The sequence below is a fragment of the Lontra canadensis genome, unplaced genomic scaffold, assembly GCF_010015895.1.
Source record: "Lontra canadensis isolate GAN:19392208 unplaced genomic scaffold, GSC_riverotter_1.0 scaffold74, whole genome shotgun sequence".
Classification (NCBI taxonomy): Eukaryota; Metazoa; Chordata; class Mammalia; order Carnivora; family Mustelidae; genus Lontra; species Lontra canadensis.
Genome location: NW_022631068.1, coordinates 4,647,930 through 4,719,277, shown reverse-complemented (window position 1 = coordinate 4,719,277; position 71,348 = coordinate 4,647,930). Strand labels below are relative to the sequence as shown.

Genomic DNA, 71,348 nt, shown 5'->3' with positions numbered 1-71,348 from the left:
TAGTGGCAACGAAGGGACCATGTGGCAGTTTAGGTGCTTGAGGTTGGGATACTGCGATGGGACCTGTGCTCAGTGGAGGAAGCGGTGAGACTTGGTTTACCCAATACCATATCCCAAGTCCACCCTGCCTTTCTGAATAGCTTCCTTCCTGATTTCTCCAGGAGCCAGGAGCTTCCTTGGATTATCCTTCTGCCTCTCCTTTCTAACCCCTAAGTGTCAGCCTTCTTCTCTTCCAGCCACACTCACTCTTCCGTGTTCTTATGGAGTCTCATGGCTTTCAATACTGTCTACACATGGATGATTCTGAAATGTGTATCCCCAGCCCCAGGTTCTCCTTTGAACCCCAGGCTTATCCACCCAACTACCTATTAGGTGTCTTAAATGTAATATGACCACATCATCAAAATCAGAAACATTTGTGTTTCAGAGGACACCACCGGAAGTGAAAAAACTCACGGGACAGGGAGGGAATTGCAAGTTATATATCTGATTGAGACTTGTATCTATGAAGAAACTACTACAAATAGACAACGCAATTTGAAATTGGGCAAAGGATCTGCATAAACATTCCTCCAAAGAAGATATACAAAAAGCCAATTAAACACATGAAAAGATGGTCAACATCATTAGGCATCTGGGAAATGCAGATCAAAACTACAATGAGCTACCACTTCATAGCCACCAGGATAGCTAAAATCAAAGAGACAGATAACAAATGTTGACAAGGAAGTGGAGAAATTAGAACCTTCACATACTGCTGGTGGAAATGTAGAATGGTTCTTCAAACTGTTAAAGAGAAAGCTACCATATGATCCAGCAATTGTACTCCTAGGTACACACACAAGAGAAATGAAAAACATATGTCCACACACTAAGTTGGACATAAATGTTCTTAGCAGCATTATTCATAATAGCCAAAAAGTGGAAATAGCCCAATATCCATCAACTGATGAATGGATAAATAAAATGTGATATATTTATACTGTGGAATATTAATCAGCAATAAAGAGAAATGAAGTCCCGGTGCACACCATAACACAGATGAATCTTGAAAACATTACACTAAGTGGAAGAAGCCAGTCACAAGGGATCACATATCTTATTCCATCTAAGGGAAATGTCCAGAATGAGCAAATCTACAGGAACAGAAAGTGGTTGCCTAGGGCTGAGGGGAAGGGGAAGGAAGGATTCGCAGGTGACAGCTAAAGAGCACAAGGTTTATTTTGGGGTAATAAAATGTTCTAAAATTGATTGTGGCAGTGTGAAGAACTCACAGATTAATATACTAACAGCCATTGAACTGTAGACTTTAAATAGGTTCACTGTATGGTATGTAATTATATCTCAATAAAGCTGGTTTAAAAAAAAAAAACTTCAGTGGTTATGGGGAAAAAATATGTAATATAGCCAAACGAGGACTTTCAATTTTTCCCTCTTCCCAAACTTGTTTCCTGCTGCCTTCTAAGTCTTTGCCAGGTGCTCCAATCAAATAACCTGGAATCATCCTTGACTCGCTTTCCCTCACATCCCTCACTTTCAAGCCATCAAGCCCTGTCAGTATACCTTAAAGAAAAACTCCAAATCAATCACCTCTCACCACCCCTCACTATTCCCACCTTGCTCTAGTCCATCAGTGTCCCTTTCTTAGTCCACGGCCATCAATCCTCCATTATTCCCTCTGCCTCCTCTCTTGCTTCTTCTGATCCACTTGTCACCCCCAGCAGTCATAATCTGCTTTTTAAACCATGTGTCCAGTCCCATTCCCTTGAAAAAAAAAAAAATACCCCTGCACTTTTCCACCATGTTTTGAAAACATCCAAACATCTTACCAGGCCTCTACCTACCTTCCCAGCTGTCTCTCTCCCCACTCACCACCCCTTGCTCCCTCCAGGTCAGCTTTCTTGCTATTCCTCAAACATTCCAAGTTCATACCTTCCTCAAGGACTGCTCCCACTACCTGGAACATTGTTTCCATAAATCTCTGTGTACGTCTCTTTTTACATCACTCAAATCTCTATTCGAATGTCAACTCCTTGGGAGCCCCCACCTGAAGAAGGGGTCTTCCTCTCACTTCCCCAGGTCTCTCACTGCCTCCTTACCTGGCTTTATTTTTGTATAGTGCTTATTATTTTTTTTAAGATTTTATTTATTTGACAGACAGAGATCACAAGTAGGCAGAGAGGCAGGTCGTGGGGGAGGCGGAGGAAGCAGGCTCTCCGCTCGCCCGGATGAGATGCGTGGCTGATCTCAGGACCTCGGGATCACGACCGGAGCAGAGGACAGAGGCTTTAAGCCACTGAGCCACCCAGGCGCCCCTATAGTGCTTATTATTATCTGAAATAATGATTTAGTCTTACTTATTCTGTCTCCCCCGTGCAATGCAATCTCACAGGAGTCAGATTTTTGCTTTTCTTGTTCATCAGTGTATCTCCACACCTCGAACAGAACCTAGTGCATTTTAGGAGCTGGATAAATGTTCACTGAATGACTCAGTGGTTGCTCTCCCAGGAAGCAGCATGGAGAACGGACATTTCTCACTGGCCATCACCAAGGCAACTGACTGCCTTCTCACACCAGCCCCCAGAGCTGCTCCATTGCTGAATCTTTGTGGGACAGCAGATTCCACAGAGGGCAAAGCTAGAAGGACTCTTTGTAGTATCCAAACTAAATGCACAAGCCAGAGGCAGATTCAAGGCAGAGAGATTTTGCATCTCATTTCCTGCCCTTCAGTCCCCCTCCCCAAACTGCTCTCCTTGTCCAAACAGCCTTTCAACTACCTTCACATTTATGGACACATAACAAGCTTCCTTATAAAACGAGAAAATCAGAGGATAGTGCTATTACAGATTGGACTGTGTTGTCCCCCCAAAGGGTATTTCAGAATTCTCACCCCCAGTACTTGTGCGTGTGACCTTGCATAGAAACTGTGTGTTTGCAGATGTCATTGAGTCCAGATGACATCATGAGTGTGGGCCTTAATTTGAGATGGCCTTGTAAGAAGAGGAAATGCCATGGGAAGACAGAGACAGGGAGAACACCAGAGGACAAAGGAGACAAATTGAATTGTTGCAGCCACCAGAAGCTAGAGGATGCAAGCGAGGTTCCTCCTCCAGAGACTTTGGGGGAAGAATGGACCTGCCAGCACCTTGATTTCAGATTTCTAACTTCCAGAACTATAAGAGTCTAAGTTTCTATTGTGTTAAGTTTCCAGTTTGTATTGCTATGATGTGGCTGCCCTAGGAAATTAACACAAGTGCCAATTTGGTGGCAGAGCCTAGGAAAGCACAAACACCCCAAGTCTCCTTCACAAGCTTGGTGGCCCAGGGCTCCCTGAAACCATGCACCCCTAACCTTTGTGGGTATTCTCATTTCCTGAAGCTCACGTGCAATCATAAGGAGGGGTCAAATGAGTATATTCATGCATGTCCTTCTGTCTCTATATGAATATATGAATTCTACATAAAAAATGTCTACTTCCAATTACTACCTTCACACTTAAATGACACCCAAATTAGAAGGACTCATATTTTGCTAAGTTAACTATTGTCCTTCTGTCTTGCCACTTCAAACACTCTTTGGACCAAGGCTAGGTAGCAACCTGTAGGAAGACAGACAGAAAAATCTTTAGAGAGACATATAGATAAAGGCACCTAATAATTCTCCAGATAAAACCTTCCTAATCTCTAACATCAATAATCTTGGATGAGTTTCAAGGTTCCACGACAAGAACCAAGGTATGCACATACCCAGGTTCTGTTAACTGTTGTGTAAGAAGCACATGTTGTCCATCCCTATAGACCAGGGAAAAGCAGATATGCCTCTCTCCAACAGGATAGTGTCCTCCAGAAGCAGGCCTTGCCCCAACCCCGACCAGAATAATAATGGCTCCATTTATTACATGTAACTCTGGCTGGGTTACTGCTCTAAGAAAAGTCCTTCCCATGGATTTCTTCCTCAGGACGACCCGATTAGGTAAGCGGGATCACCATACCTGTGTTACAGATATGGAAACTGGGCCATTTGCCAAATGAGTGGCTGAGCCAAACTTCAAACCCAAGCAATATGACTCCAGAATCTGTGTGCCAAACTGTTAAGCTTCAGAACTATCTACTGCTTCTCCTGGGGTGAAGCCCATGGAGTCCATCTCCTTGCTGAGGTCTTGTGGGAGATGAATAAATAGCAGCTCTGTTCCCTGCATAAGTTTTGACCAATTGATAAGTAAAAGAGTTAGCAGGAGGCCAAACATGACTTTTATGAATAGAGACACAATGCTGGAAGAGACTGGCCTAACGTGGAATCCCAAATGGACTGGCCATCAGCCCTCCCTCCAGACTGGACCTTGGCACAGCCATCGGCTCCCACTGGTGTGGGCGAAGCAAGAGTGGGAAGGAGAGCTCATTGAGAAATGAGGACCAATGGCCCTCCCCCCTCCTCTGTAAGGAGTAGGAAGGGAGTGGAATAAAAGGCCAAAAGAGTTTGAGGAAAATTTATCATCATAGAAACCAAAAGTGTAGGGGAAAGATGACTGACTCCTCCTCATCAGCTTTCAAACTTTCTTCCACAAAGTCTCTTCCACCACCCAGTTTCCCTGGGCTGCCCACAAAAGTGTGTACCCAGTCTTTTTCTCTAGGCCCTAAGACAATACTTCATTCGTAGTAGAAGTCCCATGTGTTCAACACTGTGGCCAGCACTCTTCAGGAAAGTTAGGAGGAAGGCGTCCTTTTATACCTGCTCACAAGGAGTTAGGAGCAATGGAGAAGTCCTCACTGAACTACAGCTTCCATGAGCCAGCCTGTGACCCAAAACAACGACTATCCACTGAAGGAATTTCAGGCCATGGGATGGCATAGTGAGAGATTTTAGAACCAGGAGAGACTGCTCTAGTTACATTAGGCAACAACCTGTCCCATCAGTTCATGAGACTGGCTTCTGCCAGCTACATAAAATGGAAATTGTCCTTTCCAATGCTTTTAAGACTACTTTCCAGAGTCACAGGCCTCAAAAATTCTCCTTGCCAACAAAGTAAAATTAAGCTTTCCCACATTTCCCAGTGGTTCCCTGGGTGTCCTTCTAGTCCTCCTAGTTTATTTAATGACCTGCATCACTGAAGAGTCCATCCAACTTTGTATAATGAAAAAACTCCCAAATAATAATAACATCAATAAGAGATGTTTGATACTCTTTCTCTCTCGGGTAAAAGAATTCTAGAGCTGGGCAGTCCACGTTTCATCCACTGGTTCTAGGAATACTCAGGGAGCCATGCTCCTTCCAGATCTCTGCTCTATCATTCCTATGATCCAATAGAGCTGCTGACACTCCAGCCATCATATCCACCTTCCAGACAGTAAACATGGAATAGAACGAAGAGGAGGAAAAAAGCATACTCAGAGTGCTGCATATCACTTTTACTTATCTCCAGGCAGAACTTAGTCATAAGGCATTCCCTATGTATCTGTTAGCTATTGCTGCATAATGACCAACTATAAACTTTCAGGGGCCATACAACACCAAGCATTTATTTTCACATATCTACCAGGTGGCTAGATTCAGCTCCTCGGGACTGGTCTCAGCCAGGCACGTCTGCTTCAGGCCACAGTGGCTGAGCTGACTGATTTCTCATGGCAAGTCTGTGTGTCAGTTGAGTGACTCTCCCACATGCCCTTCATCTGCCTTAGACCAGTGGGTTAGCCAGGATATGTTTATCTCATGGCACAAGGAGTCACAAATGAACAAGTGGCAATAGGCCGGGTCTCCTAAGGGCTAGACTCAAAACGGGTACACTGTCACTTCTGCTCCCATGCTATTAAAGGCAACAGGCAAGAAATACAATCCGTTCACAATGAGGACATAGCCCAGATGTGATTCAGAGTTGGGTAAAGAAGTAGAGTCAGTAGCCAATCTGCCATACCAAGGGTCACATTCGGCTGAGCAACAACAAACCTAGTTAAAACGGAAGATGTGACTAAAGAACGGAAGAACAGAAGTCCAGAGAAATTCAGTCTCCACCAATCTCTCTCACATCGTACCAACTTGACAAAATACCAGTTCTGGCTTAGGGCAAGTTCATCCCACCCCCACCTCAAGACACAGGGGCTGTATAACTATGAAGCTCTTACAAGAATGCAAGATCGGGGAAGGAGTGCTCATTAAGACTGTCATGGGCTTGTGCTTAGCAGGACTCTCCACTTTTGAGCAGGTGGGGCTGAGTGATTTTTTTGTTTATTATGGTCTTTGTCAATGCTCTCATCCAAGAAAGATCAAATTCATATTCTCTTAGAATGTACGGCCCAAAGTTCGCTCTGTGCATCTGTCCCCCAACACCCAGTTGGGAGGGACATGGTGGGAAAATTGTGCAAATGAGCATCCTTCATAAATAACCACAGAATCCCTCAGCCTTCACTAACTGACTGAGAGGAGAAGGCATGGAGAAACAAGTGGTGGGATAAAAATATCAAACCTATCCTGAAATTCCTGAGCCACACCTGCCCCAGCACCTGCCCTGGGTTCTGAGACTGCGCCAAGATCCAGAAACTAACATGGCAGCACTCAGCAGTGGGGAGAGTCTCAGGACCATTCTCCAGCCCCACTGTTATGTCTGTTCCTACTGGTTCATGTCATCTCCATGCTGATTACTCTGACTTTAAGTGTGACCCCTGGTGGCCCCAGTCATGAGCTGAGAAGGAGATGACTGGAAAGAACCCCTGTATTTCTAGATTTATGACCTGGCTGGTGTCTTGCAGTTCACTTCTGACATTTTGAAGGTGCTGGTTTCTTGCACAATCAAACCAGAGTTTTTGCCTCAAGTTCCTCCCCACTCTCATCCATCCTTGACACAGAGATCGGATCAACACTTCAAATGCACAAATCTGACTCTAATAGTAAATACCCAACATGCATCCGCAGTGCTACATTTTCACATACAAACTTCAGGGAATCGTCATGGCGACTATGTGAGATGGGTATAAATGTTCCCGTTTTACAAGTGAGAAAACAGAGGCTGCGTAAACAAGGAAAGGAGCTGGCCCTCAACCCCAAGACAATGCTTTGTCTCCAGCATCATAGCTGCCTCTGCCAGGAAATGTCTCTCCATTATTCAACAACCTTCCATGGCTCCCAGTGGCCTGTCAGACAACATCGGGACTCTTCACATTGGCACTGAAGGAATTTGACTTTCAAGTCCTTACCTACGGTTTCAGCCTCAGTTCTCACTTCCCACAAGCATATACTGTACCTTCCAGTTTCATCCATCACTCTTTCTTGAAATGGTCTGTCTTGTGCTCATGCCATCCCTTACTTGCTTTCATCTCCCTGGAAAGCACATACTCATCTTAAAGCCTCACTCAGTCTGAGTAACCTGGTGGGAAGGATCTAGTCTTCCTCACGTGTTCTTGCACATCGTTACACTGAGCTCTGTTCCTTGTACAGCCAATGCTCAGTATTTGCTCATTCACTTCAACAGTGCATTTATTGAGTATCTACTATGTGTCACGAACTCTTAGGTACTGGAAACATAAGTTCTGAAGACCCTGAGTGTACAATCAAAAAATGAGAGGCTGGAGCAATGAATCATGAAAACGTGAGTCTCTCTCAATGTGGATCCACACTATATTCTAGTCATTATTTTCTTCTAATCCTACAAGAGTCTGGAAAAGTTTGCTGAAAAGGTAAGGGGACTTGGAATATCACGATTCTCATAAAATTACAGATTACGCTCAAATGCAAGAAAGGGGTGTCCCCCACCACACATAGTCTCTGTTTTACATAGTAGAATGTGAACCTCATTGAAGTAAATCCAATCTCTGTAAAGCTGCGGTATTTTAGAAGGCCCTGGAGGAGTCTCCCGTGGGAAAGGGTCCCCATGGTGAATTTTCTAGACAGCGACTACTCCTCCCACGCGGATCTCTTTGTAAATCCAGTTCCCGCCAAACAGACTGTTGTACGAGAATCTGTGTATCCGAGATACTACAGTGAGTTGCCTCGGACTCCACGCAACTGTGAGATTCTGAATCTCCGCTTCCAGGAGAGACATCTAGAGAGGAGGAAGGAAGCACGAGCAAAAAGCAGAGAGGACTATCGAAGGAATAAGCTTGGTAGGAAAAGAGCTGCCAAGTACAGGGGACGAGGAACTGCCAAACAAATGAAAACAAGAGGACACGCTGGATGGAGGAAGATGGGAGAGTTGTAAGGTCAAACACCACACTAGCTCCTCCCAGACAGAGCCCTGCACTCCTCTTTAACAGCCCCAAGTACATGGGTTCTGCCACGGATGCATGAGCTCTGTCCTTTCCACATTTTGTTATTGTCCCCGTTTAGGGAAAGACTATTTTTTAAAGATTTATTTAGTATTTTAGAGAGAGAGGGAGCACATGAGTGCACAAAGGGAGAAGGGGGACAGAAGGAGAGAGAGAGAGAGAATCTCAAGCAGACTTCCCAGTGAGCCCAGAGCCCGATGCCAGCTTGATCCCAAGATCCCAAGACCCTGAGATCATGACCTGAGCGGAAATCAAGAATTGAATGCTGGGGCGCCTGAGGGTGGCTCAGTCATTAAGCCTCTGCCTTCAGCTTGGGTCATGATCCCAGGGTCCTGGGATTGAGCCCCGCATCGGGCTCTCTGCTCAGCAGGAAGCCTGTTTCTCCCTCTCCCACTCCCCCTGCTTGTGTTCCCTCTCTCGCTGTGTCTTCTATCAAATAAATAAATACAATCTTAAAGAAAAAAAAAGAATTGAAGTTCAATCAACCTAGCCACCCAGTCACCACTCTTTATTTTTTTCAGGCTTTTATTTAAATTCCAGTTCATCAACATGTATGGTAAAATTGGTTTTGGGGGTAGAATTCACTGATACCTCACTTACATATAACACCCACCGCTCATCACAACAAGTGTAAGGAAAGACCATTTAAAAGAGAGCATAAAGACACAACAGAGCATTTCCAAGTAAAGTTCTGTGGTTTCTGGGATCTTTTGAAATGATTCAAAGAAATACTGCAAGATTCCAGTTCAGGGATAAACCGGAAAATGAGTTGGTAATTGTTGAAACCGAGTAACACGGACATGGGAGTTCGTTACTCCATACTCCCCACTTTTATGTATGCTTGAGAATTTCCGACATAAAAACACAAATGAAAACATAACTGAGCAATGGGATTTCAGGAAGGAAATCAAGGATGCTGAGCCAGCACCAAACTCTGGTCCCACCAAACACTCTTCATCTTTCACATAAGGTCTTAGACTGAGTTTGGGATTTGCTGCTTGGTCTGTACGCTGAAGTACACGGTCACGGACAAGCCTGAGTGTGTGTTTTTGTCAATCCCATGACACAGGATGGGCATGTATGCACGTGGCAGGTTTTCAGAATCAGCTTGTGAGGGCATTTCTTTTCCCCCAAACGTGGCCCAGCTCATCCCTGTAGGCTGCCAACACAGAAGCTGAAGGTGGGAGTGGAGCGCGATTGTGTCATACTCATTTGAGGACAGAGTCGAAGTGCTGGGTTGGCAGGATCAGACAGGGACGCCCAGCCACCAGTCCCTACACGTGGCATAGGAACTCAGGGCCTAACTCTGGGCAGGGAATGTGGCAGCTTCACCCATCTTAAAGGGCTGGGGAAATGGTCTTTATTAATTCGTTTGATTAACAGAAGTAGTCTTTCTACTAGGCTCTGAGTTCCTTGACATCTGGACTGTTCTTTTACTCTGTCTTGCCTGGGGTCTAACTCCATGCAGAAGCTACACAAATGTTTGCTGAATTGAAATAAAGTTGAAGATTGACAAAATGGCCATTCAAACACCCAGGGATTCTACTAGCCCCGTCCCTCTGTCCAGATTCACTCAGATTCTCCCGCTCCCTCTCCTCCTCCCCATGAGGGATAATTAATAATTCAGCAAACAATAGTGCATTCCGATAGTTAAGGGTATAACAATTTAATTGGCATTTGTTTCTAGAGCAGCACAATATCTCATTTTCCCAGGAGGGCTCCTGTTCCAGATTCCTTCTAATACAATAGATCAATCCTGGGGATACCTGAAGGCCATGTGTTAAGAAAGAATGTGGGTAATGGGTTTGTAATAGACACGATACTATAATCATCATGTTTTAAACACTGACATTTATTTAGGGTTTTGTGAACTCATACATTATTAAGATAAATTCTAATTTATACCAGTATATAATAGGCAAATATATAATACAATAAATTGCATTTGTAGACATAAATAGAAAATTTGAGGTAGGGCCTCAAGAATAATGAATTTTTAAATGAATAATGCACGGTATATAATATGTACTCTGTAAGATATATATCTATGACACATCATTTGTAACATAATATATTTTCTTCATGTACAGTTAATGAAAAAATATAAGGACCTGATTAGGGAATATATCTTTATTCATAGGCAACAGTTCCACATAAGATGCCTGCAATTAGGACATTAGCCAAGTATTCAATTTCCAAATAACCTATCCCATGATAGGTCCATAATAAAGTGCAAAAGAAAGACGAAAAAAAAAAAATGAAAGAACAGGTCCTAGTCAATTACTATCACCCTAACAATAAAATACACCTATAAGGCAAATGGTTACCTGAAGATGTATTTAATCCACAGCAAGCAAATCAAACCACTGCATTCACAGGTGATGCACGCCCAATCCGAAAAGACTTTTTCTCTTTGGCTGCAGGCTGCTCAGCGGTGACCCCAGCCGAGACCACAATGCAAAATCACTTGGCCTTTCTGTAGGAAGCAAAATCTGGGAAAGACAGGGAGCTCTGCTTTTACAAATCCTCGAGACACTTCGTGGAGAAATGACTATTGAAATTAAACTCACCCAAACCTTTGCTCCCGGCCTGGAAGTTTTCTGCATGATACCCACCCAGGGGGAAGCGGAGAAATGCTCATTTGCTGGCCGGGGCCTTTGGTCCCTACAAGACAACCTGCTATACAGCGTGCTCTCCCCTGAGTCATCTGCATACAGTAAGCAATTGTCATTGTGCAAGTCTCTGGGAAGAGGACGGTGAGTGATGGCCAAGGGCACAAAGGGGAAAGAAACATTTTTAATTTTAGGCATGGGAAGACCATGTGGACAAGGTAAAGTTCGTCAGGAAGCACGGAGGCACGTGTAGATAGCAGAATAAGAACTTCAGTAAGGGACACTCAACTCGGACGCGGTATTATCAGCGTAAAGACAACCCAAGTCTTATCCATTTAAAGATCATTGTGTTAAATTCTTTTTAAAGTGCCGCTCACTGAAATACCAGTGGATTACATTTCTTACACATTAAAAACACATGGGAAATTTCAAAGACATTGAGGTCATCGAGATTTTGCATTGACCACAGTTTTCATGCAACAAATAAATAGAAAAGAAAAAGAAATAAACAAAATAAGACCAGATTGGACACACCTGTACATGACAAACACACAGCCCAAAAGAGATTAAAAGTTACTAATATGCAAGACAAACGTTTGCAGAAGAAGCCACAACACCAATAGGTAAGAAATATACATTTTTTTTCTCCTTTAAGGATATTACAAGGTTACTGCTTTTTAACATATGGCTTTTTTTTTTCTCTGAATGGTTTTCTGGCATTTGTTGGTGTTGGGAAATAATCTCACACGTGGAAAATAGCCCACCACTCTCCACAGTAAACCAATGGAAGTTTTTCCTCAGCAACTTGGTTTTTAACTCAGTTTGAAGGAGAACGTTCAAGTAGCAGCTTGTGACAATGCTGTTCATTTTCTTTCTTTTCCGTTCATATATTTTTTTTTCTTCCAATTGACTATGGAAGAAAACACACCGTGTGGAAACGTCCACCCCAGTCTAGGGGAGGTGCTGCAAAGATTGATGCCCCATGACAAATCAGCTCAGACGCTGACCACCTCTCTACCAGGGAAAGCCTTGAAGTTGAACATGGCTCGAGAAATGGGTGAAACTGAGCTCACAAAGTCACTCTTTCCACAATAAGTTCGGAACCTTTCACCTTGAAGCGAATTTTACGTGAAACTTGGAAACTGTAGGGAAAAGGAAAAACACTCTGGCTGTTCAGGGAACGCTACTGGGTCTCAACGTGGACAAATCCCAGGGAACACAATGGAGCTGCCCCCACTGGAAAACACACTGCAGTGTGTAGCCAGCAAGGAGGTACCTGCTCTCCCAAGTCAGCTTTCAGTGTGTGGAAAACAAACCTGGCAGCAGCCGGCGGGTCCCCCCACCACCACCTTCTTTTAATCACAACAGCAAATTAGCAGAAATGGGGTTTCCGACTCCAGTTTTTGCCAAGAGGCGAGAGAGGGAAGCCAAAAATCATTCGCCCTGACACACACATACCAGTCCCTCAAGAGAATGCTAATTGATTTCAGCTTTTTTCTTCAGCCTTCAAATTGGAAAGGCTGTAGATAATTTCCAAAACTAAGTGATTTCCTCCCTGCCTCTCCCAGCCCACCGGTTATCAATTGGAGAGGCTAATTTTTGGAACCCCTCTGTGACATCCACTAAAGCATCAGGGGCTTCTCAAGAATATGGCTTTCATGGGGGAAACCAGTGTTCATGGCAAGACGGTCACTATGGGAGACACTGACACGTGAGGCCACAGCTTAGCCTCCTAACGCTACATCTAGGGGAAGCTCAGTGTAGTTTCTGTGACAGATTTGAGTAAGCTCTAGCTTTGGGAGAGATGGAGGAAAGGAGAATAAGACAGACATGCACTGTAGACAAAGAGATGAAAACCTGCAGCTCAAAACCCATCTTTCTTTCCTTTTCTACAGTTTCCATAGGTAATTCTTGAAACCTAGAAATTCACATCATTGTTGGCAAATGACAATGATATTTGCCCTAGAAAAAGAAGAGCTCAGTATAATGAATTGAGACCTCTTTTTTCAATAAATGAAGTCATTTAAAAAAAAAAAAAAGAAAAAGAAAAACATGTTACATTAAGGTCTTCTGTTAGGTTTCACTGCTGAGCAACAGGATGAAAATGTCACATCAATATACAAGATTTAAACTGAAAACTTTGCCTGAGACCCTATAATATGAAGACAAACAAATAGAAAGTGATTGAAATGGTCTCCCCTAAAGGAAACAATTTTAGGTTTAGATATTATTACAGTAAGGAAAAAAAAAATCCAAACTACACTACTCTAAACTCACCATCTTTACAGTGATTCGTAAGATATTTATAAGGATAGAAAACACCACTACACGTACACACTACATGAACACATAGCACATTTTTAAAATTTCATATATGCATGTTCAGGGTACAAGAAGGTAATAAAGGTCACGGCTTCGCCAATCTCTGCAGACATAGGATTCACTCTCATTAGAGCACAGTTATGAGTATGGCGAATTGAGAACTCTTAAAATTGAATTGTCTAAATGTAGTCTTAAAAGCTATAGTCTTAATTGGCTCATTTGCTACTTACCTAAGCTGTATTTATCAGAAATTCCTGTAAATACAGTGACCTAAAATGTACTACCGGCACAGTGAATATCATGGTTGCTTTCTGTTAAACTCAGCATTTCTTTTTGATTTCTCTATGACCACAGCTGGCCTTTACTGTGAATGAAAAAGAGTAAAAATCGAGAAAGTATCGGTCTTGTAAGAGGTCGTGTCTTATATATATAAAATATACAGACAGAACCAGGGTAAGTCTTGTTTTCCCAGAGGTTAAGAGACAAGGTATCTACAGCTCATAGAAAGACATTTTGAGGAGAAGAAACATGGAGTCATGACACTGAACCATGGCACTAAATGTTGCGTAGAAACCAGAATGGACCTCTACTCTGACTGTAGAGAGGCACAAATTACATGATGGCTTCTTGTGCACAGGTGTAGGAAGTGACCAAGAGAACTCACACATACGGTTACTTAAAAAAAAAAAAAAAAAAAAAAAAAACAAGAGAGGGACGAGAACTCTTCACCGAGATTCCCAGTACACAGAGACGGAAGTGTTAGTTCCTGGCACACCTGAAATGGTCGGTCCAGATGAAGGAAAGCAGATCCCCAGTTGTAAATGGAAATGTGAACGTTATTAGCCACCTCAGTGGTGTCCAAACCCCCTCATCCTAAAACATTTTGCAGCCACTGCCGACGCTCCAGACACACTCTCCTCAACTTTCTGCATCTGAATGAAATCACTACGCTGCTCAGCAACACGACCGAGTCCAGTACCAGTCCTGCGAGTCTGCCACCCTATATATGTCTTGATGGCACCACCAACGACAACACACACAGCAGATCCCTCCCTACTGACCAAGTCACGCACACCTGCTTGCAACTTCACTGGAAAGCGCTCACCTGGCTGAGCCACTCCTGCTGGGTAAAGGCCTATGCTCAGGAGACCAACCCTTCTGGAAACCAACACCATGGACTCGGGCAAAGAAGTGCCTCAAGTGGTCTGTCTAGCTCTTCACGACAGCATGCAAAGCCATGTCTTACCTCTCTACATAACCACTCTCATGCACGGCCAAGAACCAAGATGTGGGGAGACAGAAGAACATGGAAAGAAAGCTGGGGAAAACATGAGGGGGAGGCAGAGAGGAAAAACGCGATCAAGTCTGGGCCATCCCATGCCAGTGGACTAGCACTGGGTGCCCAGTTCCAAATCCTTCACTGGCAGTTTGAGTCCCAGGGAAGAGGTTCCCAGTGGGTCAATCATGTTCTTGTAACGCTCTCCACGGTGCTGAGCTAAGAACGGGCCCCAGTCCGGCTGTGGCGAGCACACCAACTTGAGCCTCTGCAAAGAAGCCAAAGATACACAGGGTCATGGAAGTAATTCACCTTCCTCCCCTACTCCACACCCCTCTATCCACCGCTTTTGCCAGAACCCCTCCCTAGGCCAAGAGGTCCCCCACCAGGAGAAGCAGTTGGGAAGATCAGCCTTATCAATTAATTAGGCCAAGGATGTTAAAGAGGAAACTGAGTTTGGTTCACTTGTAATTATTTATGTCACCCTGCGAACGATACTACAATTGCTCAGGGTCTGCCTTGCACAAGATTAACCGAGGATAAAGGGCCCAGATTTTAATGATACATTTTTTCCCTCCAAATGAAGAGAATTCGCAAGCTTCCTCTCTCCACTGCCAAACACAGTCTACGGAGGACATGAGCCCAATTACTTTTGTTCTGTAATCTCAACAGTGGGTTGTTACATCAAAATAATTGGATTTTGTTTAGCATATTTCCCCAAAGTATATAAGTGGCCGGAGAAAAAAACTGCAACCCCAAAGACACATTGCCAAGAGTGAGCAAAGATTTTAATTATCTGCTGACAAAAATAGATGCTTCCGACTTGGTTTGGCAATGTGGGTTCTTGCAAGGGAGCTAGAAATAATGGGAACATCTCTAATCCTGCAACTGAACTTACTTTACAGAAACATAATTTCATGGGAATATTTTCTGGAAAAAAAGAAAGCAAACATATTTCTGAAAACATAAGCAGGAACAATTACATGTTTATTACCTATTAAAGTGAAGCTGCTTCTCGGAGCTGTTAGTTTAATCTCCCCTTAATCATCGGTTTGCAACCTTTGTGTCCCAAATCAACCATAATAAATTGGTACAGCCAACTCATCAGTTTAGGGAATTTCACCCCGAGGCAGAAGCAGCAGAGGCTACACTAGCTGCTGTGCAGAGGGAATGAGATTCCTGGGTCAGTTGGTGGGAGGTTCCTCTGGGGCAAAAGGGAGCCATCTCTGGGGGTAAAAGGGCCCACGGGAGTTTACCTGGAGGGGACAGCAGGCAATTTCCTGAGGATGGAAACTGGAATCCCACTTCAGCAAGGAGACACCTACCTTCCCTTTGTCAACTCTGTCTCCATCTTTAGGCCATTGAAGATAAAAGCCACCTCCCCACGACACGGACGTTTGTGGTAGGCCTTTACTCACACACCTTATTCTCATGTTGCTTCTCCCTCCAGAGCCTCTGTGGGATGTTCTCTTCCTTTCCTCAGTCTGACTGACCAAGAGCAAAGCCTGTACAGCTTTCTTCACTACCCTCTATCGGCAGGTGTTTCCTGGCCTTGGTCTAATCAACACCTCTGAGACTTGAGGGAAGTCGCAAGTCTGAGACTCCAGGTAGCCTTAGAATCAGTTGGAGGGCCGGTTACATGACAGACACCGGGTCCCAGCTCCCCAGCTCTGGTTCAGTGGAGCCCAGCTGGGGCCTGAGCCTTTGCATTTCCCACAAGATCCCAGGGGGTGCCGATGCCGCTGGTCCCGGGGCCAACCCTGAGTAACACTGGTCTGGTCCAAAAGGCCCGACCTCTGGATTTTCAAACAGACCCAGCGCTGGTCTATTCCTAGCACATGTGGGCGAGTGACTTCTCACAGCGAGAGCCTGACCACACCTCACTGGTGGCTCAACAAGGGGCGGTCCCTTCCCATCCACCCTGGAGACAGACAGCGTGGGGATTCTTTTGAAATGAGGAAAGAAACAAGGAAAGGGGTTAACAAAGACGAGTCTCACCTCATACCAGCCACACCCCGGACCCATCATTACACTGTGTGGGGACAGTGACATGTTCACCAGCTTGGGCCCCTCAGCCATCCCTAACACCAACACAAAGGGAGGGGCAGTGATTTAAAATGGAATGGTAACTGATGTTTGGAGGAAGACTTGGACAGAGAGGAAGATCAGGAAAGGGGGAATCTGACATGTAGTTAAATCCAAGCACTGCATTTAAATTGCGAGGGGGATGGGGGGCTTCTGATGGCTTATTCCCCAGAGCTGTCGCCTGCACTGAGAAATGGCATAATAACAGCTTGGCCTGCGGATTGGCTGAGCCTCTCCATTAGAGGAATGATACGTAATAAAAATGGGTTTAATAGAAACGGTGGCAACTGCGAACACTTAATCACCAAGTCTCCCTTGGGAGGAAGTTTACCAAATCTGTTGTTCTTTCATGCACAGAGCTCTCAGAGCTTCTCCCTGGGGAGGGGATGGCAGGAGAAAGGAGCTGATGGAATTACCTCAATAAATCTGCCAGGAGCCAGATGCATTTTTATCACAAACATAATTGGGATCCAGATAACGGAACAGGCGAGCATGAGCCATCCAAGCACCATGGACCAGTTAGGATAGCGGTAAGAGCCATAGGTCATGGGCTCCCACTGGTAGAAGCTAAAGCACAGGATAAACTGGGAAGAAAGGAGAAACACACGTGTTAGGTGGGAGATGCGAAGTCTTCGTTCCTAACAGCGACATGCTGAGCCCCTGCCATGAGTCTGGTGCTTTCCTACCTCTGCTCTCATTTCACACCCAAACCAACCCCAAAAGTGAGGTATTAGTAATGACCCACTTTCCAAAGGAAGAAACTGAATTTCAGAGAGATGAAGACGCACACGGCAGACCCTGTGTTGCCATCCCCTGGAATGGAGCCAGGCGTATCGGTGTACACACGCACGCACACATGTGCCCACACGTGCCCAGGCTGAGAAAACAATTTAAAGGATACACCTCGAGGTGACTGATGGGTGGTACTGGGGGTTTTAAAGGGGCTGTCTACACTTCTTATAGGGGATAATCAACTTTTGTTATAAGAAAGAAATCCTTTACGTTTATGTATTTTAATTTTCTTAATGAGTTGAATCGACTTTGCCTTCTCCTTGAACGGGGCATGGCCAGCATCCTGTTACCCCTGCTGAAGTTTGCCGAGTGAGACGTGAGCGGTCCGCACGGCGGTGACTGAGCGGGAAGCTGGTCCTATAGTAAGCCCACTTGCAACCACTCACAACCAACTCAAGGAGAACGGGCCTTGTCACCAAACTGTGCCAAGAATGTGGGGACCAGCAGGCCAATGTCACCTCTGCCGTTAACTAGCTGAGGGACCTTCACGTCGCAGACTTCTCCGTTTCCAATGGGTATATTTCACGTAGTGTACACAACACAGGGGTTTTCTGAGCACAGGTATTTACTCAAAAGTTCCCCCTCAATTTTAAGAGTGGTCTTGATTTATCTGTTGCCAGTCCTCTCCTATCCCTGCACACTTTCACTGGCAAGGGCCAGGGAAACCCTCTGAAGACACAGCGAGTGCAGCTGGAAAGGAGAAAGGGAACACGTGTGCCAGATGGAAAGGGACAGAACGGGGCTTCTAACTGTTCTTGCCAAGCCTTTGGGGAGCAGCACCGCCTGGAGAAAAGGGTGTCCTTGCCTGCATCGGTCAAGAACAAAGTACTGAATAATGATGACCTATGTGCCATGATTCCCTGACACTCTTTTTCGATCTCAGGCAGTAAAATAATTGCCCAAAAATGATTGGAGGGAGTTACATCAGGAAAGATGATGTATGGAAGAGTTTGAGGAAAGCGTGAAGAATGATATGAGTGTAAGGCATATCTACATTATTGCTGCAGAGCCCAGGATGCTGGGGCCAGCGTTTATTTCAATGCAACAATAATTCAATGTATTGATTCGAAGCAATGTGAGCCTGAAGACAACTGTTGAAAATGCTGTTCCTACGGAAAGAGATGCCTTACTCTAGGACCCTTTTTAAGCATTTCGCCCCTAGAGTTATAAGCTTTATTAACCAGTCTATTGGAAGTAGGGCCTAATGTAATTATGGTAAGTTGCTCCATTTCATTTACTATATAAATAGCAATACATCTGCTTATGTGTGTGCATAATTCAGTAACGTGATCTGACTATGCATACAATAATTGCATGGAGAATATTTATAGCTCTGTAAATCCAAGAAGGCACATATAAAAATGGTCAATTTTATTTCAGAGGTCTCTGAAGTAATTTAAACCCATAATCTTGGGGCACCTGGGTGGCTCAGTTGTTAAGTGTCTGCCTTTGGCTCAGATCATGATTCCAGGGTCTTAGGATTGAGCCTGCCATCAGGCTCCCTGCTCAGTGGGAAGCCTGCTTCTCCCTCTCCTACTCCCCCTACTTGTGTTCCCTCTCTCGATGTCTCTCTGTCAAATAAATAAATAAAATCTTTAAAATAAATAAATAAATAATAAACCCATAATCTTAGCTCATTCCAGCACACTACAAATATCCATTTTACAGAGGGGCAAATAGCAAAAAATAACTGTTAGGCTTGGTCCTTTGGTACCCATTTCCAGTTGTACAAATACCATATCAAACTTATCTGAGCAAATGTATTCTTGCCAGACATTTCCTTCTGTCAAGGCAGCTTTGATAAAACCCTGCCCTCAGCTGGGCCTGGCCATGAGTGACACTAATTCAACCACTGGGTCAGACTCACTCTGACTTCTTGCTAATGGCAGCCAAGGAAGGCACTGGAGAGAGGTATGTCAGTTGACAATGATGATGAAATTGACCAATTCTACTTGTCCCTAGCTCCCAAACACAGAAGGGGAATCTGGTTCGGGATATTTTCTGGGATCTCTATAGGTTTCTGCTATGAGCTTCATAACAGATATCAAGTAAAACACAGCAGAGTTGAGAAACTTTCTCAAAAAGCACATCAGGTCCTAGAACTTCTTTCCCCGACCTTCTGCTCACAGAGATAAGAATTCTTTTTATCCGAAAACTGGCCAAACTCCACTTGGAGAGGAGAGCACTGAGCTTTGAGAATTTTACTGAGGCCAAGACAGCTCTGGACTCAAGACTTAGCCCTGCCTCCCACAAGCTTTGTGGCCTTGGTCAAGCTCCTTAGCCTCTGTGGGCCTCAGTGTACACAACTGTAAAATGGGGGGAAGAATCACCAACCAACAGGAGGGGCCAGAGGCTTTAGGGACAGTGCTCATAGAGTGCTTGCCTCTAACTAGAACTGCCTCTATATAGTAGTGCTGGTTGTTATCAGTATGTCATATGCTTCTGCAAAATTTAATAAATTTCTCTGAAGTTTAATCTCTTCCAAGACAGGAAGGAAAGGCAGGCCCCTCACCCAAGAATAAATCAGATGTAGCAGTAACTGGGGTAATGCTCAGCAGAGACAGAGAATGCCTCAGGCAGGAGAGTCTCACTTTTTTTTTTTTTTTCCCTCCACCAATCAGGTAAATCTGAGCTCTTCATACACATTTCAGTTCTGAATTCAAGAAATCAAAAAATCTATTTTAGTTCTTTTCATCCCTCACACCCCAAGTGTCGTGGGACTTTTCAGCAAATTACAGCCTCTAAAATGGCCCTGAGCATCGATGGGGGCCTCACTATTATGTCCATGTCAGTGCAGAAGAAAACAAACGCTGGATGGTTTTTCTGTCTAAACTCATGTCTTTTCAGAAGGCAGTTGAGATGTTTTGATTAAAACTCACTCTGTGACAGTTTAAAAAAAAAAAGAATGAAATACATATTTTCTTTACAATTTTACTTACATCCTGTCTGGTTTTCCTTTAGAGAACCTGGTTGCTGGGTGGGAAAACAAGGGTCTTGATCTGGTTTCTAGTGCCACCTGCTGGCTCGAAGGAGAACTACAGCCAGCTTCTTGCAGCCTTGCCAAGATGCACCCATTGCAACCCACAGAGGAGGGGGAAAGGCAGGGTCTTGTCAATGCCTGTGCTTAGAGGGTGGATCAAGGCAAAGCCCGCAGCCTACAGCACAATAAAGGAGGTGATGGATGTGCATGTAAGTCCCTATGCAGATTTACTGACACACGAAGGGCTCTGATCTTTAAGAAGACGAATGTCAGATGATCTCAAAATGTCATCATCGCACTTGAGGATAATAAGATAGTTCTGGAAAACAATAAAAGGCAATAATAAAAGTCTAACGTATGCTCTATTAGTTGTAGAGCAGCTGTATGGAGTAGTGGTTAAGAGCAAGAGCTTTGGAGCCAACTGCCTAGGTTCGAACTCCGGCTGTGTTTGCTCATAACTAGGTGTGCAGTTCTAGGCAATCACATAACCTGGGGGTGTCAGGTTCCCCAACTGTAAAGTGGGGATGATTTAAAACCAATCCCACCAGCTGCCATGAGGGAGAGAGGAAGATACACACATAATCTTCTTGGAACAGAGCTGGGACTCTGACTAGCCCGTGGGAAATGTGATTGTTATCTGCTCTCGGTTCATGAGGCAGACTGATATAATAGGGAATGTTCCATCAGAGATCTCCAGACTGCCTGAGTCACAGCTAAGCCCCTTTAGGGAGTTGCTATAGCTCTCCAAGCCTCAGTTTCCCCTTCTGAAATACAAGAATGATAGGCTTTGTTCAAACATAAAGCAGCACATCCACACACGAGGTCCTACGTCCATGACGAAGCATGCAATCCTTACGGTTAAAATGGTTGGAGTTACAAACGCCCAGCAGACTTTCCAGAAGATGTTTGGCTGGAATCCAATCATCATCTCTATATCTTCACAGAATCTTTGCAGGCCTGCAGACAGACAAGTGGAGACAGAGCATGAGGGGCCGTGGAGGGGGTGGGGGAGGTCTGGGGGGGAGGGAGGCTGCAGGACAGGCTCTAGAGCCCCTCACTCCAGTGCCATTGGCTACAGAGGGCCCCAGCCTGGTGTCAGCATAACCCCTATTATGCAAGAAACCATCAGACAAATGATTCACTGCCGGGAAGACCAGGGCAAACTGAACATTTAAAATAGATAGTAAATACTCTCTGGGGTGAAGTTCACAAATGTCATCCTGTGGTGACATCTAAAAAGCTCAGTACAGCCTGGGCCGGGCATCTCAGCATGGCCACAGCCCAGCACAGTCACCAGCATGGCTGTTTTTGGAGACGGCCTTGTGTGCTTAGCAAGCACTCTGGCAACACCAATTATGTTTGCGGTCAGTAAGCACGGTGGACGATGAAAGCCTGGGGATTCAGACCGAGAGTCCATGCATGTCGGTTTTTGTCCCCACCCTCCCAAGGCTACTCTTCCATGAGCCGATGTATCTTCACTCTGTGTGAGATAACGACAGGCAAACACCGAAGTAAACTCCAAGTGGCCACTGCCCACTTTGCTGGGACTCAAAGCACTGCTGTCCTGGTACCAACTGGACAGTAACCTCTCATGGACACGCATAACCACCAACCACACATGCTCTCGGTTCACCAAGAACCTTAAGTCACTCTTTGGAAGCAGGAGCCGCTGAGGAAGGTTTGGGAATGGGGCAGCTTCTCGCATTGTTTCCTGAGCTCAGGGGATGCATGGCTTTCCTCAATGGGGGGGGGGGTTACCAGGCAGACAAGACAGGAAAGGTCCCTGGGTTCAAGTTCCGTCACAGTCAGCAGCTCTGACCAGGGACCCAGCCGCCTTGGCTTTAATCTCCCTATTCCTTCATCCTTGGGTCATCTATGTGAGAAGTGGGTACACTACAGGTCAAAAGGGGCAGAGACACCCCTCAAGGAAAGCACCCACTCCACGGCACCTTTTCCTACGGAGCATAACCCTCTACACACCCCGAGACCTTCTTGCCTGAGATGTGGGCCCCTTGCTCCTCCTGTTCCCAAGCTCTCCCAGCGCCCTGGGGTTCCTGGGTCCTCTGCCCTTAGCAGGGGGATTCCGTGTCTGGGGGCTCCCCTCCCAGCCCTGACTTGCTGTCTCTTACCCTATGCCATCCCCTCTTTGGGCACCACCTGCACCAGCTGCCTCCCCCCGGCTGGCGCCCCTGTCCCTGCCTCCGCCCAGACTTTCCTTCTAGCCTTGCTCCCTTGGACACTGAGGCTGCACGCGGTTGGGAAGAGTAATGGGACATGAAAAAGCAATCTCTCGCTAGGGGAGAAAGCCGAGACCGGTGTTCCTCTAGGGAACAGAAGAGTTCATCTCAGCCTCTTAAAAAAAAAGGGGGGGGGGACCTGATAATATTCTGTATCTTGATCTGGAGGCTGGTTACCTGCAGGTAAAAATTCACTCAACTGTATGCTCCATCACGCCTGTGTTCACAGTATTGGGAGCAATGGTGAAGTTTACCTCCAAAGCCCGCGCTAGCCGCCACCACCAAAACGGCGGGTGCTGAGACCTTCCGTGGCCCTTAGTTCCTGCCGTGTGCTTTGACCCCGTGCCCAGCAAAGACCCGGCCCGTCAGCAGCCTCTCATGGCCGTGAATCAGCAGGACGCTGACCACAGCCCTGACAGGGGACCGCCAAGCCCGGGGCCAGCTGTAGAACAAATGGCCTCTGATGGAGTCAGAGGTTCACCAAAGGCAGCTGCTCTAACATCCCCTCCAAATCCAGCTTTCTGTTCTACCTTAAAGAAACCCTGATCAGGGCAACCACAAATGTGAGCACCACGAAGAACGCCTGGTGGGGAGTTCGGATCCGAGAGCCGATTCCTGGCTCCACCTCTCATTCCCCGTGCGGCCTTAGGAAAGGGAATCTCTTTCTGAGCTTTGTCGGTTTACTGGGGGGACTGGGGAGCTCAATCCGTGACACAAACAGGGACCAAACTGCTTCTCTGCGTTCACCACAGGCAAGAACTGTGTGCCTTCAGCCGCTGAGTAGACTATCTGCGGATCTGTTATTTGTGCATGTTCTTTAGTGTTATCAAATGCCTTCCTGCAAGGGGTCTCTGGACGCTACTCTCTGAGCACAAGTGAGGAAAGAGACTCAAAGAATAAAAGTCAAAGCTGGGGCCCTGAAAAATGCAGACAAGACGCTGAGGGCAGGCCTCAGTTGTTCAAACAAACAAACAAACAAACGAGGAAAAGATTCTAGAAGTTTCTGTTATCATTTTCAATCCTGTTTTATTCCTCTCCAGTAGACCATCTCCAAGACAGCATGTAGCTTGACTGGGAAACTCATTTGTTGGGGCTCAGGGTTAGACCCTAAGAAGACATACAGATGGGCCTCCTATTTGAGGAGGGGGATGGCGGGAAAGGGGCTTAAGCTTCTGCAGAGGGGCCAACGAGCTAGACCGAGCTGTAGGTGGGGGTGGACAACGGGTACTAGGTTCCAGCAAGAGGCAGAGTTTGCTGCTGAGAAGCGGTGCTGGGACTGAGGGGGGGAGGCTTGGGTCCCAGGCCAGCTCAGTGTCAGGAAGGTCATCTCCCTCTCAGAGCCTCACATGGGGGCTCTGGACAGCAGGCCTCTGCCTCCAGCTGGCTCCAGGTCCCATGAATTCTGCACATACAGCCCAGGGACACCAGGGGGAGCCACCAGGCATCTTCCTGCCTCCCGCTCATTCTCGAGCCAGGCTCTCCAGCCCTTCTTCCATCCTCTACCAGCTCCAACTCCTGCCCAGCCACAGGCCCACCCCTCCCCAGACCGCCACCCCCATGGCCTGACTCACCCAAGTCCCCACCTGAGTCGTTTACTAAGTCACTGGCTGCCTTCCTCTGAGACCTTTGTTTCTGTGGCTCCCTCTCTGCCTCCTCAGTCCTTTCCACCAACACAAATCCCTTTTATCTTCAAGGCCCAACTCTTTTTTTTTTTTTAATTTGTTTATTTGACAGAGAGACACAGCCAGAGAGGGAACACAAGCAGCGGGAGTGGGGGAGGGAGAAACAGGCTTCCCGCTGAGCAAGGAGCCCGATGCGGGGCTCAATCCCAGGACCCTGGGATCATGACCCAAGCCGAAGGCGGACACCTAATGACTGAGCCACCCAGGCGCCCCAAGGCCCAACTCTTGATAAAAGAATTGTTTGTGGAACCTGCACGTGGCAACTTCCCTTTGTGCGACCTTGAGCCCAGAGCGGTAAGATAGGCTCCAAAACGGATCTGAGCAATTGCTCATCACCAAATTGACAGAAAAACAGAAGGGAAAAAAAAAAAAATGGTAAGCTCATGGCTACTACTGTAGATTCAACAAAGTGATCTGAGGCTCAGAAATTGGCCCACAACGAACTCCTGACAACCATCACCAACCCTGAACCGAGAAATCAAACACTGGCTTCAACCAGCCAATCACATTCACCTATGCAGTTTTGTGGCTTCTGCTCTATAAACCACACCCTTGGGGGCCGCTCTCCCTCCCATGGGGCCATGGCCATCCTTGGGGCATGTGAACTATGCGCTTCTACAGAGCCCTATGCCCAGAAGGGTGCTGCCCCCAAAGGAATGGGCTTTTGTTGCCATCTTGAAATTCTGAGTGCATTTTCAGTGAGGGACTCTGCACTTTCACTTTGTGCTAGGTCCCACAAATTAGGTCTCCCGTCCTGTGTGTCCCTCACATTATTCATTTATCATTAACATAAAGGTCCCATCCCTCAGAGTCAAAACCCTATGTGTTGGCTCAGATTTTCCTCACCTTGGTTAGCAATAAATTCAACACTCACTACGTCTCAGGCTTTATTCTCTTTTATATGATTTTATCTCTGAGAGGCTCCCTTCTTGAGGGTTTCCTGGCCGCTCTGGGCCACCTGTATCTCTGGGCAGCAAAAGCGCCCTAACCAGCCATGCACAGCTGAGTCCTGACCTTCCTCTCAAGGTAAGCGCGCCTGGCTTGGCTCGTCCTAGTAGCTAGCCAGCAAGGTGCCGGAATGTACCTCCCCGCTTTCCTAGGAGCACAAAGGGCATACAGTAAGTGCCTAATAAATACCTGTTCATTTACTGACACACATTTACCTGTGTGTGTTATTAACGGACTGAAGCCTGTCGTTCCTAATGCTTACTGAGCCCTAGCAAGCGCTGCTGGGGGACCCTGCACCCTCAAGGAGAGGCAGGCAGGAATGTTTCATTCTTCACAAGCCCGTGTTCAATAGCCTAGCACTAACCGCATAGTTTAGGCCTCATCCTCTCAGGAGAGAAGGAACCACCCTCTAGAGTACAAATTATATGCATGTGTAGGCTCTTCCTTTCCCCTCCAGCAATTATGTTAGTTTATTTCAAATACGTCTTCTAAGATCCACTTCTAAAAATCCTATCCAGGTCCAAATCAGAGGTTCTCACCCCCTTCCTGTGCTCATCCTGAGCTCAGCACAGAGCTGGCCTGGCTCTGGAGGCTGTCCAGACTCCTGCTCTCTGAGAGTCCAGGCAGTTTCCTTGAATGGTCCTAGGGACTAAAGCACTCAGGATCTTCTTTTTCCTTCAGAACCAAGAACTCTACTATCAGATTTATAAGGTGCAGGGGTGCAATTTCACTTCTAAAAACAAAAAAATTTTGTAATGTTTCTATTGTAATGATGCTTGTAATCCATACTGGGCAGTCCTGTTCTATAGAACGGAATTGTGCAGGTGTGCCTTTTGTGGCAATTACCAGTGAGGACACAGAGAGCAAGCAGAGGAGGTCAAGACGGCTAGCTGCACTTGGACCAGTATTGCAAACGGAGTGCTGTCGTGACTTTGCCAACGGACCATCTGGTGACCCCATAAGGGGCTAAGTTTCCAAAAGAAACTTGACATTAAAAGCAAGATGTTCCCACCAAGGATACCTGGCAGTCCAGTGGACTTTGCTACATCCCCACCTTTAAAGGGGGAGCTCCACAGAGCCCTCTGGCCTGGCCCCTCTTCTCCGCACATTTGTCCCTTCTGCATATCCAAGGGATATCCTACATTTCTTCTTAATTTACAGCCTGCTGTGAACTCTTTTGGGTTTTACAATACAAATAGATAGTCCAACCTGGCATTTTTCACCTTCCTGGGGTTTGCTATGGAGACTCTAACTACCTTAGTCTGGGGATGGTTCTGAGACTTCCAGGCACAAAGAAGTCGTTAATGCCTTGAACTCAGTAGGGCATTCTTATGTGACTGGCAGTACACACCGGGGGGTCGAGGAGATCACCCGGTGAGACCCCCATCAAGCACAAGCACCTCTACACAAAGGGCAAAGATGCCACCTGCTGACTTGCCTTCCTTTTGTTCTTGATAATTGTCCCACTAGTTACGGGATGCAGGTTGCTATGGTGATAAGAGGACAGACTAAACTGGAAGGAAACTGGAAGTTTATTTCCAGGAGAAGCTGGGCTGGTGCTCTTGCATCACAGACTTCCATGATGTTAATGAAGTTTCCTAAGGATCTGTGAGTTTGCTGGTCCCTTTTCACATTACAGTATCTGGGGACCAGTCTCAAAGCTACTCTTCACTCACTCAAGCTACACAGGGCGGGGACTGCCACTAGCAAGACCAGGAAATAATTTCACACCTGCGAAGCAGGCCTCCTCCTCCCTCATCTGGCCCCATCCCCAGATAACTGTTCACATTCCAGACCATACCCAGAGGGCAGGTCCTAGGAGCTTCTGAAGCAAAGGGTTTCTGGGTCTCACCTTCAGCCACCTTTTGCTCCTCAGATACATTCAGATCTCAGTTAAGAAGCAAATTTGAAATAAAGATATAGGTCCCTTATGTCTCCTAAATTGCTGGAATTAAACACTTTCATTATCTTAGTAAATCTGGAAAACCTACTCGCCGTGGATGCCTTATGCCACTCAGCAATCCCTGGGTGCGGCGCGGCGGTCCCCTTACCGTACACATAGGAGATCCCCACTAGCTCAAAAATGGCGATGATGACGAGGGCGTAGGACGCCGCGTACGTGTCCACAAGCTGAAACATGTAAATTCCGCCCTGGTAGGAAAGAGGAACCACATCAGCGAGCCTGGATCCAGGCTCTGCCCACTGGGAACAGCCAATCCTCCCATGCAGGACAGAGTCAGGGGTAAGCAAGGAGCCGATGGATCTTCCCTCCCCTCCACAGTAGTAACCTAAGCCTGGTCCAGAACGCAGGCTGGAGGCCTTACCATGCGAGCAAAGCAGACCCTCGAGAGACTCAGCCAACCAACAGAAAAAGCACAGAAAGTGATCTAACGTCTCGCTCTTAAAAAGCAAACGTCAACGTCTGAAGATGAACAAGTGAAGGCAGGCAGATGGCTTCATTTTTGCCTTAAGCAACAGATCGCCATTTCTACCCATAAATCTGCATTTGACTGACCTTCATTTGACCTTTAGGTGTCGCTGGGCATTCCTCACACATCCCCCTGCATCTTTCCTCGCCCTTTCCGTTTCTCTACAACAGAGGAGGCTTCGAGACCCTCTTATTCCCATTCATCATTTCACAGATGAAGAAACTAAGGCCGCAAGGCGGTGACTGGCTCAGGGTCACAGAGAGAGCAAATGGAACATGTAAGCTGAGTGGGGCTGACACTCCGTTCACCAAGACACTCAGGACGGAAAGGAATCCCGTCACAGTTAGACTCCCAGGGATAATGTGAGTACACAACTGGGAACTTCTCTGGCCAGTAAATTTGGATTTCCAAATATTCTATTTTCCTAAAGTAGGACACACCTGCCTTGTTGGCTCGAGAAGCCTACATCTCAATTACGAAGATGCTACAAGTAACAGTGGCAGCCAAGGGGACATGTTTCCATCTGCAGGCAGAATCCCTAATGACTTAGTGCTGTCTACACAGATATGGCAGTGACTGGCTACTGCTGTGAGCCCGAGAGCTAGGGACAAAAGGATAGATCAGCCATGGGGCCCCCGCATGCTGTCCCCAAGCCTGTGGCCAACAGGCTGCTTACCTGAGTGATCATCGGAAAGCCCATGATGAAGAAACAGATACAGCAACCCAGAGTGAAGACGGGCTTGTGTGTGCGCAGGTACTTGGGGAACTCGTCCGAGATGGAGGTCACAATGGTCTCGATGGTGGCAAACTGGAATGGGGCCAGGAAAGGAGCAGCTCAAACAAGCCACCCAACCCCAAAGCTTCCCAAAGTCCTTTGTGTTTCCCACCAGGGAAAGCGGTACGAGTATTAGGTTCGGTTCTTAGGACTCCATTCCCCTGATGGGTCTAAAGGGCTTTGTTGGAGTCCAACCCACAAGGCCAGCAAGGGGGATCCGACAGGATGTGAGCTTGGGAAGCTGCCTTTCCAGCCCCCAGAGACTGCGCGCACACTCATCCATCACGGACTTTGAAGCTTCACTTTGTATTCATGAGATGTAAATTCCTTTCCTCCAGTTTACCTCAAATTTGATCTTCTGCTTGAGGAAAAAACCCTTTCTGCACCCAACCACTAAACTCTCTGAGTGCCTGTCAGTAAGATTTGTGGCAGCCTTAGCCCCACGGCAATCTCCCTAAAATCGACTTTGTACTATTCTCCCCGATCCAGCCCCACAGAATCTGCATTGGCAAAATGACAGCAAAGAAAGGAAGGACACGGGCTAAAACCTGCATGCAGAAAGGAGGGAGGGAGGGAAGGTGGCTGCTTTGCACTGTCCCATGAGTCACCCACAAATACAGAGCTATCCTGAGCCCCAGACAGGGACCTCACCATCCTCTATCACCCGGGGAAACATGTGGGGACCACCAAGCCCACCCCTGCCACAGGCTGGATGCAGGATCCAGGAAAGGGGGTCTTTAGGCGGAGCCTCAGGTAGGCGTCAAAGGAGGCAGGGGCTTACCATAGTGTCAAGTCCAAGAGTGAGGAGCATCAGGAAAAAGATGATGGCCCAGAAGGGAGAGAGGGGCAGCCTAGTTAAGGCTTCGGGGTAAACCACAAATGCAATGCCTGGCCCTGAAAGGAACAAGAGACATGATTGCACACAGGCCCAGCTCCAGGCCCCCTCTTCCTGGAAGCCCACAGGGGCCTCTCCATAGACATCCCATATGCTACTTCTGCAGGTTATTTTCCCTCATCTCCTTCCATTTTCCCAATTAGACCTCAAGTTCCCTGAAGGGAAGGACCGGGGGCGTCAGGTCCACACCTTGGGGAACTCAGAGGGGAGGCTAAAAATAGTACCAAAGCAGACTGAGTCCAAAGCCAGGCTGTGTCTCATGCAAGCCCCATCTTTGGGTTGATGAGTTGGGGAAGCATCTAAGAACCACCCCGTAGAATACTGATTCTCATCCAATGGCAAGTACAGCCCTCCCACCCCCACCCAGGGGACATTAAGCAATACCTGGAGACATTTTTGACTCTCACTGCTGGGCGGGGGGGGGATTACTGACATCAAGTGGGCAGAGGCCAGGGTTGAAATGCACAGGACAGTCCCCACAACAAAGAATTATCCAGCCCAAAGGTCAAGAGTGCTGAGGTTAAGAAATCCAGCTCTACAGGCTAGACCGTGCCCAGAATGACATCATTCCCTCCCTATTTGCTTCTCCTGGAGAAGCTTTTTGCATAAATCATGAATCCATCAATCGCTCTTATTATCTTGCCCTATAAAGGCTTGGTAAAGATGGGGCTACATCAATCCACCGGTAATCAGTTAGGGAGAGGGGGCTGAGAGACACAGCATGAGGGTAAAGAGTGTCTGGGCTCTCATGGTCAGACAGATCCGGGTCCAAATTCAGACTCCATGACTTACAGGCTATGCAACCCTAGACGAGTCATTTCGTTTCTATAAGGCTCAATTTTGCCCATCTGCAAAATGGGAAGAGCAATAGTCCCCCACAGGGTGTTTATGGGGAACAAATAAGGGAGCCCAGGCAGAGCATGAGACCAGTGCCTCGCACATCTGGACCACTCACAGAATATTCACTTTTATTAGGAGCGGACAGTGAACTTGGACACGAGCTTCAGGGTCTTCTACAAATCCCACAAGCAGTCTTGGCGGAGGATGTCTAAGGGGCCGTTTCTCCGCCCTCACCGAGCCTGCCAGCCGTTCCTACCTGCCTCACAGACTCACTGGGAGATCACTGGGACCCACCATGGCCAAAGACCCAGCAGTTACGCATTTCCTTGTACACAGAAAACTAAATGATAAGGGGCAGAGACAAGAGAATACCGGGCTAACCCGCAGCCAGCACATGCCTGGAAACCAGATTATCACAGCACCTAGAGTTTTTATAACTCGAGCATAGCAGCACTTTTTTTTTTTTTTTTTTAAGATTTTGCTTATTTTTTGACAGAGACATAGGGAGAGAGGGAACAGAAGAAGGCGGGTGGGAGAGGAAGAAGCAGGCTTCCCGCTGAGCAGGGAACCTGATTCGGGACTCTATCCCAGGAGCCCGGTGCAGGGCTCAATCCCAGGACCCTGGGATCATGAACTGAGCCAAAGGCAGATGGTTAACGACTGAGCCACCCAGGTGCCCCAGAAGCACTTTTTTAAACTGGAATTTATCAGGTTGTTAGTTCTTAATGCTGCCAAGGGCCTTGGGGTATTTAAAATAGAAAGGCTTGAATGCCTAAGACAGCCCCGCTTTATGCGCTTGTCGACCAGACAGTACTGCCAGGCTCTGAGGGCCCCCTGCGTGAACCATTAAAGTCTGTATTAAAGTACAGTTCAAAACAGCTCTCAAACGCAGAACACTGAGGAAGCCAGCGCGGGGCTCTAGTGACAGTTGGGGCCATAAAGTGGATAAGAAGGTCCTGAAATGGCCACTACCGGAGCACCTCGTTGATTGCTTTAACAGGATTTGGCCCTTTGGGTTTTCCTGCTTTTTCGGGGAGGCAGGAAGTGATTTCAAAACACCCGGCCTTCTTCAATTACATCTGCCTCCCCAGAGCACCCAGGTGAAGGCATCGTTTCCAGCAAGGTCAGTTTGTCTAAGATGGCCGGGGAGTGGATTATTAAAATATATTTTTATGTTAGTTTGTACAACTCAGTTTGGTCTTTTGTTATGTTTTACTGGAAAAAGGGATTGACCGAGTCCCAGCAGAGCTTTCCCCAGATGAGGCCAGGATGTCCCACAGAGGCCGAGCCCCGTTTGTCTCCTCTCCCACTGGGAAGCAGAATTAAGTATAGCCCAAGGGCTGGTAGGCAAGCTCAAGACAGCTCCCGCTCCTCCCGGGCCTGCAAAACCAGCTCTGCCTCTCCCCAGCTGAGAGACTTGAGGTACGGCTGGCTGGTTCTCTCCGGATGAACATTTGCTTCTCTGAGACGTAGATATATGGATACAAATAAAGGGCTTCAGGCAATGCCTGGACCTGGCAAGGACCCAGGAAACAGAAATAATTCATACTCTTCTCCTGAGAGGGGATGAGAGAGCTTCTGCATGTCAGCAGCTTGGACAGGAGGTCTCTGGCATCCTGTCTCCCAGAGAACCACTCAAGACAGAACCAGGGCTCTGGTCAACGGGGGGCCTCACCATCCCGGCCCACTGTGGGAGGGCGCTCTGCTGTGAAGCCCGTGACAAAGGGAGGAGTTCTCAGAGAAGACACTGCCGGACTGCTGTGCTCTTGGAAGGAAGGGCTGGCATCCACGTGAGAGACACAGTTGGGTGGACGGGCAGTCCCTGTTTGAGAGTGTCCCTTCTCATCAGCAGGGTCTCTGAATGGTTAGGGACCCGGACCTGGAAACTCTGAATCCAACACGCACGTTTGTGTTCACGCACTGCGGTCTAACTCAGTCCTTCCGAGGGAGAAAGAGCATGTCTGCTGCCCGTACAGGTTCCGGGTGGATTTGGACTGTGAGTCTCAGCTCCACAGGCAGTAAGGAAGGTGGTTGGCAAGTGACCCTAAAGGTTGACTTCCCAGGGACACCGGGGTGGCTTAGTTGGTTAAGCTTGGGCTCAGGTCATGACCCCAGGGACATGGGACTGAGTCCCCTGTAGGGCTCCCTGCTTAGCAGGGAGTCTGCGTCTCCCTCTGCCTGCCCTACCCCCTGCTGGTATATACTTGACAAATAAATACATAAAATCCTTAAAAAAAAAAACACAACAAAACTTTGACTTCCCAGGAAGGTATTTTTCTGGACATGCCCCCTTTCCTATGCTCATCACAGAAGCAGAGGACAACCTGGTGTCATCACCAATCCTACCTGTGTCCCCCAAAAACCGACTGAAATTTGGAGAAAGGACACTGACAAAAATGCCTCCCCTGAGAAGAGAACCTGTTTTGGACTAAAGACCAAAACACAGTTACTGACATTGGGTCAGCAAACAGGTACTGATGGTCTGCGTGCCTGTGTTGCCCAGCGAGGAGGGAGTGGGGCTGGCATGGACCACAGACCCGCCCCATACCCCCGTCCCAGATTCTGTAGAGCCTCCATCGTCCCTGAGAACATCAGACATCTTGCAAGTCATGTCTAAGAATGTGTGTACACCCAGATGAACAGGGACAGCTGCTCCACAAGGTCTGACAGGAGGCCTCATGAGCCAGTGTCCCCTCCCCTGTCCCTGTGCTGGTGACAATGAGAAACCGCCACACACTAACACAAGGTGTTAGAACCTGTAGGAAGTGTTCTCCTCCCCGCTTAAATCAGAGAAAGTGAATAAAATCTGGAAAGGGGCCATCTCAGAAAGAAACACAGGCAATTGTCTTAGTCTTTCTTTGCAAAGAGAAAACAAAATCCTGTTCGGCTTTTAGTGACATGTGTCCCCAGATCTCTTTGCTGGGGCAGGAAGGAGCTCAGAAGAGTGAACTAAAGTGACCTCACATCTCAGGACTCCTCACCCCGACAACACGGCCACCGATTCCCAGGGAGCTAGGCTGTAATGTCCCAAAAGTGACAAACACCTCAGATCTGCTGGGAAGTGGGGCAGGACCTTCCTGCTCCAGCAACTCTGCTGGGAGGAAATGAGGACAGCTGGGGTGGCAGGGCACCCACGAAGACAGGGCCTTCTCTCCTCCTCTCACCCCCAAGCCGCCCCCTGGGAGTTGGGGGGGTGACATTCTATTGAAACGCCAGTTAAATGCAGTGCTGCAGAACCAACATCCCTCGGGGTTTAACACTCTTTCCAGGGAGAGGTAATTACCCCCCTGCAAGGTGCCAGTTCTTAACTCTTTGAGGCCCACTGCGCACCGCACTGGCAGCACTGCTGGAGCCATAATTAATTACCCCTGAGGGGCCAGCCGAGAGCCAGCAGCCCACCAAGAAGGTGACATTTCCAGGACTTTGCTCCCTCCCTGGCTGGCATCTGAGCCATCATCTGAGAACGGCAGTGAGCTCCTCCAACAAAGGCAATGGCACAGAGAAGCTGCCCACAGGGACACACTGAGGACGGCCACGTCCCCACACATCCCTGGCCCGGTCCTGACACTGAGGTGTCCCATAAACATCTGATTAGAGCATGATCATAATAACAGGCGACGGGCACAGTGAAATCTGTTTATCACAGAAACCTAGTAAACACCCCAGACCTCGTGCAGTAAGACTGGGTAGAAATAAGAAAGAGTTAAATAAAACCATCCAGCACCTCCTACAAAAGGCTGTGCAAGACATACAGACCAAGTGAGATAAAAAGGAAAGCTCCCTACAAACTCGAAAGTTCCATACAAATGTCAGCCACTAATATAGCGACCATTTGGGTAGAAAGTAAACATTGTACTTTCTAACTAAGCAGAAGGTCCTGAAAGTACGTTTGAGCTAATCATTAGGCCGAAAGCACTTTGTCAGGAAAAGGCTGCTCGGAAGTTAGTGCTCCTGCCCAGCATGGAACTGGGTTTGTCCAGGGCTCTCTGCAAGGACAGCAGCCTGCAGCAGGCGGGGCCCACACCAGCTCCAGGGGCACTAGGTCGCCTGAAGTTTAGGGCCCTACCTGCCCTTAACAGGTGCAACAGATGTAGAGCTTACTTATTCGGGGTGGAGCTGACTTAAGAGAAGAAACGGAAGAAACGGAAGACAGAGGAGAGGAAAGGGAAGCAGGAATGCGGCTTTTACAGCAACCCCTTTGGTGAGCCACCAGTCAGCTCTAGCCCTGCCTGGAGTCTCTCAACAAAGGGACCCCGGGCTGTCCCACTGTCCCTTCTATTCCAGAAGGCAAGCTTCCCAAGAGAGCACAGGTCAGGAGCTCAGGAGGTGACCTTACCTTGGTCCGCCACGTTCTCAATGTTGACCTTGCGTTCATTGGCCATGAAGCCGATCACCGAGAAAATGACGAAGCCGGCAAAGATGCTGGTGGCACTGTTGGTGCAGGTTACAATGAGAGTGTCCCTGAGGGGGAGGAGACGAGAGTGTGCCATTAGCTGTGCTTTGTGAGTTGGAAGGGACAAGGGGAAGGACACATAAATCCATGCCCGTGTGTTCTTACGCACACATGTTGGTGAGTCCATGTTTGCTTCTACACATTTTCACGGTCCTGATCAAAGACCCCCGGGGGTCGATTTTCTAAGCACCGAAAGGCTCAAAAACATTTCTCCAACTGCCCTGTTCCTGGGCCTCTTGATCCGAGCTCAAGCCCCAGGCACTCTAGAGCCCGGGCTCCTGACCTCCAAGGGGCAGAGGCAGGACTGCCCATCAGAGCAGAGACAGAGAGGATGGAGCCTTTCAAGGACACCAGGACAGGAATCATATATGAGAGAAGAGAAGGCGGTGGGACCATGAACGGCTACCAGGGTTTGAGGACAGCCTGGCTTTGGAGCACCCAGAACCCCGGGGGGTGAGGCAGGGGAGACCAGCCCTCTGCCTTCACCCAGGTGCCCTCTACTGGTAATATGGCTGCGGTTTCCCAGCTGGCTGGCCGGCCACCCTAGACTGGAAAGAGAGGTCAAGCCAGATGGAGCCTCAGAGAGGATTCAAACCCTGATCCTCCCCCTGTTGGTGGTAGAAGCTGGAGCAAGTCACTGCTTTCCACATGATTTTAAATGGTGGCACTGACCCCACCTTTCTCACAGGTTGCTGTGCACAGAGCCTGGCCCAGAGCAACTGCTTGGTGAACAACCCACCTTGTCTGACCCCTTAGTTTACTGATGAGGAAACAGAGGTACAGGAGCAGGGAATGGGCTCATTCACGGTGGGTCAGAATTTGAATCCAGACTCCCTGTCCAGGTCTAATATACTGGACTTGGACTGCATTCAGACGGGTTCTGGGGTCACACATTAACAAGCAGCTGTGACCAGCAAGGTTCACACACCTTAGCTGGCATTCTAGCTATTACAGGTTGAATTGTGTGCCCCCAAATTTCTGTGTTGAGGTTCTAACCCCCAGTTCCTCAGAAGGTGACTGTGTTTGGAGACAAGGTGTTTACACAGGGAATTAAGCTAGAAGGACATCATCGGGGTAGGATGGCCTCCAGGGTGATCAGTGCCCTTGCAAAAGGAGGAGAAGAGGACACAGATACACACACAGAGGGAAGAGCACGTGAGGACGCAGGGAGGGGATGGCCCGATGAGCCAGAGAGAGAGAGGCCTCAGAAGAAATCAACCCCGCCAAACCCGTAATCTGGGACTTCCGGTCTCCAGAACTGTGAGGAAAGGAAGGTCTGCTGTTTAGACCACATGCACTGTGGTCTTTGTTCCGCAGCCCTCGCAAGCTCATACACAGGCTTTCTCCAGCCTGGCCTCAGCCGAGCTCAGTCCAGGTTCCATCCAGCCTCATGTGCACACTCCTTCCTTCTGCTCCAGTGCTTGAACCAGCTCCCACCCACATCTCCATCAGGTTCGCACTCATGCCCCCTGCTGGCTGTTCCCACCACGTACCATACACTCCCACCTCCCCTGCACCCGCTGGAACGTGGCCCAGCAGGGATCTCACCTGTCTGGAGCCATCCCAGCTCAGATGACCAGCTTAGTCAAGTCATCCCGACCTGCAGCTCAGGTCACAGCTGCACTTAATCTGTTCCTCTTGGTTCACAAAATAGCTCATACATTATTAGAAAATGATAATAATAACAATAATGGCAGCTACCATTTATTGAGTACCTACTAGGTGTGAAATACTGCTGTGCAAACTTTGCGTACATCAGCTCTCACCTCTCCACGAGATACTACCATCTGCATTTTACAGACGAGAGGAAAGAGGCTCTGAGAAGTGCAGTATCTTGCCCACGTCTCAAGTTTTAGTAAATGGTGAAGTTATAATCCAAATCCAAGTCCATCTGACTCTGGGCACTCCTTCTCTTTTCATTTTACCCTCCCTCCCTTCCTTCCTTTTTCTATTTCTTTCTTTCCCTTCCTTCTTTTCTTCTTTCCCTTACTTCCTTCCATTCCTCCCTTCTCTCCCTCCTTCCCTCCTTTCCTTCCTCCCTCCCTCCTCCTCTCCCTTCCTACTTTAAATCAGCTCTCCAGGAGAACAGACCTTATTTTCTATTGTTTGCTGGATGTGTTTAACTTTCAGATGTCACCTCCTCCAGGAGCTGTCCAGGCTCTCCCAGGTGGAGGTCTTTGGGGTTGCAGAGCCCTTGGTCTAATATCACACCATCCAAATGTTCTCACTCTCACCACATTTCAGGATCTCCCGAGGATCCCGTCTGGATATGTAGACCCCTGGACCCACCCCACCTCCAGACACTCTCATTAACAGATCTGGGTGGGGACACAGGTTCCACATTGTTTCTTCAGCTTTACTGAAGTATGACAACGGATACAAACAGTAATATAGTTCAAGCGTACAGCCTGATGATTTGATGCACATATACATCATGAAAGGGACCCCGCCACACCTGCTGACATTTCCATTACTTAACATATGCATCAACAGAGTTTTCTTTCACTGTACCTTGCTGCCTTCCTTACAGGGGCCTCTGGAAAAACATTTGTCAAGTGACAGTGACCACACTCCATCTGGGACTACCACCTGATCATCTCCATAGCCCAGGACAGAGCGGGCAGCAGGGCAACGTCTGGAGAGCCTCAGCTCCATCCCATAAACAGCCCCGGAGCCATGTGTCGGACACAGCCCTGCAGGTTGGGGTCCAGGCCACCAGAAGCCAACAGCGAGGCCTTTGCGGGTGGTTTCCCCTCTGGCAGAGGAAGCCCTCTGGCTTTGCTTCAGGCTAAGTGTGAGGATGTGGCCTTAGGAGTCTGCGACTCAGTCCCTGGTCTGTCCCCGCTCTCATCCCACTCACCTGCTGCTCGGCCCTCCAGCGGCCCCACATACCTGTAGCAGTTGTTGTGGAATTTGTTGTAGGAAGAGAGAGTGATCAGGCCTCCCCACGCAGCAGACAAAGAAAAGAAGATCTGAGTGGCAGCATCCTTCCAGACCTGGGAGGCCAAAGGGGAGAAGATCCAAGGTCAGGAGGAGGCTGGCCCAGGGGAGGGGAGTCTCTCCTGCCCAGTGCCACGTCCCCTCCCTGGCGGAGAGGTAGTCAGGAGAGAGAGGACATTGGCACCGCCATGCATCGTTTGTGCTGGAAGCCAAAAAGGCGGGAAATTACCTGGGAGACTGTAAGCAAAAGAGAGGAACTCAAACCACACACACATTTCATGCTTCTATGTCCTGCCACAGATAAAGCTGAGCAGAAGGGGAGAGCCCTTTTTTCCGCTACATACACTCTCCAAAGACAGCTGCAACAGCCAAATGCAGTCATGGATACAAGATAAAGATCTGTTTAAGCTGACATTCTCACAGACGTCCCCCGCTATTAGAAATGTGAAGTCCTACAGCTCCTCCACTTAGCAAAACCACCTGTGCCGAAGCCCAGTGGATCTTACAGCCACATCCTCCTTGAACCTGGCCCACAATGCCTCCTGGTTCTCTCGGTGATTTCTCACCACTATCCTCATAAAACTCCAGAAGGACGCTCAGGAGTTAGCACTGGAGACTTACATGATTTGCCGAACAGACCTCCCACCATTTTTATAAATTAAATCCAGTTTTAAAATTGCACTTCTAATACGCAAAGAGAAAGTTCAAGTGAGTGCTGTGTGCTGGTGAGTCTGTGCCTACCCCAACATCCATTCTCCCATACTCCTTAGTAACAAAGCCATGGTTTTCCTTAAAGCCCCAACATCTGGCCCAAGGAGACTGCCTCCCAGCATCAAGGGCAAGTGCAGCTAGGAGGGGATAATCCCATGACTTTGTTTCTGAGCAATGATGTGAAAATTAAGTGTAATGCGGGACTTCTAGGGTTCTCCTTCTTTAAAGAGAGGGAGGGTACCTGTTTCCATTCCTTTCCTCACCCCTTTGTGCTACCTGGAATGCTGCTATGATGGCAGGATTTCCGGCAGCCATAAGAGAAGTGAGTGATTGAGAATGGGAAGACGGGAGCCTGGGACACTGCGGAGCCCTCACTATGTGGAGTACCTCACTATGTGCCCCGGGGCCACTTCAGTGCATAGGAGGGAGGTAAACTCTTATTCGCACTGTCATCATCTGGGGGTTTTCTGCTAGGTGGAGTCAAACCCATCCAAGCTATGGCTGTGCATTCTTAACGTATCTCTATAAAAGTGAGTCTCTAAGGTGAGAAAATTCACTTATTAAAGAACCCCCTCCTTGGGAGGTTTGGGGGCTGGGGATTGTTGCCCGCACAGATAGGCAAAGAGGAAGTACAAGCGTGCGCTCGCCCCGTGTCCGTGTGTCATAAGTCTGCAAATGCGTCCACGCCCTTTCAGGGATAATTGTCATGGTTTTTGCTGCCACTGTCCACCCAGCAGAAGTCCATTCCCAGCACGTGGTAATGAGTACCATAGGAGTGGTGTGAGGGGCCCGATGCTGTGAATAAGGGGAGGGCGTTCTTCATTCCAGACCGCACAGCAGCCCCGGAGGGAGGACCGCGATGGAGGACAACTGCTCCAGGGGACAGAACACCCCCTGCTGCCCACTTCTCATGAAAGAGCTCCCGAGCACACCACGGCCCAAGGCTATCAGGACCTTTGAAAAGCTAGCAGTGAGCTATGCTGCAGGAGGAAGTCTGTCCCCTCTCGTCCAGCTGTCCCAGAGCGGGGTTTGTAAACGAAAGCATAAGCCCACCGTGGCGTCCGTGAGTTTCTCCCACTTCGGTGTGATGAAGTACCAGATCCCAGCGCCAGCTCCGGGCAGGGTGACCCCGCGGATGAGGAGGATCACGAGCACGACATACGGGAACGTGGCCGTGAAGTACACCACCTGAAAGAACCATCCGAAAGGGAGGCTGGGAGGAGCCGAGCCGCGGGCTGTGGCCACGCTGCAGGGCCATCGACAGAGGGCGACTGGACCCACGAGCCTGGAGGTGAGGCTGCCAGGGTGGTTCCCCCAGACTCTGCCAAGGCTGGGGGCACGAGGCAGGCCCGGGGACCCAAGAGCAGGGAGAACCAGAAACAAAGTCTGTGTGGCGACACCCAGGACTGTGGGAATGTGGGGTGCAGTGCGGAAGGCTGGGGCCACCTCGCACCACCCAACCCAGCAGCCAAGGTAGCTCCCTGAGGAACTACCCAGGGAGGAAAGCAACGTGCCTACCTCCTCCCCAACTCCGACCCCACCCTCTGCTTGAGACCCCCAAATCCACCATGAGAGACGGATCTTCCAGCTCAAGCTTTCCATCCTTGTGTATACAGACACCTTAAGGGAGGCAGCCTGGCCAGGAGCAAAGAGCAGGATCTTGGAAACATTTAAGTTTAGGGCCACCTGGGTGGCTCAGGTGGTTAAGAGTCCAAATCTTGATTTTGGCTCAGATCATGGTCTCAGGGTAGTGGGATCGAGCTCTGTGTTGGGCTCCATGCTCTGCCGGGAGCCTGCTTGAGATTCTGTCTTCCTCTCCCTCTTATTATTATCTTTAATAATAATAATGATGATGATGATGATAACAATAGTAAAAGGAAGATTTAAGTTCAAATGAAACCACACATCTGGCCCTGAGTAGCTGTGAGACCTTTGATAAGCTAATAAGTTCTCTGAATCTGCGTCTGCCTCTGTAAACTGGGCACAAGGACACTGTTCTTAAAAAAAGAATTGTGTGGATTAATAAGCCACTGGCATAGCCTGATTTGTAACAGATGGTCATTCAGTGCAGTTAAGTTCCACAAGCCTGCTAAGAGCTGGATGCTGTACCAGGTGTCAGATGCATTAGGAAGGAGGGATTCAGGACCTAGAGAACCCAGAGATGTCTGCTTAATGGGCCACGCCATTGCACCCAGGACATTATGAAGTCCAGGGGGGCATTGTACAACCCAACCTGAGAGTTTGCTGAAAGATTCACGGAGATGACACCTGAGCCAGATCTAGAGACCAAGGACAACTTAAGGGAGGCAACGGGAGGTGGGAGGTGGAGGAGGAAAGTGGGCAAGGCAGACATGTGAGGGCAAAGGTCTGATGACCCATAGGAGGGCATGGCGTGGAGGCTAAGAGTGATGGGGGTCCCTGGGGGCATGGGCATTTTCAGTGGGAAATAGGGAGCTACTGCAACAACTTGGGCACACCGTGAGAGGCCCTGAATGCCAGTCGAAGGATGCTCCTGGATTCTGGATTCGGGATGCTCCTGGATTCCCTCCTGGGAGGGACCAGAGTCAAGAAACATTTGGGAAGTAACATCAGCAGAACTTGGGAACTGTGGTTGGATGAGACTTACCTGTCTACCAAACATCTGGGTAAAAGCAAGATCTTGGGATCAGGATCCCATTCTGCAAGCCTGAGTTCAAATCCTAGCCCCATCCCTTACAAACTGGGCCACTTGGGAAATGACTTAACTTCTGTGAGATTCAGTGTCCATACCTGCAAAGTGGTGGTAATGACAGCGTATTCCTCATGGGACTCTTGGAGGAGTTCCCTGGGACAGGTCACACAAAATGGGACAGATCTGGGGATACTGGCACCAGAAGAGCCATGTTAGTCTTGCCCGGGATTCCCCAGCCCTGAATTTGGTAATTCATAAGCCATTTGAGTCCCAAAGGTCCAACCAAAAACTTTGTAGGGATGAGGCTGAGCTCCCCCCCAAACCCTCCCTGATCCTTGAGGTGGGCAAGCACTGAAGGCTCAGGGCTATGCATTCCCACATCCCCAGCCTCAGTCTCCCCTCTGGGGGCACCTGGAACACCTGTCCCCTGGGAGGGAGACACAGATGCCACCACACACTAGATATACAGACCCCAGGGCCTGGCAGGGGGCTCCAGAATGGCCAGGACTGGCAGGCACTGGGTTTTCAGGGGACCGGGATGGAGTCAGGGACTTGCAAAGGTGGGCTGAGGGAAGGTTAGGATCGAGACTAAGGTAGAACTGTTGGGGTCATTTCATTAAGCATTTGGGTATATTGTAAACTTCATGAAGACGCTTGCCCTTGCATAGCTGACATTCCAACTAGGGAGACAGACAGCCAGGAGTCGTCCTAACCATATTATTTGGCATGTTGGAGGGTAATGAGTGCACTGGGAAACAGAGAAAACAGAGCAGGGTAAAGAGGGGTGGGAAGCTGGGGTGGGCGGTTGGGAAGATGGCCATGTTGAAATGGGCAGGCGGGGAAGGCCTCATTAAGAAATCGGCCAAGACTTGAAGAAAGTAAAAGGCACCCAACTGTGTGTGAGTCTAGTAGAGGGAACTGCTGGAGTAAAAGGCCCTAAGGAGGGAGTGTTCCTGACTCGTAGTAACAGCAAGAAGGAGTCCAGGGTGGTTGGTGGGAGCACAGGTAGGAGAGGAACTCAGAGACGTGGGGGTGTGGAGAGGGGACTGATCGTGTCCAGCTGTGGGGGCCTTTCCTGTGGGATACAGGGAGCTGCTGCAGCCATTGGGCGGCCGGGTCACAGGATCTGACATTTCAGCTGGTTGGGCTCCTCCAGGGCCGGGGTGGCACCGGGGGGATGTGGTGGGTAACACTGCAGGGGTGCAAAGGAGGCACAGGGACAGAAGTTAGGAGGCCAGGCTGTACTCCTGGCAAGGGCCAGTGACACCTCTAACAGGGATATGCTTTTGCTGAAAGAGCTACAGGATTTCCTGATGATTCAATGTGGAATGAGAGAGAGAAAGATGGGTTGGGGGGAGTCCGGGATCGGCCTCAGCAGCTGAAAGGGTAGACTCCCCACTGCACCAGGCTGCCAGTTAAGGAAACAGGAGGGGCTATTTTCTTCCTGTAAACCCCATCTACCATCAAGGTCAAGACTTTCCTTTTGGCTACAGAGCAGGGACTGGCGGGGCTCCCTTCTCTGCACTGCTACCACCACCGGTCAGGGGGTCTCTGCGGCTCCCTGCCTCCCTTCCTAGAGAATGTGATTACTAGGGGCTGTGGGGAAAGGCAGCCCCCATCCTCCCCATCCCACCAATCCTGCCTCTCCCCTGAAGCGAAGCCCTTCAGCACACACACGCTGTGAAACCCAAAGGCATTTGACATCTTGGAAAAAAATCACTGCCCCAGAACAGCCCCGGGCTGCCCTCCCCACTGTGGGATGGAACTGGGAGGAGGAGATCCTGGCAGACTGACCTCCCCACCCCAGCAAGACAGTAGGGCAGGCGACAACAGAGGAATATCCTCTTCATCTCCTGACCCTGGGGGCTTGCAGGAAGTAAGGATGGGGAGAGGCAAGGAAGAAGAGGTGACCCGGGCAGCAGGGGCCGGCAGAAGAAAACCACCAGAATGGCACCAGTCTACCGAGCTGAAACACCTGTTATCTGCCTATCGGGGAGCCTGCGTGCACACAGCCATTTCTGCAGCTCCCTCTATGGGTCAGCTGTGAGTAGTCCCATTTTGCAGAAGATAATAAGACTCCAATTACGCATGTCACAAGAGGCTAAACATCTCACTCAGGGTCTCCCAGTTGAAGCGAAGATCCAAACCTAAAGCTTTCCGATTCCAAAGCCTCTGTTCTTCTCAGCAGGGCCACTCTGCTGGCCACGTGATCAGAAATGGGTGGGCAGAGCTGGGACTGAGGGGCGGCCAGTGCAGCACTAAGGGTGCGACACTGAAGGAGGTACTCACTCTCAGAGCTGACCACACGCGTGCAGGAGCCTGAGAAGAGTGTCTCCTGAAATCTTGCTATCCCAGGCACTGTTGGTGCCATAGCGCTCAGGCAGTGGGGGTCCTGAGCTCAAACACGCCGCAAGCTGACCTTCAGGCGGTCTGCTGGTCACCCCTGGCCCTGGAATTCTAGCTGCTCAAAGGGAGCTGGAGGTCTCACAGGAAGCAACAAGCCATTCTTGTCTCTGAGGGTCCCCCATAAGAGGAACTGAGCTCATCTTGCTGCAGGAGAAGGTGGACATCTCTTTTGCTTAGAAATGGCAGTCTGGGGCACCTGGGCAGCTTGGTCGGTTGGGCAGCTGCCTTTGGCTTGGGTGGTGATTCCGGGGTCCTGGACTGAGTCCGATGTCAGACTTTCTGCTCAGCGAGGAGTCTGCTTCCCCTCTCCCTCTGCCTGCCACTCTCTGTGCTTGTGCTTTCTCTGTCACTATCTAAGTAAATAAATAAATAAATAAAATCTTAAAGAGAGAGAGAGGGAGAGGGAGAGAGAGAAATGGCAGTCTGGCAGTCTTCGCGGGATTTCAATTACAAAGGAGCCCGTCAGAACCAGAAGCTTCAGCCAAGCATTCACCGTGGCTTTCAAACAATGCTCTGTGCGTGATCAGTGTGTGCACACCCCGGGGCAAGATAACAAATTGGGATTCATTAGTTCTGGTGGCATTCCTCATAAAAAAAAAAAAAAAAAAAAAAAAAAAAAGATCATCGATCCTTAGTTGGCAACCGTTCTCAAAGAAGCAGAATGAGAAGTTAGCAGATCTAAAAGAAAAGCTTACCAGCCCAGGGCTCCAAAAATTTCCCAGACCAGAAAGCCTGTAAAATCCAGCACCACGGATTAACTCCCAAACCAACAGAAAGAATGAGCTTTAACATTGTCCTAAAAAATCCTGGGTTAGGGGCGCCTGGGTGGCTCATTGGATCAAAGCCTCTGCTTTTTGGCTCAGGTCATGGTCTCAGGGTCCTGGGATCGAGCCCCGCATCAGGCTCCCTGCCGAGCAGAGAGCCTGCTTCTCTTCCCCTCTCGGCAGGGAGTCTGCTTCTCTTCCCCTCTCTCTGCCTGCCTCTCTGCCTACTTGTGACCTCTGTCTGTCAAATAAATAAATAAATAAAATCTTAAAAAAAAATCATGGGCTAATAAAGCTCAGAGGGCCTTAGAGAACATTCATTCTAAGCCTTGAGTTTGCAGATGTGGAAAGTAAGTCCCCAGTGCTTCCTGGGACTTGCCCCCCTGCCAACGACAGCTGGTGGTGGCGGAGATAGGGTAGGGAGGCCAGGGTGCTGGCTCCCAGTGCGGGGACTTTCCTCCCCACTGTGCAAACAACGACTCCACAGTTCTGCAGGCCCATCTCTTCCTAACAGCCCCTCCTGGGGAAAGGATGTCATGGCCTGGGAAGAGTCCAGGCTTTAAAGGGAAATACCTTAGGTTTCAGATCCCACCATGGCCACTTAAAAGCTGTGTGGCCTCAGGCAATTTACTTGGCCTTGAAGCACCTCACCTTCTCTATCTATAAAATGGGAGCAAATGTCCTTACTCAGCGGGCCGTTGTGTGGATGACTAAACTGATGCACGCGCCGCAGTTAGCACAGGGCCAGGCACCTGGTGCTCAACAAAGCTCCCTTCCTCTCCCCGTTTCCCCACCAGAGCCGCGGCTTTCAGGATGTCAGAGTGGCGCGGTGCCCACCCATTACATCAGTCGTTCATCGTCACAAAAATGAGAAAAGCCAATGCTAGTGAAGAACCAACCATATGCTGGGGATTATATGTGGCCGATCTCATTAATCCCTATAACGATCCTATGTGATACATACCATTACCCCCAATTACAGATGCAGAAACTGAGGCTCTGTGGGTCAAATGATTCATCCAAAGTTACACAGTGAGAAAGTGATAAAGGCAGGATTTCAACTCAGGTTGCTCCAACTCTAGAGCCAGCAGGCCATCCTTCCCCAGGTCACCAACAGGACCACTGCTCTCCCTCCTTACCTACCACCTCCTCTCTGGCAGTCCCCACCTCACCTATCCCGCTAGAGACCTCTCTGGCCATGTCAATCACGGTCAAGGTTGCCCTGTCTCTATATCGAGTTGTAAGGGACAGTCCCAACAGTAAGATTTTCTTTGTGCAAATACTTGGCCTCTCTTGCTAAGCAAGCACTTGGCTGGGATCCAAGCCACAGAAGGCAAGGAGTTCAGGAACCTCAGGACACGTGGGCCATTGATGTAAGGGTCATCTCAACATTTCCCCGATTTTCCTGCTGCCTTAGGCAATCTAGTCTTAACCACTTATTCAGAGCCAGCAGGCTCCTCGGGGGTCATGTGATCCCAGCTCTCATTTTACAGAAGGGGAAACTGAGGTCAGAGAGGAAAACTAAGATCAGCTCCCCCAGCAAGTGTTCAGACAGAACGACGTTACAGCTCCAGCATCTCAGACACCCCCAGCCTGACTGCCTTTACTTTAGAAATGGGGAAGCCGAAGACTTCCGCAAGAGATAAAGGAAAATTTGCTTTTCGTTGTAGCAGAGAAACAAATATAAGCTAAGAGCAAACCAGAAGCTAAGCCAGGCTTCACGGCCCAGGTAGAGATGTCCCCACACAGCAAAGCCCGTGGGAAGCCCTGGACTAGAACCCAGCTCCTCACCCCCAGTCTGCTTCTCCCCCAACCTTATGTGATTTGAGGTGCAGGCCCTGCCTCTTGCAATCCCGACCACACTGCTGGAGCCCACAGCTCGAGTCCCTGTGGCTGCAGATTACAGGGCAAGCAGCAGAAAGAGCTGTTATCCAAAGGCACCTATGGGCACGGCCATGGGCCCAGGGAGAGGACAGACTCAGCTCTGCGCTGATGGGTGCCAGGTCTGGGCACCTGGCGGGGGGTTATGAAGCCCACCTGGGAGGTAGGAGGAAGAGCTTAAGACCCTGACACCTAGACCAAATCAACCCCACAACCTCTGGTCTGAGCCCACCACTGCCACACTCATTCCTTGGGCCTGAAAGACATCTTGGGTTTCATCCGGAGCCACCCTTAGGATGATCAAATAATATTATCAAGTGACCGGTTAACTGTTTAACAGATTTGTTTGTTTGTTTTTTCTAAAGCAGCAAGAAGATGAGGGGAAACAGTGTGACCCTTACAAGAATGTCCGGTGTGTCTTGGGGTTTCCCAGACTCCTTGCCTTCTGTGCCTTAGAACTGAGCCTGGGGTGGGAATTCCAACCTCTCCAAAGGGCCGGCCAAGGGACAGACAGAGTGGCCCAGTCTTTACTCAACAAAAATCCCACTGGCAGAGTTGTCGCCATGTCATGCTTTGGGCACATGAAGTGGAAGAGTGTTTGGCTGTGGGGGTTGCAAAAGGGCATGAGACGTCCAGAACATGGTGGTGGGCGTGATGAGAAGGAATCCACTCTACAATTCTGGTCTTTCTCCCGCTTCTCAGCAGAAGCACTAACTGACCAGGCAGCCACACCAAGAAGCGAAAAGCCAGTAGCACTTATTCTAGAGTTAGGGAGAGTGACTGAATCATGGGACACGGGTCCCATCTGCTGAACGAAGTGGCAGCCCCCAACAGGAGAGGAAGGTGATGAATCAGGACCCACACCATCCCTTGGGAGCTCTGTGTGCATTTGTCTCATTTGGTCCTCAAAACAGCCCTGAAAGAAAGGTGTTATTATCCCATTTTCCAGATGGGAGTGAAGTCCCTTGCCCAAGGTCCTAGAGCTACTTAGGGCCCGAGTCAGAATTACGCCCATGTATCCTGACTCTCTTGCCAGGGCTCTCTTGTGGCTTCATGATACAACCATGCCTGGGAGTCCCAGAGATATATATATTTTTTTAAGATAAATACAAGTTCTTACTTTTCCTGAAGTCTTGATTCCTTTAGCCAGGGACGCATACACAATCACCCAGGCCAGGAAGAGGCAGAAGGCCAGTGGCCACCTGATCTCCCCAGGATATTCAATCCCTGCAGAAATCTTCAGCACAAAGTACCTAAAAATAGGAAAGAGAGAGCAAGGAGGGGAATGAGGAGGGAGGGAGGTGACAGTCTGCAGGCTTTCATCTCCCAGCAAAGCCAGGAGCCTTGGATAAACCCCCGCCCTCCTCACCCTGCCAGTTACGGACCTAACGAGATCAGGGTAAGGAATGCTCTGATCTGGGTTCGAGCCCACGGCTGTCTGCAAAAAGGCCAGCTAGATGTCCCTGGTTCCCAGTTACAGGCTGGGAAGCCTCTCATGGCCCTGGGCAGCCTCCGAACAAGGCTAAGTCAGCTCCATTGGCATCCGGAGCTGCCCCAGGACAGGTGTGACAAGTCCAATGGCATTGGGGATCCTGGCCCAGCCTGCCCACAGGCACTCCCGAGGCTGAGGTCTTTCTGTAAGGACACACCACTAACAGACACCCTGAACCATCAGGGATGATTTTTGTGTATTTTCTGTAGTGTTCTACTCTTTTAAGAGGCTGCATTCCAATTGCATTTGTATAATTTTAAATGTAAAAGAGTCACGAGGCTCAGTGACCAAAACTGCTGCTCTGTAGTTAGTTCAGTTGCGCTGGGCGCTGGCCAAGCCTGGCTGAAATGGAAAAGCTGGGCCGGCTGGCTCTTACCCAAGGAATGCAAAGACCGAGAACATGTGAACAGAAAGGGGCTGCTGGTCATCCGTGTATCTGCTCGAGAAGCCGTGGCCGGCCTGGCAGCCCCCACATCCCTAGCAGTAGCTTGTAGCCCGGCCGCCCTCCTGGGGACAGGAGGTAGTCATGGGGACACAGAGCGGTGACTCAGACAATCCTTTCAACTCTGCAATGACCAGCGCCGGGATTCTGGATGCAAGCACCACGCTGTAGCCTAGCATTTCTCTGCGACCTGAACAAAGGGCCAGCTAGAATCCAGACTCCACGGGACTGCAGAAACGTCAGCCCAGAATGTTCTGACCTGCAGAGGGACGCGAAGGTGGCACCACTCCTGGCCTGGCTGGCAACGGTGCCCTCCAGCCCGCCAGTGAGTGTGGACTCGGGAGGCCATTAATGAGCGCACAGCCTTGCGTTCTAGAACAACCACGCTCCTTTCTGTCTCAGCCCCTGCGGCAATCAGGGCTCAAGAGTGGAGTGAAAGTGGGCCGCCTGGGTTAAGTCAGTTAAACCTCTGCCGTCGACTCAAGTCATGAGCCCCGGGTTGGGCTCCCTGTTCCGTGGGGAGTCTGCCTCTCCCTCTCCCCTGCTCGTGCTCTATCTTTCATTCTCTCAAATACATAAATAAATAAAATCTTAAAAAAAAAAAACAAACAATTGAGTAAAAGTGACCAAGGGTGGAAGTGACGTGGGCCCCCAAACCTTAGGAACATTTCCCAAGCAGGAACATTTCCCAAGGCTCTCTACCGTGTCCCCACTCCCCTCATGGGCAAACCATTTAGGCAACAATTAATTCCACAGCATCTAGGCCATGCCAAGTACGCCACGCTTTAATAAGGGACTTCTCCAAAGGCTAATAACATTTCTTCTTGGAAATGAAGACTGGTCCCAGAGGATTAGTGAAGACCACCAAAAGCAGACTAGAATCATTCGAACCACATGGATTATGTGATCAGATTTTGTCTAATCACTAGGTCAAACTCAGCTTCCCACTACTAAGGGTGAATCAAGACCCACTATATCATCTTCACAAAGAATTATGTCATCATTCAGCCTAACTCCCCCTTTTGTCCTGTTCCATGTACCCTCGGCATGCATACAGGAGAGAAAACCTGGAATAGGAATTACTCACAATTGGGAGAATTACTGGGGATAGGAATGACCGCTTCTTACTATCTAAGTGAAGGCCACAAACCAGGGGTCCACTGACATGTGAATTTTATTTGGCTCCAGTGTTTTATCTGAATTAGTTTGCTAACATTTAAAATTGGAGAGACACATAAAAATTTGGATTTTATTTCCAACCTCTCATAAAATGGAAGCTCTAGGGTGACGGAAGTCACCTGGGTGACTCAGTCAATTAAGTCATGGTCCCAGGGCCAGGGTTAGGTCATGATCCCAGGGTCCTGGGATTGAGCCCCACATCAGGATCCTTGCTCAGCAGGAAGTCTGCTTCCCCCTCTCCCTCTGCTGCTCCCCTGCTTGTTCTCTCTTTCTCTCTCAAATAAATAAATAAAATCTTTAAAAAGTAAAATTAAAATAAAATAAAATGGAAGTTCTAGCAGCAGTGGCCCAACTTCCCACAAGACAGTGACCATTGGGAGCTCAGCAGGAACAGCCTCCCTCCCCCGTGGCAGACAGGCTCTCTAGTTTGCCATAGTCCCCACCATTCTCTATCATCTTGTTCATACTTCAAAACCTCCCTGCCAAGCCCCTGGCACGTCTGAGTTTATAACCTTGACATAAAGCTTAACTGAAGAACACTCCTTATTTACCCTTCAATGAACTCTTTCCACATTTATCTACCTTAAAAAATCATTCCATAAACTTTATGAAATCTTCCTAGAATGGCTGAGGATTTCCTCATATTCCTGAACCTCAATCCTCAAAGACCAGACAAAAATGGATGTAGAAAGTACAAAAGTAAGGCAAAACTGTTAAAAAAAAATTAGTTCTTCTTTAAACTAAGTCGTCGACGATGACTTGTTTTCTTACTTTTTGCCTCTCTTCCCTTCTGAAGTTCAGAGGAACTAAAAATAAAAACCCAACACCTAGTTCACTGAAGGTCTGCTTTGACCCCATCAGCTGAAGGTTTTGCAGTGTTCTGTCACGAACATCGGGAGTGACAGCACCGCCAGTTCTATTCCCAGAAGCGCACAGTCACCTCTGCTCTCCCAAACCACGACGACCAATAATCTTCTCTCAGAAGCCCAGTCAGGGAAGAAACCTTCCTTCTGGGTCACTCAAGTAGTAGGGAGGGTGCATAGGGAGGCAACCCACCCCTTGGGCCACCCACACCTCTAGATGACAACTTGAAAATTCATTCATCACTGGTTTCCCTTAGAAAGTTAAGAAAAAAAAAGTCTTACTTGAAATACTCTTCACTCCCACTGACAAATGTCTTATTGGCCTGGCTGGTGAAGTTAACCATTGTCAAGTTGGGATAGGCAGTCATGCAGAAAGTTGAGTTCTTGATCTGTATTTTGGGATGGTCGCTGATGACACAGGAATCTGTGTAAGAGAGCATGCAGCAGAAACACGGTGAGATCTGTACAGAAAACACATGCACATCTCTCTCTCTCTAGCAACTGGAAAACAAGAGCCGAAAATACTTGCCAAATATTGGAGAGTAACTTTGGGGAAGTGTTAACTGAGCACAGCCAGGTGCAGACGAACCCAAGTATTATGTGTTATTCAGCTGGAGCCCCCGGGACCCACAGCAGTACCTTGTGCTGATACCAAAGGCTGTTGTTTTCAGAGCACTCCCTATATGGCCAGAACTGTGCCAAGCATTCTGCACATGTTACTTCATTAATGTTCACAACAGCATAGAGGTAGATGCTATTGCCGCCTTTTTTTAAAGTGGGGGGCGGTGTACACCTTGGTGGTTAAGTGAGTTAAGTGTCTGACTCTTGATTTCAGCTCAGGTCCCCATCTCAGGGTCGTGGGACTGAGCCCCATTCAGCGTAGAGTCTGCTTGAGATTCTCTCTCCCTCTTCCTCTCCCCCGCTCCAACTCTTTCTCTCAAGTAAAAATAAGTAAATCTTAAAAAAAAAAAAAGTCTTTAAAAAAGTGAGGGAAAAGTTCAAGGAGGCTAAGTAACTCTACTCAAATCACACGGCCAATAAGGAAGAGAATCAGAATTCAAACCCCGATCCTTATGACTCTGACTCCATAGAAAACAAATGGCTTACAAAAATGAATCTGCAACTGAATTTTGAAAATTGAAATCTGCAATCTGAAATTTCATCAGACAGAAATAAGCCTTCAGAAGGAGACTACCTCCACAGAAGGCTTCCTAAGGAGGTCACCTGGAAGTCGACATACAGTAAGTGCTTTAAGACACAGCCTGCATCTGCTTTCCACACACTCATGTGGGGTAGTGGAGGCAGCTGCCATGCCATGTGCTTGTGGGCCTCCAGCAAGACCCCACACATGCTTCTCAACTGGGGACAAAGCTGTCCCCCAGAGGACACTTGGCAGTGTCTGGAGACATGTTTATTTGTCATTTCTGGGGAACAGGGAGTTACTGGCATCTAGTGGGTAGAGGCCCCTGACTCCGCCAAATATCTTCCAGTGCCCAGGTCAGCCCCCCACCAGAGAATTATCTGGTTAAAATGTGCAGAACGTCAAGGTTGAGAAAGCCTGACCAAGGCTGGAGTGGGGAAAGGGGACTCACCATGTGGCTCTTAGTGTGTCAGGCACTATTCTGGACACTTTAACAATGCTTATCCTGTGAGATCCTCATCAGATCTGGCAGGTGTATAATACTATAATACTTTATTTTAGTTTTTTAGAGGGGGGGGCAGAGGAGGGAGAGGATCTTAAGCAGACTCTACACCCAGTGTGGAGCCCAAGGTGGGGCCCGATCTCACAAGCCTGGGATCATGACTTGAGCTGAAATCAAGAGTCAGATGCTCAACCAACTAAGTTACCCAGACGTCCCTATTATGTTCATTTTAAATAGGAACAAGCTGAAGTCTTTCTGTCCATATTATAAGCCTCTCTGACAGCTTTATAAAAACTCATCACTTGACAGATAGTTTAAGTAGAGTCCACCAACATACTATTTTATCCTAAAAGATACTCTTTTACAAAGGAGTGAAAAGCTACAGTAACAATGGCAAACGCTTACATGAAGCTTACCAGATACTGTGCTTTATATGTACCAACTAATTTAGTCCTCCCATCATCCCTACCAGGTAGGTATGGCCCCTGTCTACGCTGCAGATTAAGAAACGAAGGCACAGAGAAGAGCATGCTTGTTAAGATCATGCAGCAAAACCAGGATGCAAACTACCATTTTCTCTCTGGGAGCCATGATCTCAGCCACTCTGCGATGAGGCAGAGAGCAGGGATCATAGACTCGAACAGCGTCAGAAGGCAGGCTGGTGACACAAATGATGAAGGCATAAAAGAGGGTATTAAGGGGAGGTGGGGACTCTGGCAAACCAGAGAATGTTCCAGCCAACCCGTGCCATGCCTTTTCCAGGTGTTCTGGGAAAAAGACACAGAAGATGTGCATATCTACATGAAACCTCTCCATTTTAAAACATTGGAAATAAGATCAAATTACTTTTAAATATCATGGACCGAACTATGACAACAAAAGAGCACATGGGCCCCCAGGTCTGAAACATGAGCTCCCAATGCATGCCCTCCGTGGAACAAAGTGAGTAAGACCATGGGAGCCAAGGCTCCTCTGCCAGGAGAGTTTAGATGAGTTCCTTTACCTGTCCAAGCCTCTTCTGTTGGATAATAGTTGTGTCTAGGTCACAAAATTGCTGCAAAGGCCAAAGTAAGTGACACCGAGGATGAAAAAGTAATTCTCACCATGCCTAGCGCACTCTTGGACTCCATCGGTTTTAGCCATAACTCAGTCATAGTTGTTACATCTTTTCATGGGGTGGGCATCTCTAGTCCTTAGCATCCTCTCCCACAATGCCACTGGCCAGCCACAAGTCACCTATGGCCTCCCACCCATTCCCCCAGAAGATCTCACTATATCGGATAAAATGTTAAAAACCACTCTTATAAGAATCTTTTCCCTCTGATGAGTTCTTCAGACCAGGTTTTCAACGGTGCGACTGACTTCGGGGCCAGAGATCCCTGCAGGGGGAGCTGTCCCGCGCATCGCAGGACACTGAACAGCACCGCTGCCCTCTGCCCACTAGATGGCAGGAGCATCCACCCGCCACCGCCTGCACCCCACCATCCCGATGCGACAACCCCAAATACCTATAACATGATCAAATGTTTCCTGAAAAATCTCCCCGGGGTGGAGAGCCACTGCTTTGAATGTCCTCAGAATACCTTCTTATTCAACACTTTCTTCTTTAGTGTAATCAAATGACAGAGTTCCAGAGGGCTTCCGGCCCAATAACTACCAAATATTTACAGAGGGAGCATTTGCTTCCCCAGCAGCGATCTGAGTGAAGGCCGGAAAGGGCTCTCGCTATCACTTTTAAGTATGCACGGTAGTGATTTCCTGTCCTCCTGCCAAAAAGTGCATCCATCCCCTGAGACTGAAGACGCCGCTAACATGCGGGCAAACGCCACATCGCTTGCTTCCAGACCTGCCACTGTGAATCACGCGGGGCAGCTTCGCTAGAGAAGGGCTCTGGGCTCTGGATGTCTCCGGATCCCTGCTCGCCGCGGCAGCGCAAGGTCACACCATTCCTGCGTCACTGCGGAGGGCTTCCCGCCGCCACAAGCCTCCTGCAGTACCCCTTCTCACCGCTGGGCGGCAGCAGCGTGCTTCCCGGTGCCTCCAGGTGGGCCGGCGGAGGAATGACGGGCCGTGCCCGCCGCACGCTGCGGCCCCGCAAGGCGGAACAAAGACCCGCGAACGGGATGTCGCTAAATCGGAAGCTGGTGGAATGGGCCTCTCTTTCCTGGGGCAGTTATTGATAAATGAAAGCACACGAAAGACAAGGGAGGAAAAAGGATCACTGAATTAAAGCGCTAATGAAAATGAAGCCTTTCCAGAAATAGAAATGGTATTTATGGTGTCCCCATTTTAAATGACCCGGCCAGCTCCTAAATTTCACAGGACGGTGACTGGTTTCCCTTGTCAGGGCATGGGTTAGCCATTCTCCCTTACAGAGACCTGAAGGGTTGGGTCCTCCTGAGGAAGACAGTCTCTCTTATAACCTGTAACTTAAGAAATACAGGGCAAGCCCAGCCTCTACCCAGGGACAGAGCCCTGGCACCTCGTGGGTGAGGTGGGCCTCCAGAGCGACTGGACCCCAGCTGGGCTGAGCCAGCCATGGGACAGACACCTCCCCGCTAAGGCTGAAGGTCCTAACTGCGAGCCAATCCCTCCCTCCTGAGACCAGTGGCCCGCTCTTTCCTGGTAAGGCAGCAACAGAGAGACGCTGAGCCTGGAGTGAACAGTGGAACACTGCACCAGGGGAAGGGATTTTTTTTCCCCGCATTTCCTAAACAAGCCTCTCTCAGAATGGCCATTTGGGAATCTGGAATATCCACTGTCTGAACTCCTGACTTGTCTATCAGAGCAGTGGGGCCAGAAAGGTGCCAGTATCTCTGCAAGTCAGACCATCATCACCTTTCCAAAGTCAGCCCAGGACCCCGAAGGACCAATACATCCACAAGGGCAAGCCTGGCTCCAGGAACAGAGCACAGACATGTGCAGAGAGCAGAGACAAACAGACCGGGGCGGGGGTGGGGGGTGGCTGCACAAAGATAATGGGGAATGGGTCTCCTGGGTGGCTCAGTGGGTTAAGCCTCTGCCTTCGGCTCAGGTCATGGTCTCAGCGTCCTCGGATCAAGCCCCACATCGGGGTCTCTGCTCAGCAAAGAGCCTGCTTCCCCCTCTCTCTCTGCCTGCCTCTCTACCTACTTGTGATTGATCTCTCTCTCTGTCAAATAAATAAGTAAATAAATCTTAAAAAAAAAAGTGGGGATTGACATCTGGCTTTAAAAAAAAAAAAAAGCAAAAAATGTAAAGCACTTGCTAAGATAAGATAAAAATCTGTCCAGCCTGTCCATGTGCTCCCAGGGAATAGCCAGAGTGAACAATGTCCATTGTTCCTCTCTGCTCAGAGCTTGCATAGTTTTTATGGTTTGTACCAGTCAACTAGGAGCTCAGCTGCTAATGCCCTTACTCTGCCTTTAATGTTTCCTGGGTTTCTGTGAGCCAGACTAGACACTCCACAAAGCCAGGGGCTTTAACATGAGTAAAAGGGTTTCCACAGTACCCAGTATGTAAGATGTGGTTACGGTCAGTAAGCGTTAAGGTGCTAGAGAAATGTCAGTGGGTATAATCAGCTGACGAGAATGTTGTTTCTGAGCTACGCTCCCTCCTGGAGGACCACTGCAGGACACTGATCACCATGTCCCATGCGGTGCCTCATGGAAGTCTTGAGGGAAACTCCCCGCAGAGCCTGAACCAAGCCAGCCGCCCTTTTTTCAGCAGATACTTCACTTCCCTTCCAGGCAGGATCTGGGAAGGACAAGCAAGTCTCCGAGACGACCTTGAGGTATTTCTACATCTAGGTCCTAGAGCCTGGGAAATGCTCTAGCAAACCATTCGAGCAGCTCATTGTTAGTTGTGATTCTGCAAAGGGCTACTGAGCCACATTGTCTCAGAGAGCAGCTTTGCAGAGGTGACCCCTGGGGGGGGCAGAAACTGCAGCAAGAAGGTGAGGCCCTCCAGTCCAAAAATGGTGAGGGGCATCCTAACGAAGGGGTGTGGGCAAACTCCAACCCGGTGGTTCTTTAGTTCCCCGGGGAACTTCAAGACCACAGATTCCTCGACTCCATCCCCAAACTGTCCCATTACTCTTGATTACTCAGAGGAGGAGTAATCAAGCTTTGTTTGCTTCTGCCTTCAGCTCGGGTCATGATCTCGGGGTCCTGGGATCGAGCCCCACATGGGCTCTCTGCTCAGCGGGGAGCCTGCTTCCCCCTCTCCCTCTGCCCCTCCCCACCCCACTTGTGCACTCTCTCTCCCTCTCCCTCAAAAATAAATAAATAAAATCTTTGGGGGGAAAAAAAACCACCTCTCTAGGTGGGGGTGGTCACGGCGTGCATGTACATGCCCATGTGTAAAAACACGCCAGTGTACTTTAGGGCCTGTAGGTTTGTGCATCTCCCTGGCAGTGTAGGAAGGAGGAATTCATCTTTCTCTCTTAACACAAGGGAAGGGTTGAAGAACCCCCCCATCTCTGCAGTGAGCTAGCTGAAAGGGCACAGGAGCCAAGGGCCCACCAGCTAGACATCGTGGGAGTCTGACCTCAGCGCAGACTGAGGTAACAACAGGGGTGAATAGGGCTGCTGGGAAAACAAGAAACGGCTTGCTTACTGACGCCCACTGAAACGACGGGAGAGCAAAGGCAACCGAAGCACCTTGATTTCTGGAGGGCTCCCAGGCTCTTTGTTTCTTGTTGCCTGACACCAGTCCCGTGAGGTGGGTAGGATAAAGGATAGTATTATTTCAACTTGACTAAAGACAAAAGTACAGATGCAGAGAGTGAAGTTACCTGACCCAGACCCACGTCCTGTCAGGGGCAGGGAGGTCATTTAGACCGGAGGGTCTGGCCCACAAGTCTGCCCGGCTCCTCCTCACTTTTTTTTTGCCTTAGACCCAGCAAGCGGAAAGCTCCCCACAAGCCTTCAAGTCCCAGGGGATTTCAGGTCTGAAGGGGACCTTCAGGAACTCTCCCCGTCTACCCAGGCAGATGGACATCCCCATTTTAGGTACTGCATTATCCACATTTCTGTCAGAGGTCTTCGAGTCGAACATCTGTCCTCATAGATACCTCATGCACTGAGCAGCATTTTGTCAAGAGTGGACCCAGGATCACATGACTCAGACCCCATCGCTTTCGACTGGTCCCCTGCAAGCAAACCGAATTGCCTACAGACCTTGCTAAGATGCCAATTTCCCGACCCCACCCAAATCTGCCATATCAGACTGGTGGGCCTGTTAATCTGCATTTTTAACAAACATCCATTAGGCATGAGCAAACAAAGCTTGATTACTCCTCCTCTGAGCCATGAGCTCTTGAAATGTTAGAATTAGGGGCGCCTGAGTGGCTCAGTTAGTTAAGCATCTCGTCTGCCTTCAGCTCAGGTCACCATCCCAGGGTCCTGGGGTCTGGTCCCCATTAGGGCTCCCTGCTCACCGGGGAGCCAGCTTCTCCCTCTCCCTCTCCCTCTCCCCCTCCCCCTGCTTGTGCTTCCTCTCTCTCACACATTCTGTCAAGTAAATAAATAAAATATTTTAAAAATAAATGTGAGAATGAAGTATATGTGGTTGTTTGTTTTACTCTCTGTGCCCGCCACTTAAGGTAGGTATATCCGAACTTACCTAATAAAAGTTTGGTTTTATCTTTGCATTCTGGTGTGTTCCAAGGGTTGTTGCAGGAGCCCCAGGGCAGCACAGACACAAAGGAGGCAAACAGGTAGAAAAGTGTGTAGCAAATTATCACATTGTAGTATATGGCTATTAGGACGGAGATGATCAGCATTGCAATGCCACAGCCTGTGGAAGCAAAATTTCCAGGGATTTATTCCAACCCCGATCCTAGGGAATTCTAACACTTGGGCGCAGGGTGGGCAGCTAGGTGGTGGCTCTCTTACACACGGATACGCGAACAGGGGAGGAGACTCTATCAGGGAAATTGAGGCATTCTCCTGGGAACAGAGCAATGTCAGAGGCAACCTTAGGTCACTTTCCAGAGGGTCTCAGAAGTGGAATTGAACAAATAAAGGAAACTGTCAATTCTACTGTTCAGAAAAGCAGATGGCCTTCCTGGAGGCCACGTGGTGCCAGAGAGAGCATGATAGGGCGGAGGAGGCAGGAAGGCAGGGTAGACTCACCTTGTAGGGCCGGGATGGCCTTCCACACAGACACTGGCCCCTGGCTGGCAAACTGGCCCAGTGACACTTCTAGAAAGAAGATGGGTAACCCGGCTAGAGCCAGCATCATCAGGTAGGGAATGAGGAAAGCACCTTAGGAAGAGAGAGCAGCAAGTGAGAGCCCCGGGAGACCAAGGCTGTCTTGGACCACATTTGCCCTCTGCAGTGGGAGCTGGCTCACCCTCGTTTTCCAGGAAACTTTTGATATTCCAGCTCAACCAAAGGCACCCCGGGACATTTAATCGCCCTCCTCTACAAAATGCGAGAGTACCCGGCAAACACACTCCTCTTTCCAATTCCCCACTGGATGGGTGACTAGGGGTTGTGTGCTATTGGGTTTTATTCTTTTCTCTTCTTTTCTTTTCTTATTATAGCATTTCAATGTCCCCAAATTAAGCTCTTCCAGCATGCAACAAATCCACACCTTTGACTCAATACTGGAGTGAGATTTGGTGAAATCTTCTGGGCATCTCTACCCTCCGAGGACCTAACATCTACCAAGGTAGATTCCAAGAGCCCTTCTGTGCAATAACCCGAGTTACCAGCACACCTCCTGGCTGTGGGTCCTGGGTCTGCTCTGCCAGACCAGTGGCTAGAATATCCCTCTCCCCACCACTACAGCCACCAGCACTTCTCAACGTCCTTCCCCACATAAAAAGTCCCTTCTGTCCTTCAAGGTCAACTCAAACGCTTCCTCCTCCAAGAAGCCTCCCTCCTCTGTCCTCCCACAGTCACTTCCCCAGGCACTGAGCACTTGACAATATTTATTTGGTATCTTATCTAGACTTGGTGTCTTATCTTATCTAGCTCCTTGGGGCTGTCAACTCCATCTCTTTATTCCCTGGAACACCCCCCATTCCCAAGCAGGACAGTAGCAGTAGGGAGGCCTCCAAAGACCGGGAGAGGTTCTCTGGGGCTCTTTTCCCTTCAATGATTCTTGTAGGTTGTTTGGGAAGGCTGTAGGAAACAGCCATGATCTTTGAAAAGATTGGACCGGGAAGAATGTTGCATGGGTCAGAGCCAATTTGGGCATCAGGGATGCCAGAGCCCAGAATGCTGTGCTCCAGGGAAGGGAAGCTGATTTTTTTCTGGTCTATTCTTTCCAACTTCCTGTCTGGAAGAAGGACCCCTGCCCAGGCCTTTCCAGACAGGGAAGGTCCAGCAGTGTCCTCAAACAGATGGAAATTAAAACAAGGGATCCTGCTCTAGCCTCTCCTGATGGGGTTTTTGAGAAAGATGTGGATTATGCAATCCTTCTCTTCTGTTCCTGAGAAGGAGGAGGCAAGGGGAGCTCTCCCGTGCTGAGGGCCAGAAGGGGGTTGCCAGAGCTGCAGTGGGGGGTGGGGGGGTGGGGAGGAGTCTGCCTCCCCCTCCCCATCCTTGTGCCTGGCTCCACAAGGAGCTCCTGGAAACCCCAGGACCAGACAAAGGCAATCAGGGGCAGGGGCCGGGACAGGGTGGAGGGCAAAACTGAAGCAGTTTTGCCTCCCCCCGGCTGAAACTCCCTCCCTAGCCCCATCTTGCGGTACCCAGCTGCTTGCTGTCAATGGAAACCTTAGTATAGCATCTCCAGCCCAATTCCTGCATCCTGGGCTGGGACTCCTGCTGAAAACCAAGTGGAAACCCAGCTAGGGGGCCTAGGTTTGTGTGGCCAGCACACGTTCTTGTTTCTAGGGCATCTCTGATTGCAAAGGGTCTACAGTCCTCCTAAGTACTTGTCAGTGCGTCCTTACTTGGAATTGGAGGGGAGAAGACATGTTTTTCTATTTTAATCACCCCATGGGGAAGCACCTGTCTCCTGTCTGGAGCCCACCCAAGAGAAAACAAAATACAAAAATCCTAACCTGGGGACGGGGGTGAGGGTCTCTTTGGTCCTAAGAGGGAGTATAGGTTGCAAATTCCTATTCCGAGATGGGAACTTGTCAGTTTGGGCAGTGTGTGGGGCGGGCAAGCCACTGGTTAAGCGGCTTAGAGTGGCGAGGGCAAACAAAAAGGACCTGGAACGTGCTGGGTCCCTCCTCCTTGGTGGGCACACAAGACGTACAGGGGATTCTAGCAGACTGGCAGCTGGCGTGTGCCTAACTGGCATCTTTACCATTTCCGAAATGGTTTTCCTTCAAAAGCAGCTTCTTCCACCCAGTGAAGACCAATGAAACGGAAACCGGTTTTGCCAATTTGGCTAAAGTCAAAATCTGCCCCGCACGTGCCCAAGAGGGTGTATCTGTGGGGATACTTCTGAGAGGGTTTAAAAAAACTTTTTTAAAATTAAAAAAAAAAAATTTTCTGAGAGGTTTTTGAGAGTACAAGCCCCGGCTTCTCTCCACTCACGCCGTGTGTTCTGCTCGCAGTCTGCATTCTGCGTGATTAAAGTACCCATTCCCAAAGTCTCCCAGGTAGGCTCAGATTTCCAGGTTATAATCTTAAACCGTCCTTAATTTGGTGTCCAGGACCACACAGCTACTGCTGTTTAGGTACATAAAGTGTGCTGCTACCAGAATATTCGTCAGCTAAATTAGAGTTTGAACTCCCCTCTGTCAATGCCCACTTGGCTGGGGACCCAGTCCCGCGGGCTGGTTCAGTGGGGGATCAGGGAGGCCCACCTCTCCCCTGAGTCTGCTGATAAAAGCCTCCTGCATCCAGTGCCAACCAGTTACAGTGCCTCCTGCCCTCTGGCTCAGCACTGATACCTACTAGGGATGGGGCTGGAGCGTGAGGAGGCTGCTGGGAGCCTCCCCTCCCAGCCCCCTCCCAGGGCTCTGCGCGCCTCCCCAACCCTCAAGCTCCCGCCCCGCCGCGCCGCAGGCGGAAAGACCGGAAAAGCCGTACCTCCCCCGTTCTGGAAGGCCAGGTAGGGAAACCTCCAGACATTGCCCAGCCCCACTGCATACCCCACCATGGACAGGATGAAGTCCAGTTTGCTGGACCAGTTCCCTCGGGCCTTATTCTCATCCCCTTGCTCGTCCTCCTGGGGGCGGAAAAGCACATTGTCGGATAACAGCCCCGGGAGGGGGGGGGTCGGTCGCAAGCAGGCCCCATTCCGCCCCTCCCCCTGCTGAGGGTCTTTCCCGGCAAGCAGGCCCCCATTTTCCAACCGAGGATGCATTGGCAAGCAGGACCCCAATCTGGAAGAGAAGATGCATCTCCAAGCAGGGCCCTCACCCCACAACCCTGCACTGAGAGCCTTCCAGCAAGCAGGCTCCCTATTCGGATCTGAAGATTCCTCTTCAACAGACCCCTAAACCCCTCCTTCCCAAGTCCTGCAGTCAGGGCACACCAGCAAGCAGCTTTCCCCAAACCCTGAACCTGTTGGTTGGTTGCAAGCAGGTCCCTCCATCCCCAACCCCTGACCAAGAGTTCAATTGGCAAGCAGCCCCCCTCCCCCATATCATGCCTAGAATGCCCAGCAAGCAGATCCCTAACCAACCCCCTCCCTCCCCTAAACCTTCAACACAGGACTTCCTCAGCCCTTTCTTCCTCTGGAGTCTGCTAGTCCAGAAATAGAGCTGCGATGCCCAAAGCCAGCCAGAGCCCCTGCCTCACGTTCTCTGCCAAAGCCTACAGGCAGAACCTGCCTCATCCGCTAATTTAAGGGGGCCACCTCTCAACACCAGGGAAAGGTGAACAGGCAGGAGGGAGATGTGGGTATGAAACAAGAGGAAGGACAGAGAAGAGACAGGACATCCAAAGCCTTGAGTTCTGGTCTAAACTTTACCACTGGATAATCCCAGGCAAGCCACTTGCTCTCTCCGAGCCTCTGTGCCCCATCTGAAAAACGAGGGGCTCAGAATAACTATCCCCTGAGGCACTTTCCAGCTCCAGCAATCTATGGACCTTTGAGGCTCACCTCTCCAAATTCACCCTAAGATGCTCTCTTAGGGGCAGTACCTTGTTCTGGAATGCCTCACTACTAAGCACCAAAGGACGGGGGATGAAGCCACCTCAAATAAATTCAAAATGCTCAGGACACCTGGACACCACACAAAGGTTCCAGGGACCCAAGTCACCTCCTGGCTTCTGCCTCCTCAGTCATACTTCATTTCCTATTCTAGCAACCTGGTAGGTCTCACACTGTGACACAGGCTGTGGGCGGTAAAGAAGCTATCAGGACAGGAGGAAGTCTCTGGAAGAGAGGAGGGCCAACGTAGGTGTCAGAAAGGCAAAAACAGAAAAATGGGCAGAGATGAAGATAGGCAAATGCCGGGCTTCACCTGCTCGGAACATCCGCCATCCGCCCCCCCCTCCTCTCCCAGGCGCACCACCTCCCGCCCCACCCACCATCCCTTTCTTCCCCAGCTAAAAGGGTGGGAGTTCCAGCAGCTTTTGCCGCAGTGCGGAGGTTAAGCAAGGCATCTGAAACAATTTTCTGCCTCCACCTGGGGTCACACTATTGGGCCACATGCTGTCAGAGGCAGCTAATATATACAAACAAACACTCCAGAAGTGGACTCCAAAAACAGGGGCAAGTGGGAAAGCCTCAGTGTTCGTTCATTTCTAGTTCTTATTCTAACATCTGGGCTCCTGCAGTGTGAGCCTGTGGATGAGTGTGTGTGTGTGTGTGTGTGTGTGTGTGTACAAACACTAGAATGACCATGAACACAAGCTGGGTATAAACCTGAAATCTCACACAAGCAGATGTCTTGATTCAGGCACCCACCACGGGATGCATGCCTAGCCCCCAAGCCCAGGGAAAGGGAGGAGACTGCAGAAAGACTGAGGGTGGGAAGGGAAGAGCTAAAATAGGTGAGACAGGACTGAGGAGGGAAGAGATCAGAGGAAGAGAGAGATGGGAGGGAAATGGAAGAAGACAAGAGCCCATGAGAGAGGGTAATAATAACCAGTATTAGCTGCCTTATCCCCAACCTAGGATTGGGATTTGCTTTGTGGATTTTTCATGCCTCTGGTTGAGCATAAAGGATCAAATCCAGAGGTAGGTCCAGGTTTGTGGGGCATGGAACTTACTCAATTGAGATATTTCCCCTTAAAATAAGAACACCAAAATATACAATGTTATGATAATGAAGTAAGATACTGGGTTTTGGAAGGGTCCTGAAGCTTAAGCTTCGAAGCAGCTTCATGTAAACCCACCTCTCATCAATCAGTGAGTTCTCAAACGATAACGTAACTCTAAGTGAAAAGGCTGAGGTACTTAAACTGTTATTCCCTGCCGTGGGGGGGGGGGCTGTGTTCCTCGGTATTCATTTGCTTTTTAATTTTTATTTTTAAAAGTAGGCTCCGGCCAGCGTGGAGCCCAACTCGTGGGGCTTGAACTCAGGACCCTACGCTGAGATCCAGCGGGAGGCTCAACTGACTGAGCCACCCAGGTGCCCCTTTTTAATTTTTTTTTTAATTAAGGAAAAACATTTTAAAAGACTCAGTCATAGACAAAAGGGGGAGTCCTGTTTTCATAAACCTATCTGCCTCAACTGCTTAACAAAGCTGCACCCCAATGTCTGAGGCTACCGAGAATGGGGAGGGACAGGTAGTGGCAGCTCCTGAGTTCTCGATCTCTCTGGCAGGGTCACTACGGCCCTCACGCCCTGAACTGGGTTCCCCAGCGCAGTGCGAGCTTTCGAAGCCCCAAAGCTGCCTCCCGCATCCATTACCTGGCACTGCCAACCGGTCTCCCCATCAGCACACGTGCACCCGCCACAGCCCGGCTCGCCTCGCACGCCTAGGGAGCAGGAGGTGGCGCGGGCTGAGCGCTACCTGCTTACCTGGGCGACAGCGGTGGCCACGCTGCCCGGGAGCACGGACGTGATTCCATCCGTGCCCAGCACCACGGTGCTCTGGCTCATATTCACCCAGCCCACAGCCGGGGTATTGTTCCGCTCCAGGGTGCCCTTGCCCACACTCACGTTAGCATCCCCCTCGGGGCCGCGCAGGGCCGGAATCTTACAATGAAGAGCGTTGCCGGGCCCAGCGGCCCCAGAAGGAGCGGCGGCCTGCGCGCTGCGCGCCTCGTTCAAGTCCCTCAGCGCGGCGGAGGCCGCCGGCGCCCGCGGGCTACTGAGTTTGCAAGTCCCCACTCCCGGCCGCTCGGTCTCGCAGGCTCGCGCGTCAGGGGACTGGAAAGTTTGGGCGCCCGTGGAAGCGGACCTGGGCACACGCGGCGTTGGCGCGGCGGCGGCAGCGGGAAGCTCCTGCTCCGGGCTCGTCCTGGGTGCGCGCGGGCCATCGCGGTGGCCCACCGCCATCGCCGCCCCCAGGCTGTTGGCTGGTTGTGTGTTCATTTCTTTGGGAGCACCGCAATCCTGCAAATACAATGTGAAGTTCGTGCACGCACACAAAATCACGGCTGCTTTAAAAATACCTGTACCTGCATATAAAGACGTTCACCACTCAGGTCCAGATACAATATCTACTGAATAAACTGGAATCTGAATTTTTTTTCCCCTCTCCAAGAAAAACCGTATTACTCAATTTGCCCGTCTTGGCAATAACCAGATGGCATAAAGCGGTTACTATTCCTCTCCTTGATCGTGGGAAAACTAAGGAAATAGAATTTTTTTTTTTTTTTTTTGGAGTGGGGGAGAAGAGGAGGGTGGAAATAACCCTACAGCCATGAGCTCCCTGCTCTCTTTGGATTTCACATCACGGTTGTAGGTGCCCACCTCCCCATCACCATTGTACAAAGATTCTTTAATTTTCCGCCCCATTTCCTTTGTCATTCAATAATGCACATTGCCTTTTTTTTTTTTTTTTTTTTTTGCGATAGGCAAGCTGTGGCCACAAAGCTGATGCCCTGGCACCAGCGGAGTTTTCAGGCCAAATCAGTTGTGCAAATCCCAGCGTACCATCCCTACCCTCCACGTAGCAAAGGTAGGGGTAAGGGTTGCAATCAACACAACAAGAACAACAACCCCACAACCACCATAATAAACCAGATGTAAAACACAAGATAGTAACCAGGTTTGTTATCTTACACAACCTACACACTTCCAGATTCCCAGATATGTAAAACAGCATGCAAAGTTTTTGGATTCTTCTTCCTCCAATAACTAATCACAGGAGTCTAATGTCCTTCAGGCCCCTACACCTGCCTGGGGGCCAAAGCTCAGGACTAATTTTCATTTGCTTTTTCTCAATTGAGTTTCAAATGAAGAGAAATGCCTGCGGTGCTTTTTCTGTCTGCTTCCTCTCCTCCTGTTATCTTGCAGGGCTCCCTAAAAATTAGCACTAATATTTACTACTATACTGTAAGAATGGTCATATAACCTTCACCTCAACAGCACACATCTCATCTAACCATCTTTCATAAATGCACAGAACAGAACTCATTAATTTGCACCCGATCTAAGCACCGTGGCTCCAGCAAGCGTTCTTATCTCAATAGTCTCTAGGACTCCAAGCGCCTAGCCTCAGCACCGGCCCCTGGCTTTCAGCACCGAGGACAGTGCCCAGGATCCCAGTTAAGACCTCTCTCCAACCTCCACAGCCTCAGGAAACTCCGACCTCAGGTGATGTTCGCAAAAACAAAATACCTACAGCTGTGAGACCTGCCCTCCCTTCCCCTTCCAAAATGCACGGAACACTTCAAAAAGAGGTATTCTAAACGAATCTGCCCTCCCTCCACCCGCAGCTCCCTCTTCTCTTAAAAGAACAAAAGCAAGCACTCACCATGTCTGACACGGGCAACAGATTGAACCGGTAGAGAGTGAAACCAGCTATTGACAAGACTGGGTTTGACTCCAGCAAGAGAGGCGCTTTCTATATCTCCTTGGGAAAGGCCAGGCTTGCGTCAGTGCAAAGCAAGGTGCCCTTCGTTTGACATTTTCTTGATAACACAAGTTTGATAAATCATTACCCCCTTGGATTCGAGTTTTAAAGGGACAACAGCCGAGAGTGCGCTGGCCAGTTGTCCCTCCGGCGGAAGGGGGCTGCGTGTTCGGCGTGACTCATGTGGGTCTGATTACTAAACCGAAGCCGGCGGGAGGGGATGACAGAAGTTTGCTTCCTCCTAATTAAGGGAAACATGGGAGGGACACGTCCCACTGCACCCAAGGCGAGGCGCAGCCGCCAACAGAAAAGATTGGGCTATGAGGTGGGAGAGGGGGGAGGAATTAAATCACTGTCATGTTTCCGTCTTTCTCTTCCTCTAGATCCCATAGCTGCCTCTCCCATCTGCTGGCGGCGGATTCCACAGTATTACCCAGAGATCGAGGGTCTGCACGTAGCACCACAGCTCTGGGATGGCTGGCGCTCACTCGTCCTTCATTTATAAAGATGTACCTGCCCGCTTGTGTGCAGACTTCAGATCCTCACGGCCTTACCCTAGGAGACAACCAGTGCTAGAGGGCTGTTAGACAGCCCTCCCAGAAAACTAGGGGTTTCGCTTACAAACTGAGGTCTAATATTTGCCTTCCTATTTAAAAAAAAAAAAGATTTTATTTATTTGACACAGAGAGAGACAGCTAGACAGGGAACACAAGCAGGGGGAGTGGGAGAGGGAGAGAGAAGCAGGTTCCCAGGGAGCCCAACTCTGGGCCAGATCCCAGGACCCTGGGACCATGACTTCAGCCCAAGGCACACATTTAACCACTGAGCTACCCAGGCACCCCTGCCTTCCTGTTTTATCTCTATTAACACAAAAGACATTCTGGGTAAAATTGTGACTGTTCTCGTATTTTTTAGGCTCCTCTGAAAATACTTTCGAGAAATAAAGAGGAAATTATTTTCAACAGTGACTTCGTTCTTAGGTCACTTTCAAAGTCAAAAGACACTCATTCTTTATTCATAGCCCCTCAATAAAACCCCACCACGGCCCCGCCTGTGGAAGTGCAATGTCTGCGAGATGCTTCAAATCGCGATCTCCAACAACCAGGCAGCACGGCTGGGCAACCGGGAAGCCACGGGAGGATAGGATGATCTACCGTACTGCGGCAGGAGCGAGGGGTGGCCCTAAAGATAAAAAGATGGACTTTCCTGTTAGTACAAAGCAATGGCTATGATCAGAAGAAAGGGAAGACACCTTTACAAAGACGACTAAAATTCGTAATAAAACGCTTCCCCTCTCTCCTTTCTGGCCGGCCTCCCTGGGGGAACCCCTGGCCTCGGGGGTTGGGAGTCTAGGAAGGCACTCAGTCTCTTCCCTGCCGTCCGCAGCCCGCCCCACCGCCTCGGGGTCGGCTCCGTCGCACTCCGCTGGGCCGTCCCAACGCGGCAGTAGGACAATGCCGCGGAGGCCGCAGGGGGAGGCTGCGGCGGCAGATTGCGGTGAGCGCCCGGGGCGCTGCGAAGGCCCCTCCCGCCTCCTTTCGACCTGCTGGAGAGCGCTCGGGTGCCGCGGTTCACTGGCTAGCCCGCCTGGCCCTTCCGAGGGCAACCAGCTGGGACCCACGGTCTGCACTAGAATGGAACGAGCATAGGTTCCCTGATAAAGCCTTCCTTGAGAATCGCCTTGCTTGCCGGGTTTCAGGTCGCTTTTTATTGTAGTTTGGAGTTAGCATTTATTAAGCTCTCAATATTGAACCATTGTGCAAGAGCTTTCCATGAATTATTACATTTAGCTTTGGCAACAGCCTTTGAGAAGCCCGGGAAACTAAGGTTTAGAAAGTCTCATTCACACCCGGGAAAATCTCCCCCCACCCCTCCTACAGGGACGTCGCGGGGACCCACTCGCCCTCTCTTTGGAGGCGCGCTCCTCAGGAAGCCAAGCGAGCTCGGGGAGGAGGAGTAAGGAAGACCCGGGTGGGACTACGCTGGGCTCTGGCAGTAGGAGGGTCAACAGACCAGGCGGGGCCCGAAAGCCCGCAGGCGCGCGTGTTTCCGCCTCGGTGGGCGCTAGGAAACACCCCAGACTCTGGGAGCCCCGGGGAAAGCCGAGGGAGGCTTATTGGAGCTTCTTCCGAAACAGACCCCAGTTTCCAAGGAGCCAGACCAAGATGCCAGACGGGTAAGGGGCAGGCTTGACAGCCCCCACTTCCAAGCCACGAGGCACGGCCCTGGGTCGGGTAGGTCTCCCCCGTCCTCCCCCACCGCCGCCCCCTCGCTGCTGGCCCGGGACAGACTTTCTCCGCGGGCAGTCACGACTTGGAAAGGCTCTGGCCTTTCTGCGTGCATCTGAGCCGTCCCCGCCGTGCGTGGGAGCGCGTGGCGCGTCCACTTGCACCCCGACGTTCCGGGGCGCACTGACGTCCCAGGCTGGGGCGAGACCCGGGAGTACTGCGGCCCTGGGCACAAGTGACGCTCCCGCCCCGGCTCAGCCCCCAGGCCTGACGTGTCGCCAGCGGGCCCTCCCCGGCCAAATGCGCACTTGGGTTCCCGCGTGGCGCCCGTCACGCGTCGGGCCCTTCCGAGGCGGTTGACGCGCAGGGAAGGCTGCGGGGTGGGGGCGTGGTGGTGGAGGCGCTGGTTGAGATTCCCACCTCTCCCCACTTCCAGCCGCAAGATTCTAGAAAGGAGGGGCTGCGTGCCGAGTGGAGGGAGGGTCTGGGGCGGGGAGGCCAAGAGGGGTCGCTGTGAAGCCGGCGGGGAGGCGGGGTGCCGGGCCCGGCGGGCGGCAGTGTGGGGGTGTGCGAGGGCGGGAGGGAGCTAGCGTGGCGAGGCTGGAGGCCCGGGGCAGCTCGTCGGGTGTGCCGCTGGGTGTCCGCGCTTGGGCGGCGCCGGGATGGAGCCGCAGTATTAAAAAAAAGAATTAGAATAAAAGGTGCCAGTCCCGCGGTCTCGGGCCTCCGCCCCCGCCCTCCGCGGCGCCTGTTTGGAGTGATAATCTGGCCCGCGCGCCGCCGCCAAAGAGGCGGTAAATCCGCATCCATCACCGCGTAGCCATTCGGTCGGAATTAACCAGTCACTACGGCCTTAATTGCTTTGTCAAAGATGAAAAATAGTAATTGATTTCTCCCTCGATCACTTTGCCCCCCGCTCCCTGCAGATAAGCAAATAAATAGCTATTTTGTGAAAATCCGGGTCTATACGGCATTTGTGGGGGGAGAGGGTGGCGTCTACTGAAGAAGGGGCCGTCCCGGTCTGGTGTTTGTGCCACGACACGGGGGACAAACTGGAACCCAGGCAGGAGAAGGCCTGGAGTGCGGTCCGCCGCGTTCAGGGTGCTACCCTCCGCCCCACGAGGGAAGAAGACAGGAGGGAGAGGAGTCGGGGGTTTTACCAGCGCCTGCTCTGGGGTTAGCAGGCGCTGGCGGTACCAGCCTCCTCTCCTCCTCGGGAGAGCAGGTGAGAAAGAGTGAGGGGCTAGTTTGAGAGAAAGGGGAAGAAACTTGCTTAAGGCCAGCGGGCAGAGCTATGACTTGAGCCCAGATCTGTGTTGACTCCGGTCCACCCCACCACCTGGGATGCTGGCGTTGGGATGATTTCGGACGTAAACACCTTGAACCTCTATAGACAGTAGATGCGGAGGCTCAGTGTGGGTTTCAGGTGTCATTGACAAGAGACAAGAAGCCCTGCCGTATTTTTGTCTCACTTGCCCACTACTGTCCAGTTCCACTGCAGTGTTGTTTTCTGCTATGAATATGGATTCCGTAGACAGACTTAGCCACTGCCCAGCCTTTGTGACCTTGAGGGTGAATTCTCCATCTGTAAAATACGGATGATGAGAGTATTAACCTGACTCAAGGGTTGTTTGAGGCTTAAGTGGGAGTAGGCATGTGAAGTGCCTAGAAGGGTCAGCTGCCTGGTTTGCTATCAATAAGCAATTGTTATTACTCAGGCTGGAAAAATTATGTTCCAAGTCCATCAGATTTAGCAAATAAAACAGTTCCTCTCCCTAGTCCAGAAGGTTTAAAATGGGTAGACATGCACAGAGTGGAAAGCCGTACAAAGCAGATAATCGTTTTTGCAACATTTTCCCTTCTCATTTAGTGGTTTGGTCGTGCAATAATCAAGTATTTATCTTCATTAAAAGAAAACTGGGAGCATAATGAAAAGGTACCCAAACACAGATGTGCTGTGACCGTTGTCCGGAGACACCTTTTGTTTAGATCAAGGTAAATCTTAAGAAAAAAGACAGAAGGTAGGAGATTTGTAATGAGGTTTACTGTCCAGGTCTCATCTGGACCTCAAGTGTCAGGGAGAACCGAACCAATCAAGATCAGCTTCCCTCACCAAGGCATTACAGTAGAGTCCAAGGCTGGAAATCAGTGGCTCAGCTAAGTGACTAGTCTGCGTGCAAAATGTAGGTTCCAAATCCTGAGACTCAGACAGGCAGGACGCTTGCTCCTGAGTCAGCAGTGGGGATGATTCTCACTTCACTGCAGCAAAACAGGGCAGTGGGCGCAGGCGCAGATGTAGATAAGTTTAGAACAAGCTGCAAAGGACATTCAAGGTCATCTACAGTCCCACATGTCTCCCTTACCAGTGAGAAAACAGAGGTCGAAGGAGGAAAAGCAAATGCTCAAGGTCACTTACAAATCAGAAACAAAGTCTAGCATCTATTCTTTTAAAGGGAGAGAAAAAGAAAAGGACTCCTTTGATCCAGCAATTCCACTCTTAGGAATCTACTGGAAGAAATAATGGCTCAGTACAAGAATGTTGATTTATAACACGGTTGATTAAAAAAAGCCCAGGGAAAAAATATCCACATTAGATAAATAATAGAGCTAAAATATGGAATGATTTGCAGCTGTTAAAAAACATGATTTAGAGCCACACAGTCAGCTCAGACAGATTTTCATGAGGAGTTGTGGGAGAAAAGCAAGATGCATTAAAAGGTGTATAACATGATCCGACGGTGTGTGTGTGAGAGAGAGAGAGACAGAGAGACAGAGAGAGATCCAGTACAATGTGAAAACACACATACTGGCACCTAGTGTGCTTTGGGGTAAGTGGAGTGGAAAGGAGAGAGAGAAGACATAAGAAGGACAAACAAACAAAAAACAAACAAACAGGAAAAAGAGGGGATAAACCATACTTTAAAAAAGGTTGCAATTGTCCTAGTCATCAATTTATGCAAAAAAAAATGTACAAACGATATTTTTAAAATTCAGCCCTAGAAACTACTGCTTTAATTAATGAGGATGTTCACCCAACAGGCTACTTCTATTACAAAGTATTCAGCCTCTATCCATTTTACTGTCTTCCTCTGAGGAGCAGAACTCAGAAAAAAGAATTCAGTTAATTAAGAACCTGAGCCACTAATATTTGGCTAGTCTTCCTTCTAAAGTCCTGGCATTTTTTTTTTTAAGATTTTATTTATTTATTTGAGAGAGAGAGAGAGAGAGACGTCACAGGTAGGCAGAGAGGCAGGCAGAGAGAGAGGGGGAAACAGGCTCCCCAGAGAGCAGAGAGCCTGATGCGGGCCTCGATCCCAGACCCTGAGATCTGAGCCGAAGGCAGAGGCTTAACCCACTGAGCCACCCAGGCGCCCAGCCCTGGCATTTTTATCTCCTAGCTCTGCTGGGCTGGAACTGTTAGAGGACATGGTGTGGAAAACATGAGAATGCTCTGATCCTCCCACCCCCATCTTTGTAACGTACGCTCAACTATGAAATAAACTAAAATTACACTACACTGAAAATTTCCAGTTTCTAATTCTCCCATAATGACAATATCGATGCTTTCTGGTAAATAACATATTTACTTATTTCCTCTGCTCCTTATTCTCATCATTCTTCAAGTAGTCCTGCTTTACAAGTTGTATATGTTTGATTAACTGATGAGTGTTCTCCTTCC

At 49.4% G+C, this 71,348-nt stretch overlaps 1 protein-coding gene across 1 annotated transcript; it reads right to left on the bottom strand.

Moving 5' to 3' along the window:
* Positions 1-14,436: 14,436 nt before the first annotated feature.
* SLC6A5 (solute carrier family 6 member 5) lies at positions 14,437-65,584 on the bottom strand. The gene is made up of 16 exons (XM_032881210.1): positions 65,343-65,584; positions 63,440-63,976; positions 60,552-60,690; positions 57,687-57,818; positions 57,175-57,348; positions 50,210-50,351; positions 47,072-47,204; positions 39,283-39,417; positions 37,471-37,574; positions 34,462-34,586; positions 29,172-29,284; positions 28,292-28,423; positions 27,238-27,337; positions 21,176-21,276; positions 16,964-17,131; positions 14,437-14,730 (listed from the first exon to the last, which is right to left on the bottom strand). The coding sequence occupies exons 1-16, from the start codon at positions 65,343-65,345 to the stop codon at positions 14,575-14,577; spliced, it is 2,394 nt and encodes a 797-aa protein (XP_032737101.1). The 5' UTR covers positions 65,346-65,584; the 3' UTR covers positions 14,437-14,574.
* Between the last annotated feature and the right edge of the window lie 5,764 nt (positions 65,585-71,348).

What these genes read in the sequence shown, in the direction of transcription:
- SLC6A5 (XM_032881210.1), bottom strand. An exon ending in TTCCACAACAACTGCTACAG is followed by an intron (nt 34,587 to 37,470) that starts GTATGTGGGGCC and finishes CCTCCCCCTCAG; the next exon opens with GGACACTCTCATTGTAACCT. An exon ending in GGGGATCTCCTATGTGTACG is followed by an intron (nt 21,277 to 27,237) that starts GTAAGGGGACCG and finishes GTCTGTCTGCAG; the next exon opens with GCCTGCAAAGATTCTGTGAA.